This window comes from Lolium perenne, chromosome 7 (genome assembly GCF_019359855.2).
Source record: "Lolium perenne isolate Kyuss_39 chromosome 7, Kyuss_2.0, whole genome shotgun sequence".
NCBI classification, from domain to species: Eukaryota; Viridiplantae; Streptophyta; class Magnoliopsida; order Poales; family Poaceae; genus Lolium; species Lolium perenne.
The window spans coordinates 196,844,907-196,916,995 of record NC_067250.2 but is presented as its reverse complement, the minus strand read 5'-3'; positions in this window follow the sequence as shown (position 1 = coordinate 196,916,995).

Below are 72,089 nucleotides of genomic sequence, written 5' to 3'. Positions count from 1 at the left end.
CATACTAGATGCACAAATTTCTAGTTAAGCCCTACCCATAATCAGGTATTGTGGGGGTACTCAATATTGGAAAGGTATCGCATTCAAACCAATATCAGTTTTATCAAAAATCACCATCTTCTCTTGGTCATATTCACCTTCAAAAATCATTCAATGGAATGACTCATCATTCCAAGGTTTCAAATTCAGTTCAATTCACATGTTCCCATCTAGAGTAGTCAAGTTTTAATATTTAGCAATAGTACTAATCATGAGGGGTGCTAATATTACTTGGCTAGCTTGAGACTAACTTTGCTACTCTAGTAACCTTCTTTAACTTAGACCAAAGTTAACTATAAAAGTAACTCTTTGAATAAACAAGTAAGAACTTGTAAGGTAGAAACTTGGGATAGGCTTATGATAAGAAAGGTAAGACTATGGTGCCTTGCCCCAAAGGGCTTTGCACTTTGCAAGAATATTAGCTTGCCTTGGTAGTGGTCAAAGTTCTCCTCCTCCTCCTCTTGGTAGCAACCTTCTTCCTCCGGGTATTCTCCGGTGCTAGCGTCTAAATTTGAATACAAGTATAATCACTCAACAAATTCAATGGCTATTCTAAACATCACATATATTCACACAAACTATTCTAAGCACACACTTAATACAATTAGGGTGCATTGGTTGTCTTCTTCTTAGGAAAATAATTTCCTCTCATTACATATGTAAATGATAGTTTCCATATAGTTCTTGAGAAATAATTTCCTCTCATTGAATACATGAAATCATGTTGACCTAAGTCAACCATTCCTTATCATCATTTGAGAAAATGATTTAAATGAGGTAGACCACCTCATACTATTTAATAATTCTACAAATGATTTAAAATCTCCAAGTATTTCATGTGAGAGTATTCGACCAGTGGTCCAATGATAACCCACAAGTATAGGGAATCGCAACAGTCATCGCGGGAAGTAAAACCCAAATTTATTGATTCGACACAAGGGGAGGTAAAGAATACTTATAAGCCTTAACAACTGAGTTGTCAATTCAGCTGCACCTGGAAAAGCACTAGTAATAGGGGTGATGTGAAAGCAGCAGTAATATGAGAGCAATAGTAGCAGTAACACGGCAGCAGTAGCAGTAACACAGAGGCAATGGCACCAGAAAATAGTTGATACTACTTCCAATGACATATAGAACGAATATATGATGATGAGAGATGGACTGGGGTTCCCAGCAATCTACACTAGTGGTAACTCTCCAATAACAAGTGACAAGTGTTGGGTGAACAAATTACAGTTGGGCAATTGATAGGATTGAAATAGCATTAAGACAGAACATCAAGATTATTAATTATGTAGGCATGTTTTCCATATATAGTCATAAGTGCTCGCAATGAGAAACTTGTACAGCGGAGCAGCGACTCCGGCGATGGAAGGGGGTCAGCGACGGCAGGGCGAGGTAGGCGACCTCAAGGCGGTGCTGGCGCGCTTGCTAGCTAGGTGGGGGACGGCCTGGCGAGCTAGTGCAACGGCGATGTTCTGGCGGCAGGGTTGCGAGAAAAATGGCGATGTGGTCGTCGGCGACAGGCGACGCGAGAGCACGGGCGCATGTCTGGCGGTCTTGTGTCGCGGAGGCGAAGCTCGACGTGCAGCTAGGGGGTCCAGGGGAGGCGTCGTTCGTCGGCGCGGCGCGTGCTCTGCGGGAGCGTGCTCGACGTCCTCGGCATGCCCTGGACAGCACTGGGCGCGCGCGTTCCCGGCGGTGGCGTGTCGATCTCCGGCCAGGGCGGGGCTAGGCAGCAGTAGGGAGGCAAGGTGGCGCAGAATGGCAAGGTGGCCATGGTTGGGGAGGTGAGGATAGGGAGGGAGCATGTGTACATGCATGTGGCCGGCATGGCTTGGCTAGGGTAGGTTTGGCCTCCTCTCCTAGGGTTGCTGTGCAAAGGTTGGGTGTGGAGGGGACAGGGGAGCAAGGTGGAGGCAAGTGGTGATCAAGGTTGGGCCAAAAACACTATTTCAAATAGTGTTGAATTTATTCCATATTTGCCCAATTCAAAAACTTCCAAAATTTGGTTGAATTCAAATGTTTGCAAAAATTGAAAGTGGTTGGTTTGGTTGAGTTGTAAATGACCAGAGACAACCATGTGTGTTGGTGGAATTTTAAAAATCAAAGAAATGCAAATTTGCTCAAAGTGAGATTGTTGCATTTGATAAAAAGTTCCAACTTAGCATGAGCATAGAATTATATCCAAGATGAATTTAACCAGGTGGTCTTTACCAAAGTTGTTCTCCTTCATGTGCTCTTGGATGAGGTGCAAAGAATTGGGAAAGTTTAGTTAGAAAAACTTGAATTGCAAGGGCTCAAAGTAGGGACCAGATTATAAATGGCAGATTTGACCATTATCATAGGTGATCCCAAATTGAGTTTGAATTTGATTTGATTTGTGTTTATTTGATTCCAAAAGTTGTAATAAGTGTTTAGTAACATAATACAACTAATGGTGAAGACCAAAATGGTCTAGGTCAAAGATTTAGAAAAATGGCATAAACCATATGTGAGGGTTTTGTGATTTTCTACCTTTTTATTCTTTTCTTCTTCTTGGCTTTTCTTTGACATGGGCGAGGTTTATTTGGTGTTAGAATGAGTTGGGTAAAGGGTTCAAACCATTTTGGGGCAATGTGGGTGCCTAGGTCAAGATTTGATATTTTGGCTAAGTGCCACATATGCCTCTATGCATATGTTTGATTTTATTTTGTTTTTCTCACTTGAATTGGTTGGTAAGTACTTGGTTGAGTGTGTTGAGGTATTTCCAAACCATCTACCAAGGTAGACAAAGCAAAGTTTATTATTTGCAGAAAGTAGCCATAGGCTTGCATATGCCTTTTTCTTATTTAAGATCATTTCTTTTTGTTTTGTTTTTCAAAGGTTGGTGACAAGAGATATGAGGTTTAGGGTTTAGTGAGAGTCACCATGGTTCACCACCATTTAGAAAAATAAGAAAGGTAGGGTTCAAGATTTACATATTAGGGCTACATGACCACATATGTCTCTTTTCTTTATTTTAGGTTTCTCAAAATAGATCCACTTGGTTTTGAGAAGGTTAGGGTTTAGGGTTTTTCTTATTTGATTTCTTTCTCTTTTATTTTATTTGATTTGTGATCTTCACTTGATCACTTTAGGGTTTATCACCTAAGCATAATAACACTCATCATGGCAAAACACAAGTATTAGGTATGAGCACTATGCATAGTACTCTATGTAAGAAAAGTTTTTGTTGGTTCTCATTTTTGGAAAAAGGAAATTCATTTTCTCTTTGTTTTAAAATTTGGGGTGTGATACGTCTCCAACGTATCTATAATTTCCGATGTTCCATGCTTGTTTTATGACAATACCAACATGTTTTGTTTACACTTTATATCATTTTTATGCGTTTTCCGGAACTAACCTATTGACGAGATGCCGAGAGGCCGATTCTTTGTTTTCTGCTGTTTTTGGTTTCAGAAATCCTAGTAACGAAATATTCTCGGAATCGGACGAAATCAACGCCCAGGTTCCTATTTTTCCTGGAACCATCCAGAACACACGAGAAGGGCCAGAGAAGGGGGATAGGGCCGCCAGACCACACCCCGGCACGGCCAGGGGGGGGGGGCACGCCCCCCTATGGTCTGGGCAGCCCAGGCCCCCTCCGACTCCGACTCTTCGCCTATTTAAGCCGTCGTGACCTAAAACCTCGACACGAATTGACGAAACTCCAGAAAGACTCCAGGGGCGCCGCCGCCATCGCGAAACTCCAATTCGGGGGACAGAACTCTCTGTTCCGGCACCCTGCCGGACGGGGAATTGCCCCCGGAGCCATCTCCACCGCCGTCTTCACCGCCATCTTCACCGCCATCGCTGCCCCCATGATGAGGAGGGAGTAATTCACCCCTGAGGCTGAGGGCTTCGCTGTAGCTATGTGGTTCATCTCTCTCCCATGTACCTCAATACAATGATCTCATGAGCTGCTTTACATGATTGAGATTCATATGAGTTTTGTATCACTATTATCTATGTGCTACTCTAGCAAAGTTATTAAAGTAGTTCTATTCCTCCTGCATGTGTGTAAAGACGACAGTGTGTGCACCGTGTTAGTACTTGGTTTATGCTATGATCATGATCTCTTGTAGATTGCGAAGTTAACTATTGCTATGATAATATTGATGTGATCTATTCCTCCTACATATGCATGAAGGTGAAAGTGTGCATGCTATGTTAGTACTTGGTTTAGTCCTTTGATCTATCTTACACTATAAGGTTACTTAAACATGAGCATTATTGTGGAGCTTGTTAACTCCGGCATTGAGGGTTCGTGTAATCCTACGCAATGTGTTCATCATCCAACAAAAGTGTAGAGTATGCATTTATCTATTCTGTTATGTGATCAATGTTGAGAGTGTCCACTAGTGAAAGTGTAATCCCTAGGCCTTGTTCCTAAATACTGCTATCGCTGCTTGTTTACTGTTTTACTGTGTTACTACTGCTGCAATACAACCACCATCAACTACACGCCAGCAAGCTATTTTCTGGCACCGTTGCTACTACTCATATATATTCATACCACCTGTATTTCACTATCTCTTCGCCGAACTAGTGCACCTATTAGGTGTGTTGGGGACACAAGAGACTTCTTGCTTTGTGGTTGCAGGGTTGCATGAGAGGGATATCTTTGACCTCTTCCTCCCTGAGTTCGATAAACCTTGGGTATCCACTTAAGGGAAAACTTGCTGCTGTTCTACAAACCTCTGCTCTTGGAGGCCCAACACTGTCTACAGGAAAGGAGGGGGAACGTAGACATCAAGCACTTTTCTGGCGCCGTTGCCGGGGACCTGAAGGAACAAGCTTTCCTCCCTCGTCAACCACGCGCCAGTCCTGGACAGTATCAAGTATTTTCTGGCGCCGTTGCCGGGGAGGAAAGGTAAAAGGTACTCACACTCCGGACCTCGGCTACCAAGCTATTTTCTGCCGTTGTAAGTACTCGAAGCTATTTCCTTTAGATCCTGCAATTGCAACTTTTTGTTTCTTGTTTACACTAGTTAGGCATAATGGAAAACAACAAAAAAATTGGTGAGCTTTTTAATCTTTTTCCTGATTTAGAATTGTTTGATGCGAAAATTAAAAAACCTATGGAACCTTATTTGCATGCTAGTAGCGATGTTATTAGTATGAATGCAATTACTGCTAATGCTATGAAGAAGTCTAAGCTTGGGGAAGCTAGTTTTTGTGGTCTTTTTAGCTTCCCATCTTTAGGGGAGAAAATTTGTTCTGATAATGCTTTATCTCCCATATGCGATAACTCTAATAATGCTTCTGATATTTTAAATCCACCTGCTGAAAGTATTCCGTATAAAATACCCATGAAAATTATTGAACGTGTTATGGACAACCACTATAAAGGGGATGGAACTGTCCATCCTAGAGATCATTTACTGTTTTTGCACGAATTATGTGGGTTATTCAAGTGTGCAGGTATCTCTATGGATGAAGTGAGGAAGAAGCTATTCTCTGTTTATTTGTACGGTAAAGCAGCGCATTGGTATAAATTGTTGGAGAATAGGCATTCTCTTGGGTGGGAGGAAATTGCATCTCTCTTTTATTCTAAATTTTATCCTCCGCATGAAGTGCATATTGATAGGAATTATATTTATAACTTTTATCCTCGTGATGGAGAGAGTATTTCTCAAGCGTGGGGGAGATTGAAATCACTAATGCTCAAATGTCCCATTCATGAGCTCCCCCGTAATGTTATTGTTAACAATTTTTATGCGAGACTTTCAGGACAACACAAGGACTATCTGGATGCCTGTTCGGAGGGATCTTTCACAAGCAAGGAGATTGAAGCTAGGTGGGATCTTCTTGATCGGATTGAGGACAACGCTGAAGGATGGGAGAACGACAAAGGTAAAGAGTCAGGTATAAATTATGATTATGAATGCATTGAAGCCTTTATGGATACCGATAAATTTCGAAATATGAGTGCTACTTATGGTCTTGACTCTCAAGTTGCTGCAAATCTTTATAAAGCCTTTGCTTCTCATTTCGAATTGCCTAAAAATAATTTTGATAAGTATCATGAACCTTTTAAAGATGCTTGCATGAAGAATGAAATTGTTGTTAATTATTGCAATAAGCATGCTCAAACTCCTAAGAATGCTATTTCCTATAAGCATGTTAATTTTTGTGGAATACATAGACCTTGTGGAATTAATCAAATCAAAGATGAATATTGTATCCATCATGCTAATGAAAAAACTAGAAAGTGGTTTAGGGCTCTAGATGATCTTGGTAAAAAAGTTTGTGCCCTCTATCCTTTTATTTGTGAAGTTTGCCATGAAGTGGGTCATTTTAATTTTCAATGCTCCTCCAATGATAATTTGAACCCAATGAGTGCTGCAAATTTGTATTGTGATGATGAAATTACTCCTAATCAGCATGATGAACTTACTTTATTTTTGGGGTGTGAAGAACTGTCGAGAAAAATCTCTTTGTTACATATGAGTGATCTTGATATTGATGATGTCCTGCATGGGTGTTTTTCTTATTGCATTGATAATAGCCATACAAATACTTACATACAAAATATTTTAGAAGATGACACCTTGCCAAAATATGATAGGACCGCTGTGTGTTTTCAACTAATTAACGAAAAGGAGGGATCCTCCCAAGTTTCTTCTATTGTTTCTGAAAGTAAATCAGGTTATGCGGACAAGCCACCCTTCAAGCCTCTTCTTCCTGAAGAAGGGAACGAGGAGAAGGAAGAGAAAAAGAAGAAGAAGGGAATGAAGAAGAAGAAGAAGAAGAAGAAGGGGAATAAAAAGAAAGAGGTAACATCATATCCCCGCGTATATGAGATAACAATAGGTAACCGTAAGTATGTTGCTCCTAATGATTATTGTGATAATGAATCTGAATATGATGATCTTCCTATGCCCTTTACATACATTAGCAATCATGATTTGAATGAGCACACTACTTTTGATATTGCAAATCTCTGGGAAACTAATTCTGAAAATGATGATGATAATAATTGCCATAGTGTCAGTACTATCCATGCTTCCTCCCATGATGATATAGAAAGCTCTAAGCTTGGGGAAGAGGTGTTTGCAAATCCTTTAGCTACTGGTCATTATGTTCTTGATACATCTCCTTCTAATAACAATAATGGTGTGGACACAGATAAACCGATTGTGAAGGATAACTATTCTATTTCTTATGATGACACTATGCCTCCGATCTCTAATGATTATTATAAAGAATGCTATGATATAGGTTCTAACTATCCTTATGAAACTTGTCATAGTCATGATTGGATTACCAAAAACAATTCCCTTAATAGGCAACTTGTTTACCATGTTCAAATTCTTGATAATAATCTTGCTCCAATTACTATTAATGAGAATAACTCTTCTTATGCCAAATTTAATGATACTTCTATGCATATGAACCATGATAAGAATGTTTTAAGTGATGGGTATATTGTGGATTTCATCAATGATGCTACTGAAAGTTATTATGAGAGAGGGAAATATGGTCGTATGCATCTTAATAATATTAAGTTTCCCCCCTTTATGTTGAGAATCTTGAAGTTACTCGTGTTTTATCCTCTTATGCTTGTCACTTTGTTCTTCATGAATTCATTTGTGTACAAGATTCCTCTTCATAGGAAGCATGTTAGACTTAAATTTGTTTTGAATTTGCCTCTTGAAGCTCTCTCTTGCTTCAAATACTATTTCCCGCGAATGGATTATTAAAACTGCTAAGCCCATCTTAATGGCTATAAAGAAAGAACTTCTTGGGAGATAACCCATGTGTTATTTTGCTACAGTACTTTGTTTTATATTTGTGTCTTGGAAGTTGTTTACTACTGTAGCAACCTCTCCTTATCTTAATTTTGTGTTTTGTTGTGCCAAGTGAAGCCTCTAATTGAAGGTTGATACTAGATTTGGATTTCTGCGCAGAAACAGATTTCTATCTGTCACGAATCTGGGATTTTCTCTCTGTAGAAAAATCAGAAAAATATGCCAATTTACGTGCGTGTTCCTCAGATATGTACGCAACTTTCGTTAGTTTTGAGTTTTCTGATCTGAGCAACGGAAGTATTTATTAGAAATTCGTCTTTACGGACTGTTCTGTTTTGACAGATTCTGCCTTTTATTTCGCATTGCCTCTTTTGCTATGTGGGATGGATTTCTTTGTTCCATTAAACTCCAGTAGCTTTGGGCAATGTCCAGAAGTGTTAAGAATGATTGTGTCACCTCTGAATATGTGAGTTTTTGATTATGTACTAACCCCTCTAATGAAGTTTATGAGAAGTTTGGTGTGAAGGAAGTTTTCAAGGGTCAAGAGAGGAGGATGATATACTACGATCAAGAAGAGTGAAAAGTCTAAGCTTGGGGATGCCCCGGTGGTTCATCCCTGCATATTTCAAGAAGACTCAAGCGTCTAAGCTTGGGGATTCCCAAGGCATCCCCTTCTTCATCGACAAATTATCAGGTTCCTTCTCTTGAAACTATATTTTTATTCGGTCACATCTTATGTGCTTTACTTGGAGCGTCTGTATGTTTCTTGTTTTTGTTTTTGTTTGAATAAATGCTTGTGTGGGAGAGAGACACGCTCCGCTGGTTTGTATGAACACATGTGTTCTTAGCTCATAATATTCATGACGAAGGTTGAAACTGCTTCGTTAATTGTTATATGGTTGGAATTGGAAAATGCTACATGTAGTAATTGCTATAATGTCTTGGGTAATGTGATACTTGGCAATTGTTGTGCTCTTGTTTAAGCTCTTGCATCATATACTTTGCACCTATTAGTGAAGAAATACATAGAGCTTGTTAAAATTTGGTTTGCATGAGTGGTTTCTCTAGAGTCTAGATATTTTCTAGTGAGGTGTTTGAACAACAAGGAAGACGATGTATAGTCTTATAATGCTTGTAATATGTCTTTTATGTGAGTTTTGCTGTATCGGTTTATACTTGTGTTTGCTTCAAACAACCTTGCTAGCCTAAGCCTTGTATCGAGAGGGAATACTTCTCATGCATCCAAAATCCTTGAGCCAACCACTATGCCATTTGTGTCCACCATACCTACCTACTATGTGGTATTTCCTGCCATTCCAAAGTAAATTGCTTGAGTGCTACCTTTAAACAATTCAAAATTTATCACCTCTGATTTGTGTCAATGTTTTATAGCTCATGAGGAAGTATGTGGTGTTTAGCTTTCAACCTTGTCATTTACTTTTGACGGACTCTCATATGGACTAGTGGCACATCCGCTTATCCAATAATTTTGCAAAAAGAGCTGGCAATGGGATTCCCAGTCCCAAATTAATTAACAAAAATAGACACTCCTCCATGGTATGTGATTGTTGGACGGCACCCGAAGGATTCGGTTAGCCATGGCTTGTGTAAGCAAAGGTTGGGAGGAGTGTCATCATCATAATAAAACTAAAATAAAAAGGCACTCCTTCATGGTATGAGATTGTTGGCAGGCACCCGAGGATTCGGTTAGCCATGGTTTGTGAAAGAAAGGTTGGAAGGAGTGCCACCCAAAAATAAAATAATTCATGGGAGCCGCTCTTGGAAGTCCGGTTGGCGAGGTAGTTAGTGTACCCATTACCATTCGTTGACAACAACAAACACCTCTCAAAACTTTACTTTTTATGCTCTCTATATGTTTTCAAAACCAAAGCTCTAGCACAAATATAGCAATCGATGCTTTCCTCTTTGAAGGACCATTCTTTTACTTTTATTGTTGAGTCAGTTCACCTATTTCTCTCCACCTCAAGAAGCGAACACTTGTGTGAACTATGCATTGATTCTTACATACTTGCTTATTGCATTTGTTATATTGCTTTGCATTGACAACTATCCATGAGATATACATGTTACAAGTTGAAAGCAACCGCTGAAACTTCATCTTCCATTGTGTTGCTTCAATACCTTTACTTTGAATTATTGCTTTATGAGTTAACTCTTATGCAAGACTTATTGATGCTTATCTCGAAAGTACTATTCATGAAAAGTCTTTGCTATATGATTCAATTGTTTACTCATTGCATTTACATTGTTTTGAATCGCTGCATTCATCTCATATGCTTTACAATGGTATGATTAAGATTATGTTGGTAGCATGTCACCTCAGAAATTATCTTTTATCGTTTACCTACTCGAGGACGAGTAGGAACTAAGCTTGGGGATGCTGATACGTCTCCAACGTATCTATAATTTCCGATGTTCCATGCTTGTTTTATGACAATACCAACATGTTTTGTTTACACTTTATATCATTTTTATGCGTTTTCCGAAACTAACCTATTGACGAGATGCCGAGAGGCCAGTTGCTGTTTTCTGCTGTTTTTGGTTTCAGAAATCCTAGTAACGAAATATTCTCGGAATCGGACGAAATCAACGCCCAGGTTCCTATTTTTCCCGGAACCATCCAGAACACACGAGAAGGGCCAGAGAAGGGGGATAGGGCCGCCAGACCACACCCCGGCGCGGCCAGGGGGGGGGGCGCCCCCCTATGGTCTGGGCAGCCCAGGCCCCCTCCGACTCCGACTCTTCGCCTATTTAAGCCGTCGTGACCTAAAACCTCGACACGAATTGACGAAACTCCAGAAAGACTCCAGGGGCGCCGCCGCCATCGCGAAACTCCAATTCGGGGGACAGAACTCTCTGTTCCGGCACCCTGCCGGATGGGGAATTGCCCCCGGAGCCATCTCCACCGCCGTCTTCACCGCCATCTTCACCGCCATCGCTGCCCCCATGATGAGGAGGGAGTAATTCACCCCTGAGGCTGAGGGCTTCGCTGTAGCTATGTGGTTCATCTCTCTCCCATGTACCTCAATACAATGATCTCATGAGCTGCTTTACATGATTGAGATTCATATGAGTTTTGTATCACTATTATCTATGTGCTACTCTAGCAAAGTTATTAAAGTAGTTCTATTCCTCCTGCATGTGTGTAAAGACGACAGTGTGTGCACCGTGTTAGTACTTGGTTTATGCTATGATCATGATCTCTTGTAGATTGCGAAGTTAACTATTGCTATGATAATATTGATGTGATCTATTCCTCCTACATATGCATGAAGGTGAAAGTGTGCATGCTATGTTAGTACTTGGTTTAGTCCTTTGATCTATCTTACACTATAAGGTTACTTAAACATGAGCATTATTGTGGAGCTTGTTAACTCCGGCATTGAGGGTTCGTGTAATCCTACGCAATGTGTTCATCATCCAACAAAAGTGTAGAGTATGCATTTATCTATTCTGTTATGTGATCAATGTTGAGAGTGTCCACTAGTGAAAGTGTAATCCCTAGGCCTTGTTCCTAAATACTGCTATCGCTGCTTGTTTACTGTTTTACTGTGTTACTACTGCTGCAATACTACCACCATCAACTACACGCCAGCAAGCTATTTTCTGGCACCGTTGCTACTACTCATATATATTCATACCACCTGTATTTCACTATCTCTTCGCCGAACTAGTGCACCTATTAGGTGTGTTGGGGACACAAGAGACTTCTTGCTTTGTGGTTGCAGGGTTGCATGAGAGGGATATCTTTGACCTCTTCCTCCCTGAGTTCGATAAACCTTGGGTATCCACTTAAGGGAAAACTTGCTGCTGTTCTACAAACCTCTGCTCTTGGAGGCCCAACACTGTCTACAGGAAAGGAGGGGGAACGTAGACATCAGGGTGTTACACAAGGTATGCCCCGACGAGACCGACACCACCGAGAAGAGGCAGGAGAGATTCCTGAACGGTCTGCATGACGAGATGCAGACTGTGCTAGTCAACATCCCCTTTGCCGACCTTGAAGCCTTGGTGGATTCCGCCATCCAGATGGAGGGCAAGCTCAACCAAGCAAATGAGAACCGCAAACGCCGCATGATGCACCAGAGTGGGTCCAGCAATACTCCGAAGTATCGCCCCAGCTCAAGCGGAGGTTCGTCCCAAGAAACAAGAAGCCCCAGATGCAGACTTCACGTCCAGGTTTTCAGAACCGGAGTGGAGGAAACCCCAGGCCAGGAGGCCACCACAACAACAGAAACTACAACAACAACAACAACAACAACAACTTCAACCGCGCTCCGCCCAGAGCCCCCAATAACAACAACAACAACAACACCAACACCGCTCCAAGGACTGGGAGCAACGCCATCCCCGTCGCCACCAAGGACAAGGCCACCATCACTTGTTATGAGTGTGGAGTGGTGGGACACTACTCCAACGAGTGCCCCAAGAGGTTAGCCAAGAATGCCGCCAACACCGCTGCACCTACTCAGCAGCAATGCCGCGTCTCCACCGGCAGAAAGTTCGCCCCCAACAACCCCAATAACCGCAACGGCCGTCTCTTCCACATGAACGCTGAAGAAGCCCAGGAAGCACCAGATGTTGTACTGGGTATGTCTTCTGTTAACTCAGTACCTGCCAGAGTGTTGTTCGATTCCGGAGCATCGCATTCATTTGTCACTGAAGACTTTGTATGCACAAGTAAAATCCAACCCATCAGTTTGAAGCATGTTATGATAGTTCAAATACCTGGGTCAACCACCAAAGCTAGAAAATTTTGCAAAGATGTGCCTATCAGAATCCATGAAGTAGATTTTTATGCCAATCTGATTGTTCTGGGAACCAAAGGTTTGGAAGTCGTGCTAGGTATGGACTGGATGTCAAAACACCATGGATTGATTGACTGTGCTAAGAAAGCCATCACCATGACTAGTAGCACTGGTATCCTACTAGAGCATGTATCTAAAAGACTGTCCAGAAAGTTTACCTGCAACCAAAGTGTAGCCAAGCCAACTCTGGATCAGATCAGGGTCGTCTGTCGATACCCTGATGTGTTTCCGGATGATCTACCCGGTATGCCCCCTGATCGGGATATCGAGTTCATCATCGAGTTAATCCCCGGAACTGGACCTATAGCCCAGAGAGCTTATAGTATGAACCCAACAGAGCTAGTGGAGTTGAAGAAGCAACTTGATGATATGTTAGCCAAAGGTTTGATTCAACCTAGTGCATCACCCTTGAGATCACCTGTTTTTTTTGTGGACAAGAAGGATGGTGCCAGTCGTTTATGTAAGGATTACCGTAAGCTTAACGATGTCACCATCAAGAACAAATACCCCCTACCCAAGATAGAAGACCTGTTTGATCAGATGACCGGTGCCAAAGTGTTTTCTAAGATTGATCTTAGGACTGGTTATCATCAACTGAAGATTCGTGCCACTGATATCCCAAAAACTGCCTTTACCACTAGATATGGGTTGTATGAGTACAACGTCATGTCATTTGGATTAACCAATGCCCCTGCTTATTTCATGAACCTCATAAATAAGATCTTCATGAAATTTTTGGATAAGTTTGTCGTTGTCTTCATCGACGACATCCTTATCTACTCCAAATCCGAAGAAGAACATGAGCAACATTTGGAGACCATCCTAGAAACCCTTAGACAACACAAGTTGTATGCCAAGTTCAGCAAGTGTGATTTTTGGTTGAAGGAAGTAGGATTCCTGGGACATATCTTGTCTGCGGGAGGAATTGTCGTAGATCCCGCCAAGATCAAAACTATTACAGAATGGCAAGCCCCAACCACCCAGACCGAGGTCCGCGCTTTTCTTGGATTAGCTGGATATTACCGCAGATTTGTAGAAGGCTTTTCAAGCATAGCTAGACCAATGACCCAACTGTTGAAGAAGGACAAGAAGTTCGAATGGACTGATAAATGTGAAGAAAGTTTCCAGCAACTCAAGAATAGGTTGACCTCAGCAACAATTCTGATCATGCCGGACATCACCAAACCATTTGACGTCTATTGTGACGCTTCCAAGATTGGTCTTGGATGTGTACTGATGCAAGAAGGGAAGGTGATATCATATCTGTCAAGACAACTGAAGCAACATGAGCAGAATTACCCAAACCATGACTTAGAGCTTGCAGCCGTAGTCTTAGCCTTGAAAGTATGGCGTCATTACCTCATGGACAATCGATGCGAGATCTATTCGGATCACAAGAGCCTGAAGTATATCTTCACCCAGAAGGAGCTGAATATGAGGCAGCGCAGATGGATAGAATTGATCAAGGATTACGACATGGAAATTCACTACCACCCCGGCAAGGCCAATGTGGTAGTGGATGCCCTGACTAGACTGTCGTGTCAGTTGAACTCCATGATCGCAATCGAGCAACCCAGCCTCTTTCATGAGTTTGAACAGTTTAGGCTTGAACTAGTTAGTGAAGGATTCCTAGCCAGCATAGAGCTTCAACCCACCTTGATTAGCCAGATCAAAGAAGCCCAGAAGGGAAAACGCTAGCATCGACGGAATCAAGAGCCAAATATACGTAGGGAAAGCACCGGGATTCACCGAAGATGAAGCCAGAGTTCTTTGGTATAAAGGACGCCTATGTGTGCCAGCAGATTCTGAACTAAAGCAAGTCATCCTGAAAGAAGCCCATGACACCCTTTACTCAATTCATCCCGGAGGAACCAAGATGTATCAAGACTTGAAGGAACAATTTTGGTGGCATGGAATGAAGAGAGAAATTGGAAGCTACATCGCCAAGTGTGATATCTGTCAGCGAGTCAAGGCGGAACATCAGCGACCCGCAGGATTGCTGCAGCCACTACAGATTCCAGAATGGAAGTGGGACTTAGTAGGAATGGACTTTATCACTGGTTTGCCCAAATCCAGCAAAGGAAATGATTCTATATGGGTAGTTGTCGATAGATTGACCAAAGTAGCCCATTTCATCCCCTTCAAGACCACATACCAAGGCCCAAAGTTAGCTGAGTTATACATCTCCAGAATAGTCGCCCTACACGGAACCCCGAAGTCAATTGTGTCAGATAGAGGATCTCAATTTACCTCACGATTCTGGCAGAAAGTGCATGAAGGACTAGGAACCCGGCTGAATTTCAGCACCGCCTATCACCCGCAGACCGATGGACAGACGGAAAGAGTCAACCAGATACTGGAAGACATGTTGAGAGCATGTGTACTGGAATATGGATCCAAGTGGGAAGACTGCCTGCCTTACGCAGAATTCTGATACAACAACAGCTACCAAGCCAGCTTACAGATGGCCCCCTTTGAAGCCCTGTACGGAAGGAAGTGTCGTACCTGTAACATCCCATGTTTGCAAAATAAATAAATCTTGGTTTGTTCATAAGCATGCATGCATCTGCATTTAATTTGAGAAATTTTGCAATAAAAAGTGTTTAAATAATGTTACCAAAAGTTGTAGTTTTGCTTAATAAAATTTGTGTGCAAAAAATCCCCTCAAAATTTTGGGTCAAAATACCCTAAAAATATCAAAATCTCTCATGTTTTAAAATTCCAGAGAAATCCCCAAATTCCAGGGGGTTATGCGCAAAATCTTCTTTGTCTTCTTCGACAGGCACACGCAGAGCTGCCTGGCGCCCGCGCGGCCATCGATCCCACCGGCGGCCTGGATCCTTCCCGCCGCCCCCGGCGGCCTTTAAAGCATCGCCGCGCCGCCGCAACAAACCCTAGCTTCGCTACTCCTCTCCTCCCCTTCTCTCTGCTGCTCACGCCCGCCAAACCCTAGCCCCGGCCGAAGCTCGTCACCGCCGATTGAAGCCTTCCCGAGCTCCACCGACGAGCCAGGGAGCTCCGCCTCGACGTCTGCATCCTCCTCGCCAACGCACGCAAGCCGGGGAGCCCCGAATCGCTGGAATCGGGCACCGTCTGCGCCGCCGGCCACCGCCTCTCGCCGGCGACTCCGGCCTCCCCTCGCCTCGCCGTCGCCACCACGAGCATCACGGTGAGCGGGTGGTTCCTCTGGTGGCCTCGCCTCGCTCTCTAGCCCTCCCTAGCGCCGCCACCACGCACCACCTGCCCGGCCGCCGCCGCTCATCGTCGCCGGTCATGCTCCGGCCACCATTTGGCAGCGGCGCCGCCACCAAATGGTCGGCCGCGTCGAGCTCTCCAGTTTGCCCCCGCGCGCGCATGCTATGGCAGCCCGAATCGTCGGATTGAGTTCCGCCCGAGCTCGATTTCGAGCTCATGGCCGTGGCTGACGTCATCATGACGTCATGCCCACGTCATATTTCCTTTTCTATTTTCAGAAATTGTTTTAAAAATGATTAAATCTTGTAAAATTCTTAAGTATTCCATTTTAATTCAGAAAAATATGTATAATATATCAAAATGTTCAGAAAAACATTGTCTACAAGTTTAGGTGTAATTCATACATCATTGCAACAATTAAAATTGCATAAGTAGTGGAACCCTAGAAACACCTCTCATAGGTCGGGGTCCGATGCCGGAACCCCTTTAACCTGATGATGCACCTAGGGTTTACTTAATTCCTTTAATATGACATATCATTCATATTGTATGTGCATTGCATTATGCCATGTATTGAATGTTATTTCTCTATTTCTAGTGTTTGCTTCTTCGCGATCGATAGAACCCGTGCCCGAGACGATGAAGATCGACAACACCGAGGATCAATAATTATCCATCGACGAACAATTCAAGCATGGGATCTCGAAGATCCATATTGGTTTGTCAGGGACAAAGGCAAGCCCTAGCCTGGTTCATATATGATTGTGAAATGCTTTTACTCTGGTTCCTTCATATTGCATGCGATTCAACTGTCTTTTATCGATAGGTAGAGTTATCCTATCTATTGCATGTTTCACCCTTGTAGCCTCAAATCCATGATCCACTGCTCCTAGCCTAACTAGGTTTGGCATGTGTGCATCGCTAGAGCCTTTATATCTTTATGCTTAGCCATGCTTAGTTTGTTACGCTACTACTCCGGTCTTCGGACTGGAGCCTTACAATGAAATGAAACTAGCATGACAGGTTGACGTGTTATGTGTAGAGATGTTGTTAAACATGATTAAAGGCTCAGACGAGAGGCCACATTGGGATGTGGTGGGTTGTTTCGTTTCTGCCGACCCTAGGAACCAAGTTCTCGCCTCTTGAACCAAGACTGAGCGTACAACCACACGAGGCCCTATTATGGTACCCTCTCGACTCACTAACTTGCCTAGTAGATTCCATGAGTCACATAGTTTGCGTGTTATCTGGACATATGCATCGAAAACGTTTGTGAAAAGGTGCATGGCATACAGGTAGGTAAGCGTGGCCGAGGTGGCTTGGGTTAGAGTCCCTGGTGAAACCCACCTCGCCTCACATCGTTAAGGACCGACTTCGGGACTTGACCCGTTACGGCGGAACAATCCTTAGCGCGTGACTCATGGTCTCGGCGACAGCAAGGTAAAGGTCGTGGTCGACCACCCTTTGCCAGCTTTCCAAGGAAGAGAGCTAATAATTTGGCATTAAGAGTCGGTTGGCACGTGTGGGTAAAGTTGTGCACCCCTGCAGGGTTAAATCTTTTCGAAAAGCCGTGTCCACAGTTACGGACGACTTGGGAATGGATTCTGTGATCATAGACAACTTTAACCTGATCGTAAAACTTGGCAACCAATGTGTGTTTACGGACACCTTCTTCGGGTGTTGAGGGGGTGATCCGAGGATAGTGGTTCGAGATGATGAAGGTTGGTGGATACAACAGGATGATCAATAGAGATCGAGATATCGCTCTCTTATCCCCTTTTAAAGATTCTAGTTAGTCGAACTTCTTATCCCTCTTGTTTATTAAAGGAAAACTAGCTTTACGCAAAAGAAGCTCCACAGAAAGCCCGCATACCCGCTTTGCTAAAAGGTTGTACTAAGTCTTGCTGAGTCCCTGTACTCAGCTTTGCATGCTTTTGTTTCAGAAGAAGTCGCTCCAACAGATGGTGGTTTCTAGTCGACATCGACGAGTAGCTTGGGGTTCCCAGGTGGCAGCCTGGAATCTATGGGCTGGGACGTCGCCGTTATGCTCCTGGCCTCTTAGGCCTTTTGCTATCTTGCTATGTCTAATAGCATAACTTTGCTTCCGTTGATTGATGTATGCCAGGTCAGTGACCTCTGCTTGTAATGCTTTGGTTCTTCGCTCATTTATGAGCTTGTATTACCTCTTTGAGTCGTAGAGTCACTGTTGTGTTACCGATTCTCTCACTGTAGTCTCTCGAGCTCTAGGTTAGGCTTATGTCAGACGAAGATCTGGTATTTGTCTAACCCTGATCCCGGGGGTGCTACAGGTTTTGGTATCAGAGCAGGACTGCCTGTAGGAAGCCCTTTCTACTGGTCGATGTTGAGTCTAGTGTTTGTGAAAACTATTTGAAAGCTAAAAGTATTTGCGAAAATCTGATTAGGATTCTTTTTACTCCTTATCTGGTATCGCTCTAATTCTAAGGTGCCTTACCTTGTGTTGATTTGAAAGTTTTTCTATCTCTTCTAGTATTTCAAACTTAGGTGCCTCAAGGGCATGTCGTTTCTAAACCAGTTGACCTAGTGCAGAGTTCTCTAGAGTTGTGTGTGTTCTGTGCTTCCTCTCTGTTTTGTTTTGTTTCAACAGAGAGATTCCTCTCCATCATGATCTCTCTATTTTGTGGGTTCCACATCATTCTGTTCTTTGTTTCGAGGTTTCCTTTCGCCTTGTATGCCTCCTTTTTATTTTCTTGGGTACTTCAGAAGCTATGCATTGCTTCTAGATGCTACAAAATGATCACTACCTTAGCAGTGTCCTCTGTGTCACTCATCTAGTGGTTACTTCTTTCTCGGGTTTTAACCCTTGGACTTAAACCGAAGGTCCCCGATTGTGCTGGATTCTAATGAATCTTAGTACATGAAGCTGGCCTTTAACCCAAGATCCATGCCATTGAACACTGGTGTTACTGTTCGAACATTGCATCGGGATGGCTAAATTCAAATCAAGCTATCCATCAAGCTTGTGGTTATTGTCGTGTTGAACTACGACAATAAAGATCTTTCCCTTCCACTAGCTATCGAAGAGGTTCTTTCATTGAACCAAATGGATCACGATAAGAGTGCTCTTTGTGAGTCTCTTATCCATGTTTGTGACTCTGTCACACCTCCTTTTTCAGCATGAGTTTCCCAAGAGGGTTAACTTGTGCATCTACCTCTCAGGAATTCCGATCCTGATCGTGTTCTTCTTCAGTTGTTTTCCGACCTTTGTCTGCTAGTTAGCAGCCAAGTGGTAAATGTGCATTGCTGTCTCCAGTGCATGTTACTCTTGTGGTTCGTCAGGACATTCCACTTCGGTATGTCAGGAGAAACAAACTCCAGTACCTCGTCCATTTCTAAGACTTGGTCAAAGTATTGTAATCCCCAGATTAAGAGGCCTCGTTAGCTTCTATTCTGTTCTACCTTAGAGTGTCACACCCTTTTATATCATAAGGTCGTGCTTTGTATCATGATCTTGTTGATGAAGTGATGCTCTTGCACGTCTTTACTTACCCTTCCTCTGAGCTATCCGTGCTTGGGAAAGTTGGGGTGTACCTATTGATGTGGTTATCTAAGATTCTTAGCAATTCTTATTGCTTTGAAATCCAGGACATTTGTGTCATTCTTAGCATGGTTGGTTCACCAACTATTAAGCGAAGTTTGATCGTGTTGCCAAGTCCATTTATTCAGGCACATCTTCGGTCAAAGAGTTCTGTTAATGCCAAAGCTCTCGAGACCATATCGTATTGCTTTGTAAAGCAAGATCCCCTCTCGAACTCAGTGATATACCGGTGGTTTGTGATGTTCTAGTTGTCTTTCTAGGAGTATCACCATGTTGTTACATGACCGTGTTGTTGAGTTCATGAGTAAGTTGGTTCTTTGAACTACTTCTTTCTCCAAGAAACTACTGGATACCCTGGACTAGTTAATTAAGCTTAATCAACAACTTGGAGAGTTGAAAGACAAAAGGTCTATCCAACTTTGTTCCTTCATAAAGGGATGTCTAGTGTTGTTTGTGTTGAAGTCAGAAAGTATCTCCTTTATGGATGTGCTATATTCCCCATATTTGATATGAGTTTGGGTTATCGTCAAATCAAACTCAGATTCAAGGGCTATCTTGATGATGTTTATACTCATGGTGTCTCGTCTGAGTATACCTTCATGTCCTTTGGTCTGACCAATATTTCTGTCGAGTCCACATAGAATATGAGTCCCTCATTGGAGTATCATGATAGGTTTGCTGTTGAGCCCATCGATGGCATTCTTATTTTCTCCATATTTGAAAGAGATCCATATTGGACGTTTGGCACTAATGTTGGAAACTTTTGAGAACCATATTCGTGTTATCATGAAGTATGTGTTCTGGATGTTGGAAGTTACCTTCTCTGGTTCACGTGCATTTGCTGAAAGATGTCGCCGTGGATCTGAGTCGAGTTCCCTTTTGTTTTCCTCGGGAATCATCGCAAGTCAATCATGCATGTGCGAAGTATTCTTAAGATGGAAGGTTGTTACCTCCATTCTTTGAAACGTTCCTCTATGCACATTAAGCCGTTGACTGATTTGTTCAAGAAAGAGAAGAAGCTTAAGAACTTCAAAATCTTCTTTGATGTCCCCATCAGGACTCACTTGTGTTACATTGCAAATTCATGTGCACGCAATTGCCTTTGCAGTCGCAACCACATGTATTACGCAATCTAGCTCAGTCCTTTGGAGCTTGACATTGTGGCCCATATCTTGAGAATCTATTGACTTTACCTTGGTGGCAACTGTTGAAAATTCACTAATTGGACATGCAGAGTCTGAAATATCTTTACGCCTAACTTAAGCTGAATCTCAAGCGGCAATGATGGTTAGTGTTCCTCAAGGATTTTTGACATAGGTCTCTTTGTAAATCCGGCAAGATTGATGTCGTGGTTAACACAATCAGTCGGAAGGCCTAATGCCATAATCTCTTGAAACATCAAGAATAACCACTCCCCGTGAGGACATTATGCGGCTTATTCTAAGAGTTGCCCTCATAGCGTCTTTTCAATTTCGAAGTCCGACCTTGACTCAATGACCTATTGAAGGCCCGTCAATAGCCTAAACATTGGTGTATATAACATCAAGGAGAACATTATAAGCAGAGTTGCTAAATGTCTCTTGGTCAATTCCTCAAAATCATTTCTCCGGTGACAGCAACTTCATTCGGAGAAATTTCACTCACCGCTGATCCTTGGCACTTCTCTAGCCAGTACCCATCCCTTTCCGTTGGCCGGTACCTGAAACTCTAATCAATTCACACGTTGTGTGAATTCGTCAGTCATTTAGGCCCAGCCTTTTGAGTAAACAAACACCATTTCATGTACCCATGCCAGAAAAGTGACTAGGATTTTTGAAATCCAAAGTTGCTCTGGTTTCATGATAATTTGTGCTTCCATGAGTCACCCTCTGTAAGAGTGCCTCGTCATGGTATCAAAGGCAGTTTAACTCCTCGCTACCTTGTCCTTCATGTTCTTGTCAAGTGTGGAGCAATTGTCTACCAAAAATTTGAAACTTCTTTTGTCTCTTCCGTTACCTTGACGTGTTTCATGTTTGTTAGCTCAAGAGTTGTTTTTAGACACTCCTTCCATGAGTTGACCATGAGATACTCGATCTTTGTGAAGATCCACTGTCTAGTGTCATTCCCTCTTTCCTTTAGAGTGAAGGAAGCAAGATGAAGAGCTCTTCATGGTGTTGGGGGTCAACTTCTTCATGGTGTCGTGGATCAACTTCCTCAACAAAGAAGATCGGCGTGGTATCAACAAGCTCGTTGAAGACCGGTGTAGTCTTTGTTACCTTCTCCTTTCCTACCTTAGGAATCTCGGGGACGAGATTCTTGTAAGGGGGGTAGAGTTGTAACATCCCAAGTTTGCAAAATAAATAAATCTTGGTTTGTTCATAAGCATGCATGCATCTGCATTTAATTTGAGAAATTTTGCAATAAAAAGTGTTTAAACAATGTTACCAAAAGTTGTAGTTTTGCTTAATAAAATTTGTGTGCAAAAAATCCCCTCAAAATTTTGGGTCAAAATACCCTAAAAATATCAAAATCTCTCATGTTTTAAAATTCCAGAGAAATCCCCAAATTCCAGGGGGTTATGCGCAAAATCTTCTTTGTCTTCTTCGACAGGCACACGCAGAGCTGCCTGGCGCCCGCGCGGCCATCGATCCCGCCGGCGGCCTGGATCCTTCCCGCCGCCCCCGGCGGCCTTTAAAGCATCGCCGCGCCGCCGAAACAAACCCTAGCTTCGCTACTCCTCTCCTCCCCTTCTCTCTGCTGCTCACGCCCGCCAAACCCTAGCCCCGGCCGAAGCTCGTCACCGCCGATTGAAGCCTTCCCGAGCTCCACCGACGAGCCAGGGAGCTCCGCCTCGACGTCTGCATCCTCCTCGCCAACGCACGCAAGCCGGGGAGCCCCGAATCGCCGGAATCGGGCACCGTCTGCGCCGCCGGCCACCGCCTCTCGCCGGCGACTCCGGCCTCCCCTCGCCTCGCCGTCGCCACCACGAGCATCACGGTGAGCGGGTGGTTCCTCTGGTGGCCTTGCCTCGCTCTCTAGCCCTCCCTAGCGCCGCCACCACGCACCACCTGCCCGGCCACCGCCGCTCATCGTCGCCGGTCATGCTCCGGCCACCATTTGGCAGCGGCGCCGCCACCAAATGGTCGGCCGCGTCGAGCTCTCCAGTTTGCCCCCGCGCGCGCATGCTATGGCAGCCCGAATCGTCAGATTGAGTTCCGCCCGAGCTCGATTTCGAGCTCATGGCCGTGGCTGACGTCATCATGACGTCATGCCCACGTCATATTTCCTTTTCTATTTTCAGAAATTGTTTTAAAAATGATTAAATCTTGTAAAATTCTTAAGTATTCCATTTTAATTCAGAAAAATATGTATAATATATCAAAATGTTCAGAAAAACATTGTCTACAAGTTTAGGTGTAATTCATACATCATTGCAACAATTAAAATTGCATAAGTAGTGGAACCCTAGAAACACCTCTCATAGGTCGGGGTCCGATGCCGGAACCCCTTTAACCTGATGATGCACCTAGGGTTTAATTAATTCCTTTAATATGACATATCATTCATATTGTATGTGCATTGCATTATGCCATGTATTGAATGTTATTTCTCTATTTCTAGTGTTTGCTTCTTCGCGATCGATAGAACCCGTGCCCGAGACGATGAAGATCGACAACACCGAGGATCAATAATTATCCATCGACGAACAATTCAAGCATGGGTCTCGAAGATCCATATTGGTTTGTCAGGGACAAAGGCAAGCCCTAGCCTGGTTCATATATGATTGTGAAATGCTTTTACTCTGGTTCCTTCATATTGCATGCGATTCAACTGTCTTTTATCGATAGGTAGAGTTATCCTATCTATTGCATGTTTCACCCTTGTAGCCTCAAATCCATGATCCACTGCTCCTAGCCTAACTAGGTTTGGCATGTGTGCATCGCTAGAGCCTTTATATCTTTATGCTTAGCCATGCTTAGTTTGTTACGCTACTACTCCGGTCTTCGGACTGGAGCCTTACAATGAAATGAAACTAGCATGACAGGTTGACGTGTTATGTGTAGAGATGTTGTTAAACATGATTAAAGGCTCAGACGAGAGGCCACATTGGGATGTGGTGGGTTGTTTCGTTTCTGCCGACCCTAGGAACCGAGTTCTCGCCTCTTGAACCAAGACTGAGCGTACAACCACACGAGGCCCTATTATGGTACCCTCTTGACTCACTAACTTGCCTAGTAGATTCCATGAGTCACATAGTTTGCGTGTTATCTGGACATATGCATCGAAAACGTTTGTGAAAAGGTGCATGGCATACAGGTAGGTAAGCGTGGCCGAGGTGGCTTGGGTTAGAGTCCCTGGTGAAACCCACCTCGCCTCACATCGTTAAGGACCGACTTCGGGACTTGACCCGTTACGGCGGAAAAATCCTTAGCGCGTGACTCATGGTCTCGGCGACAGCAAGGTAAAGGTCGTGGTCGACCACCCTCTGCCGGCTTTCCAAGGAAGAGAGCTAATAATTTGGCATTAAGAGTCGGTTGGCACGTGTGGGTAAAGTTGTGCACCCCTGCAGGGTTAAATCTTTTCGAAAAGCCGTGTCCACGGTTACGGACGACTTGGGAATGGATTCTGTGATCATAGACAACTTTAACCTGATCGTAAAACTTGGCAACCAATGTGTGTTTATGGACACCTTCTTCGGGTGTTGAGGGGGTGATCCGAGGATAGTGGTTCGAGATGATGAAGGTTGGTGGATACAACATGATGATCAATAGAGATCGAGATATCGCTCTCTTATCCCCTTTTAAAGATTCTAATTAGTCGAACTTCTTATCCCTCTTGTTTATTAAAGGAAAACTGGCTTTACGCAAAAGAAGCTCCACAGAAAGCCCGCATACCCGCTTTGCTAAAAGGTTGTACTAAGTCTTGCTGAGTCCCTGTACTCAGCTTTGCATGCTTTTGTTTCAGAAGAAGTCGCTCCAACAGATGGTGGTTTCTAGTCGACATCGACGAGTAGCTTGGGGTTCCCAGGTGGCAGCCTGGAATCTATGGGCTGGGACGTCGCCGTTATGCTCCTGGCCTCTTAAGCCTTTTGCTATCTTGCTATGTCTAATAGCATAAATTTGCTTCCGTTGATTGATGTATGCCAGGTCAGTGACCTCTGCTTGTAATGCTTTGGTTCTTCGCTCATTTATGAGCTTGTATTACCTCTTTGAGTCGTAGAGTCACTGTTGTGTTACCGATTCTCTCACTGTAGTCTCTCGAGCTCTAGGTTAGGCTTATGTCAGACGAAGATCTGGTATTTGTCTAATCCTGATCCCGGGGGTGCCACAGTACCCCTCTGAATTTGCGGTGACCCAGCATACCACTGCATGTTGTAGTATACAAGTCGTTGATATGATCTTTGCGAAGGGACTTCTTCACAATTTGCCATATCCCTCAGAGTGGTACAACAGAAACATTGCAGGTCATAACACTCCATACTTTATTACAATCATTGTCTTAACAAGTTGGTATTCTCACAGGTCCTATGAGAACACCCTAAGATACTACTTAAGTACGATTACAACTCATAACAAATATAAAGAGCTCAACAACTTATTTAGGTAAGTTCTACGTTGCTCGGCTCTATGATGCTAGGATATGTCACTACTCCTCCACCTCCGTGTCATCTGGTCCGTAGACTATCCCATAGTCTACGCCTTCCACTCCGCCGGTAAGATCAGGTTCTTCGTAGACCAGCTCGTAACTTCTTTCTGGTGCTCCATCGTTGATGGCCTCCACTTCCGGATCACAGTCTAGCAAGGGTGTCGAAAGAAAGTGAGTACAGGGGTACTCAGCAAGTTCTAAAAGAATAAAAAGGTGTTTGATGCACTAGCTACGACCATTGATCAGGAAATCGCAGGTCAATGCATGTTTTTGAAATCATTTCTTCAAAAGGTTGCTTTTATTATGAAAACTATGCCCGTCAGTCTTCACAGGTTGACTAGAAGTTCGTGGAGTTCCTTTCCTGCCGCGTTCGCGATTCCTTCCGGAACAAGGAGTGACAGCCACAATTTGATACACTCTGCAGAGGTGCGTTACTTTTCCCACAAGAGATCTCACCCTTTTTGCCATCCGCAGGGACTTGCCCCCGTTCACACTTCCTTTGGTGTGAGGCCAGGTATAAAGATCCAAGCCCACACCGCCTTCTCCGCGACTGCAGACCCACCCTTTTGTCCAACCGTACACCTCCAGTAGACTTCCCCCGATAATACGGCTTTACTCATGGTGTACTCCGGACAATCCTTCATAGATCGTAGAGCCATCATCACTAATGGATGGGGATTTAAAAGGCTATCCCAACCTACGGCAGTGCCTCCAACACCCCGCCGGCTCTACCAATCCGTTGGCGTGCAGAAGGGAAAAGATACGACTGGCTTCCCCAGAGCCATTATAGATCTCATGGTCAACGCGATTTGTACGGCGCTAGAATCACTGGACGACATTGGTAATTTTAATCCTAGGGTGATATAACCCATTGCAATGGAACCTCCACCATATCAACACATACCATGGTTCCATTGCCAGCCACATAGTCATATTCATAGTTGGAAAGTAACATTTCATTTGCGATGCAGGAATGATAAGTATATAGCTTTGCATTAAAGTAGTAGAAAATAATCAAGTTGACATGAGCAAGGGTGAACTTGCATGTGGACTGCGAGATAGTGCAGTTCAATGCAGTTGATGGAACCTGGACCTCGGGTTCTGTAAGAAGCATCATTGTCCGGTAAGGACAATGTTATAAAATCCAAATAATGCAATCATGGATGTATTATTTTATGTTGAATCCCTATACCCCGCTGAGTTATAGCAATTTAGGGTTAAGTTTAATATTTTATGTCTTTGACGGTAACTTGCAATTGATTTAAAAGTATAAACCATTTTTAATTCACACAAAGTACAACAATTCAAAGTAAAACTATTTACTTGTTGATTCCCTTAATCATTCCAAAAATAATTGAAAATTATAGAGTTACCTCTATAGTTTTTGGAATAAAAAGGAGTATAGTATTTTTCTGGGAAAAATACCCTTTTCCAAAAGAAATGACTTGGAATAATAGAATCTCATTTTGAAATGTTTGAAAATAAGTATTTGAACTTATTTGAGATTTTTCCTTGAATTTTAAATACAAGTAAATAATAATTTTAAATTCCAAGTTATTATTTGAATTCTTAAAATTCATAATTTTGAATTTGTTTCATAAATTCTATTTCATATTTTATTCTTGTTAAGATTTATTTTTTATTCATTAATCCAATTTTTAATGGATTTTTAGAGTTGTATTTGATTTATTAAAATTTGGTAAAGTTCTGGCCTTTTATTAAATGTTAAAAGACCAAAATACCCCATGGACCCCTATTGGGCCCAGCCCATTTACCTAAACCCAGGGACGACCCAATAAGGCTAATCCCTTTTGGGTTCGGTGGCGCCGAACGGCCCACCACGCTCTCACTCACTCGGCCCTCTCTCGCTTTTCGTCTCTAACCCTAGCCTCTCTCGCGACGCCCTGGTGATGGCGTCGCCGCCATGGCCGCCGCCTCGCTCCGGCCATCGCCGAGCTTCCCCGCCGTAGCCACCTACCGATTCGGAACCGCCGCGTGCAGATCTATCGATCTGTCCGCGTGGTTTTCCCTTTTGCTTCCGTTCTGGATCTCGTGGAGATTCGCCTCGACGAACTCCGGCGAGCTCTCGTCCTCGCCGACGATGGATACGCGCCTGGGGTTGACCTGGCGTGGGTGCTGCTCACAGTACTCGTGCCATCGCCTCAGGTGCTCGCTACGGTGGTGTTGGTTCGTGTCTGGGTTCGCCGGCGTAACGTCGGCGCCTACCCTGGACTTGCAGCTGTTAGGGCCGCGCGAGCACTGCCTCGCCATGCCCTAGCTTCTGCTTCCAGGCGCAAGTAAGTGTTGCATCTCCTCCTTCTCTTCTGTGCGCCTCCCCTTGTTACTGTTCTTCTTCCTCCTCATGCTCTGTTGCTCTCTGGTGATCCTGTGATCACGCAGAGACATGCTATTGCTGCGCAATCTTCCTGTGCTTATGTTTACTGCAAGCTCATGGCCCAATTACCATTTACTGGTACTGGCACATGCTGCTTTGCTTGCTATTCATGTTGTGCTTGCTCCTCTGCTGCTCCTAGCATGTTCTATACTTGCCATGCTCTGTTGTGCTTGCTCAAAAGCTAGCTATGCCATGCTATGCTTGATCGTGGCTTGTTTATTCTTACTGGGATATCATACTTGCTTGTCTAGGTGTATTTGTGATGCATCAGTGACACTTGTGTGTGTGCCAGTGGTGTTTGTGATCTGCTTCAGTGCTATCTATGGAAGCCAATGATCCATTGGATCATTCCTTGCTTGTTGGCTAACCTATCTGTGTAGCTTGGCTTGCTATAATTGATCCATTTGATCAATTCAATTATCAGTGTTAGCTTACTGGCTAATACTGTGACTAAGTGATTCAATTATCTTGTGATGCTGATGCTCAAGCATCACTATGCTGTTGCTTACTTAAGCTACTGGACTTGCTCCAGTGGTTATGGTGCAGTGAGTAAATTGTGTTGCTTAATAGTGTGCTATCGCAGTTGCTAAGCATGGATCTGTGATAAATTCATGCTTGTATTAATTAAGTTATGATGAACTGCTTATGCAGTAATGATTTAAATGACTTGCTTGCAAATGATTTGGCTGTTCATGATTATCTGGCAAGCAATTGAATCTGAATCCATTCCTGGATAATGATGTGATATACTTGGCTTTATTTTAATTGATGCTAAGTGTGATGTGACCTCAGTGGCCTTGTTGCTGATTGGTTGCTCACTTAGTTAGTTGGATCTTGTGGCTACTCAACCTTTGCTTGCATATTTGGGAATCATACTTAATATGAATGCCAATATGTTTGCCTGATGAAAATCTAGGGTTACTGATGGTTTATAGCTTAGGATTTACTGTGTAGTCTTAGCTGCTAATCCTTGCAATTCATCTACTGGTGCTATCTGTGCATGTGATCTGGCTATGGTGTGCATCTGTGCATGTGTGCTAGTTTCAGTGTACAAGATCTGTACCTAGATGCTTTCTATTTTTAGTAGCTTTTGACTGGCAGTAATCCTTGGTGAAAACCAAGTGATGATCTACCCATATGAGCATCTGCGCATCCCATGCTTATTTCATGCATATGTGATGGATCAGATCCATTGGATCTGTCCAGGTATTTGGTATACCTTGTTCCAGCTCCTAGTGTGAAATATTTGGTTGATGCAGACTTGGGGTTTATGTGCTCAGCCCTTCACCTCCAATCTCTGGTTGATCTTCTCAGGTCACCATGATTACTGGTGGCTAAGTTGGTTGTGTTGGTTTCTGTTCTTGAGTATGAACTGGATGAACTGTTGCTTGTTATTGCTTCACCCTTACCTGGTGATTTGCAAATGTGGTCGACTGTCATGGTTCTAGGGTTTGTGTGCTATTTATATGGCCTCTACTTCTTCCCTGGCCATGACACACAAGCTCATTTGCTTTATGACTCACCCCTTGCATTGCCTTGCTGTTGCTTGCCTAGCAACAGCCTTCATATGGTGAAACTTGAGCCCCTGTGGCTTGCTCAGTGCTGGTCAGCCTATGTCTATCTTGTGCTGTCCAGGATTTTGGACAAGCACAAGTGTGCTTTGTGATGCTTTCACCGTCTGCATCGAACTTTGTGTTATTTTGCTAACTGTCCAAACTGAACTTTGTGTTAACACTTGTATTCTGGCTAGTTCTTGTTCTCTGTTTTTGTTTTGCAGGGTTGAATGATGCTATGGCCAGAAGATCATCCTCAAGCCACTTAGTTTAGGTTTAGTTTAGAATTAAACTTGTAATTTTCCTTTTTCCTTTATATTGATAATTATGTCTCAATTCTTGTATCAAGAATATTGTAAAGACCTTGTATATGTGTTGTATATCAATAAAGCTCAAGTTTTGGGTTATGAGCTTTGTATTATGTAATGTTTAAATTCTTGGTTAAATATTGTATTTGATATTCACTTTGAATTTCAAAGTGATTTGAATTTATATCTTGTGTTTGAGTTTTAAATTCATTGTTATATTGTGTGATGTTTATCTTTAATTGTTTAACACTTATCAAATGCAATCATTCCCCAAAGTAACAAGTTACAAAAGAGATCATGTCGAAATTTCCCTAACTCACATTGCCTAACCCTAAGTGCAAAATGAGAGAGAACCTCGATCCCTCTTAGGTTTAGTTGCAATAAGGCGCGAAAATTAATTTCCCCCGTTTTGCGATGAAATGCACATCCCATTTCTAAATCTACCCTTCGTTGTTCCTATGTTCTGGGTTATTACAGCCGCTCCCCCTTAACAGAAACTTCGTCCCGAAGTTAAGATTGGTATCTGAACATCTCGGGGTACGACTTCCTCAATTCTTCTTCCGTCTCCCAAGTTGCTTCTCGCTCAGGATGATGTTGCCATTGAACTTTGCAGTATTTGATTGCTCTGTTTCTTAATTTCTTCCATTGTACTTCTAAGATCCTTTCCGGTCTTTCCACATAAGTTAGGTCAGATTGCAATTCTATTTCTTCATATGTGATGGGATCATCCGGTGCCTTCAAACACTTCCTGAGTTGTGAAACATGAAACACATTATGAACTTGACTTAATTGTGCTGGTAACTCCAACTCAAAAGCTGTTCCTCGATTCTGACTGAGTATCTTAAATGGTCCAATATATCAAGGACTTAACTTTCCTTTCACTCCGAACCTCTTAAGTCCTTTCATTGGGCTAACCTTTAAATAAACCATGTCTCCCACTTTCGGTTCCCAATCTCTTCTCTTTAAGTCGGCGTAACTCTTCTGACGACTCTGAGCTATTTTGAGTCTATCCCGGATCACCTCGATGACGTCTTGTCTCTCCTTCATGTAGTCCGGTGTAAACTCCTTGTTTTCTCCGGTTTCAAACCAACAAATTGGTGATCGACACTTTCTTCCATACAATGCTTCGTACGGTGCCATCTGGATGCTACTCTGATAACTGTTGTTATATGAGAACTCCGCTAGAGGTAAATGGTCCTCCCATGAGCCTCCAAAGTTCAGAGCACAAGCTCTAAGCATGTCCTCAAGTATCTGATTGTTTCTTTTTGTTTGTCCTCCGGTTTGGGGATGATATGCTGTACTGAAATCCAATTTGGATCCCAAAGCTTCTTGTAGTCGTTTCCAGAATGCTGATGTGAAAATTGAACCTCTATCTGAGACTATCTTCTTTGGTACTCCATGCTTACTCACAATCTCCTTCACATATATATCCACAAGCTTTTCTGCAGTATCTTTTGTGTTTACGGCTATGAAATGAGCACTCTTGGTAAGCCTGTCCACTATTACCCATATCATATCCTTCTTCTTACTAGTCATTGGTAGACCAGTAACAAAATCCAATCCGATTTCATCCCATTTCCATTCCGGTATCTCTAGTGGTTTGAGTAATCCCGCAGGACTCTGATGCTCTGCCTTCACTCGTTGACATGTATGACATTCCGAGACATATTGTGCTATTTCTCTTTTCATGTTGTTCCACCAGAACATCTCCTTAAAATCGATATACATCTTAGTACTTCCCGGATGTATTGAATAAGGGGTTTCATGTGCCTCCTTTAATATGATTGTCTTCACTTCTGGATCATCCGGTACACAGATCCTTTTCTGGAAGTATAATGAATCAAAATCCCCTAGATGGAATTCTGATGGTTTTCCTTCTCCAATCCTCTTGATTTCCTCTTGGATGAACAAATCATCCGCTTGCTTTCGGATAATCTCATATTTCAAGTCTGAGTACATCTCATTGATACGTCTCCGACGTATCGATAATTTCTTATGTTCCATGCCACATTATTGATGTTATCTACATGTTTTATGCACACTTTATGTCATATTCGTGCATTTTCTGGAACTAACCTATTAACAAGATGTCGAAGTGCCAGTTGCTGTTTTCTGCTGTTTTTGGTTTCAGAAATCCTAGTAAGGAAATATTCTCGAAATTGGACGAAATCAAAGCCCAGGGGCCTATTTTCTCACGAAGCTTCCAGAAGTCCGAAGGAGAGACGAAGAGGGGCCACGGAGGGGCCACACCCTAGGGCGGCGCGGCCCCCCCCTTGGCCGCGCGGCCCTGTGGTGTGGGGCCCCCGTGCCGCCTCTTGACCTGCCCTTTCGCCTATAAAAAGTCTCCGTGACGAAAACCCCAGTACCGAGAACCACGATACGGAAAACCTTCCAGAGACGCCGCCGCCGCCGATCCCATCTCGGGGGATCCAGGAGCTCGCCTCCGGCACCCTGCCGGAGAGGGGAATCATCTCCCGGAGGACTCTACGCCGCCATGGTCGCCTCCGGTGTGATGTGTGAGTAGTCTACCCCTGGACTATGGGTCCATAGCAGTAGCTAGATGGTTGTCTTCTCCCCATTGTGCTATCATTGTCGGATCTTGTGAGCTGCCTAACATGATCAAGATCATCTATCTGTAATTCTATATGTTGCGTTTGTTGGGATCCGATGAATAGAGAATACTTGTTATGTTGATTATCAAAGTTATGCTATGTGTTGTTTATGATCTTGCATGCTCTCCGTTACTAGTAGATGCTCTGGCCAAGTAGATGCTTGTAACTCCAAGAGGGAGTATTTATGCTCGATAGTGGGTTCATGCCGCATTGACACCGGGACAAGGATGAGAAAGTTCTAAGGTTGTGTTGTGCTGTTGCCACTAGGGATAAAACATTAGTGCTATGTTCAAGGATGTAGTCACTAGTTACATTACGCACCATACTTAATGCAATTGTCTGTTGTTAGCAACTTAATACTGGAGGGGGTTCGGATGATAACCTGAAGGTGGACTTTTTAGGCATAGATGCAGTTGGATGGCGGTCTATGTACTTTGTCGTAATGCCCAATTAAATCTCACTATACTCATCATGATATGTATGTGCATGGTCATGCTCTCTTTATTTGTCAATTGCCCAACTGTAATTTGTTCACCCAACATGCTGTTCGTCTTATGGGAGAGACACCTCTAGTGAACTGTGGACCCCGGTCCAATTCTCTTTACTGAAATACAATCTACTGCAATACTGTTCTACTGTTTTTCTGCAAACAATCATCTTCCACACAATACGGTTAATCCTTTGTTACAGCAAGCCGGTGAGATTGACAACCTCACTGTTTCGTTGGGGCAAAGTACTTTGGTTGTGTTGTGCAGGTTCCACGTTGGCGCCGGAATCCCTGGTGTTGCGCCGCACTACATCCCGCCGCCATCAACCTTCAACGTGCTTCTTGGCTCCTCCTGGTTCGATAAACCTTGGTTTCTTTCTGAGGGAAAACTTGCTGCTGTGCGCATCATACCTTCCTCTTGGGGTTGCCCAACGAACGTGTGAAATACACGCCATCAAGCATATTTTCTGGCGCCGTTGCCGGGGAGATCAAGACACGCTGCAAGGGGAGTCTCCACTTCTCAATCTCTTTACTTTGTTTTTGTCTTGCTTAGTTTTATTTACTACTTTGTTTGCTGCACTAAATCAAAATACAAAAAAAATTAGTTGCTAGTTTTACTTTATTTGCTATCTTGTTTGCTATATCAAAAACACAAAAAAAAATTAGTTACTTGTTTTACTTTACTTAATATCATGCATGTTTTTATTTCACTAGTTAAGCATAATGGAAAACAACAAAAATATGAGAGATCTTTATAAACTTTATCTTGAATTAGGACATGATGTGTTTGAAGAGAGAATTAAAAAACCCATGGAACTTTATATGCATGCTAATGGGAATGTTATTACTATGGATGCTTTGAACACCATTGTTGCTAATGCTATGGAAAATTCTAAGCTTGGGGAAGCTGGCTCTGATGAGCATGATCTTTTTAGTCCCCCAAGCATTGAGGAGAAAATTTTCTTTTATGATTACAATATGCCTCCTATATATGATGATAGCCACTTTGTTGAATTTGCTCCCACTACAACTAATAAAATTGATTATGCTTACGTGGAGAGTAATAATTTTATGCATGAGACTCATGATAAGAATGCTTTATGTGATAGTTACATTGTTGAGTTTGCTCATGATGCTACTGAAAATTATTATGAGAGAGGAAAATATGGTTGTAGAAATTTTCATGTTATTAAAACACCTCTCTATGTGCTGAAATGTTTGAAGCTACACTTGTTTTATCTTCCTATGCTTGTTACTTTGTTCTTCATGAACTTGTTTATTTACAAGATTCCTATGCATAGGAAGCATTTTCGACTTAAATGTGTTTTGAATTTGCCTCTTGATGCTCTCTTTTGCTTCAAATACTATTTCTTGCGAGTGCATCATTAAAATTGCTGAGCCCATCTTAATGGCTATAAAGAAAGAACTTCTTGGGAGATAACCCATGTGTTATTTTACTACAGTACTTTGTTTTTATTTTGTGTCTTGGAAGTTGTTTACTACTGTAGCAACCTCTCCTTATCTTAGTTTTGTGTTTTGTTGTGCCAAGTTAAGCCGTTGATAGAAAAGTAAGTACTAGATTTGGATTACTGCACAGTTCCAGATTTCTTTGCTGTCACGAATCTGGGTCCACCTCCCTGTAGGTAACTCAGAAAATTAAGCCAATTTACGTGCATGATCCTCAGATATGTACGCAACTTTCATTCAATTTGAGCATTTTCATTTGAGCAAGTCTGGTGCCATTTTAAAATTCGTCAATACGAACTGTTCTGTTTTGACAGATTCTGCCTTTTATTTCGCATTGCCTCTTTCGCTATGTTGGATGAATTTCTTTGATCCACTAATGTCTAGTAGCATTATGCAATGTCCAGAAGTGTTAAGAATGATTGTGTCACCTCTGAATATGTCAATTTATAATGTGCACTAACCCTCTAATGAGTTGTTTCGAGTTTGGTGTGGAGGAAGTTTTCAAGGATCAAGAGAGGAGTATGATGCAACATGATCAAGGAGAGTGAAAGCCCTAAGCTTGGGGATGCACCCGGTGGTTCACCCCTGCATATATCAAGAAGACTCAAGCGTCTAAGCTTGGGGATGCCCAAGGCATCCCCTTCTTCATCGACAACATTATCAGGTTCCTCCCCTGAAACTATATTTTTATTCCATCACATCTTATGTGCTTTTTCTTGGAGCGTCGATTTGTTTTTGTTTTTTGTTTTGTTTGAATAAAATGGATCCTAGCATTCATTGTGTGGGAGAGAGACACGCTCTGCTGTAGCATATGGACAAGTATGTCCTTAGGCTTTACTCATAATATTCATGGCAAAGTTTCTTCTTCGTTAAATTGTTGTATGGTTGGAAACGGGAAATGTTGCATGTGGTAGTGTATAATAAAATACTTGTAGAACATTGAGCTTTGATAACTTGATTCTTTGCAAATGTTTTGAGATATTTAGATGGTAAGGCTTGCTGGATAAATGAGTTAAAATTAGTAGTGGATTGTTGTCTTTAAGCTTGTGCCGTACTACAAACTCTATTTAAATAGTTGAAGGCGTAGTTGGACTTGATAGCTTTCCATGTCTGAGAGTTCATCGTAATAACTAAGTTGTGCTGAAGGTCGAGGGAGCTAGCGGGGTACTTGTGCCACCGTGAACGGCCCTCCTTGGAGTAAATTTTAATCATGCTCTTAATGATGAACCTGCTAGTTGTTTGCAATAAGCTTGTGAGTTTTTTTTGACTAATGTTAAGCTACGGTTTTTGGCACTTCCACCATCCAAATTTGCTAGCCTCTTCGGTACTGTGCATTGCCTTTTGCTCACATTGAGAATTGTGCATACTTCGCCGGTACATCCAAACCCGTGGGAGAACTTTCTCTTGTTCTCCTACACATAAGCCCATACATCTCCTCAAAACAACCACCATACCTACCTACCACAGCATTTCCATAGCTGTTCCGAGATATATTGCCATGCAACATCCATTTTTACATTACATGCCATGTTGTCATTTATTATTTATATATTGCTTTGCATGATCCTATACAGCTGATGTGTGGTTTACCCATGTTACGCTAGATCATTGCACATCCTGCTACACTGGCAGAGGCATACAGTTTCATACATCATGTTTCATTCATTATGAGTTATTTGTACCAAAAAGTGTGTTGTCATATTAGGATGTTGCCCCTAAAAATGAAAAGAGCCGTGGAGGCCACCAAAAAGAAAAGAAAAAAAAGGAGAAGAAAGAAAAAAAATGAAAAGAAAGAAAAAAAAGAAAAAAAAAAGAGAAAAAAGAGAATAAAGAAAAAAGGGGGCATCATTACTATCTTTTATCCACACTTGTGCTCATGTTTTAGCACCCGCATTATTCATAGTCATCATTTGTGCTCATGTTCAGCACCTACATTCATATGAGAGAGTTTTCATGTTTTACTAGTATAACTATGTGGGGAATTTACACTATAGAACTTGGGTTGTATATTCCAATGATGAGCCTCCTCAAAAGTGCTCTAGGTCTTCGTGAGCAACCAAGTTGGATGCACCCCCACTAGTTCCATTGGAGAGCTTTCATACACATATAGCTCTATGTGCATCCGTTGCATGGCAATCACTACTCCTTGCATAGCTTCGATCATAAGGCTTCCTCTTGTCTAATGGTCATTTACAGCTTTGCAAGCCTTTCTTCCATTTGGCCTTCCAAACCCCCATTAACATTCTTTATGCCATAACATCCTGGTGCTAATACCAAATGCTTGCGCTCACCGGTTGAGTAGACTTCGAAACAGTTGATTCATGATGTTCATGTTTATGTTTACTTGACTGAATCCTTCTTATGTTGTGAAAATTTACTTGATGCTTGGAATGAAGGATAGAACTTCTATGCTGAATACTTAATACATCTTTAATGAACTTTGTACGGTTGCATGTCTTTAAAGCAATAGTTCATAAAAACTTTTAGCTTGTCTAACTCTTGCATTATCATCTCTTATGTCAATATAGATACTTGCTTTGAATGATTTGATCTCAGCTCATATGCTTTACAAATAGTATGATCAAGATTATGATGGCATGTCACTCCAGAAATTATCTGTGTTATCGTTTTACCTGCTCGGGACGAGCAGAACTAAGCTTGGGGATGCTGATACGTCTCCGACGTATCGATAATTTCTTATGTTCCATGCCACATTATTGATGTTATCTACATGTTTTATGCACACTTTATGTCATATTCGTGCATTTTCTGGAACTAACCTATTAACAAGATGCCGAAGTGCCAGTTGTTGTTTTCTGCTGTTTTTGGTTTCAGAAATCCTAGTAAGGAAATATTCTCGGAATTGGACGAAATCAAAGCCCAGGGGCCTATTTTCTCACGAAGCTTCCAGAAGTCCGAAGGAGAGACGAAGAGGGGCCACGGAGGGGCCACACCCTAGGGCGGCGCGGCCCCCCCCTTGGCCGCGCGGCCCTGTGGTGTGGGGCCCCCGTGCCGCCTCTTGACCTGCCCTTTCGCCTATAAAAAGTCTCCGTGACGAAAACCCCAGTACCGAGAACCACGATACGGAAAACCTTCCAGAGACGCCGCCGCCGCCGATCCCATCTCGGGGGATCCAGGAGATCGCCTCCGGCACCCTGCCGGAGAGGGGAATCATCTCCCGGAGGACTCTACGCCGCCATGGTCGCCTCCGGTGTGATGTGTGAGTAGTCTACCCCTGGACTATGGGTCCATAGCAGTAGCTAGATGGTTGTCTTCTCCCCATTGTGCTATCATTGTCGGATCTTGTGAGCTGCCTAACATGATCAAGATCATCTATCTGTAATTCTATATGTTGCGTTTGTTGGGATCCGATGAATAGAGAATACTTGTTATGTTGATTATCAAAGTTATGCTATGTGTTGTTTATGATCTTGCATGCTCTCCGTTACTAGTAGATGCTCTGGCCAAGTAGATGCTTGTAACTCCAAGAGGGAGTATTTATGCTCGATAGTGGGTTCATGCCTGCATTGACACAGGGACAGTGATGAAAGTTCTAAGGTTGTGTTGTGCTGTTGCCACTAGGGATAAAACATTAGTGCTATGTTCAAGGATGTAGTCACTAGTTACATTACGCACCATACTTAATGCAATTGTCTGTTGTTAGCAACTTAATACTGGAGGGGGTTCGGATGATAACCTGAAGGTGGACTTTTTAGGCATAGATGCAGTTGGATGGCGGTCTATGTACTTTGTCGTAATGCCCAATTAAATCTCACTATACTCATCATGATATGTATGTGCATGGTCATGCTCTCTTTATTTGTCAATTGCCCAACTGTAATTTGTTCACCCAACATGCTGTTCGTCTTATGGGAGAGACACCTCTAGTGAACTGTGGACCCCGGTCCAATTCTCTTTACTGAAATACAATCTACTGCAATACTGTTCTACTGTTTTTCTGCAAACAATCATCTTCCACACAATACGGTTAATCCTTTGTTACAGCAAGCCGGTGAGATTGACAACCTCACTGTTTCGTTGGGGCAAAGTACTTTGGTTGTGTTGTGCAGGTTCCACGTTGGCGCCGGAATCCCTGGTGTTGCGCCGCACTACATCCCGCCGCCATCAACCTTCAACGTGCTTCTTGGCTCCTCCTGGTTCGATAAACCTTGGTTTCTTTCTGAGGGAAAACTTGCTGCTGTGCGCATCATACCTTCCTCTTGGGGTTGCCCAACGAACGTGTGAAATACACGCCATCACTCATCCATAATCCTCATGGTTGCTATACTTCCCTTATCATCACCTTGAATAAATAAAATCTGAGCATCCTCTAACTCTTTCCGAAGTTCCTTTGGAATCTCCCATTCCGTAGGTTGATTCTCCGTACTCTTCCTACTTAGGGCATCTGCTACTACATTAGCCTTGCCTGGTGTATAGTTGATCTTAAGGTCGTAATCCTTAATCAACTCTAACCATCTCTTCTGTCCCATGTTTAATTCCTTCTGAGTGAAGAAATATTTCAAACTTTTGTGATCGGTGTATAACTCACACTTGGATCCATATAGAAATTGTCTCCAACTCTTCAGAGCATACACAACTGCCGCTAACTCTAGATCATGTACCGGGTAGTTGTGTTCATGGGGTTTCAACTGTCTTGATCCATAAGCTATTACCTTCCGATCTTGCATAAGAACACATCCAAGTCCATTCTTGGAAGCATCACAATACACCGTGTAATCCTTTCCAGGTTTAGGAACTGCTAACACCGGTGTTGTGGTTAACTTATCTTTGAGTGTTTGGAAGCTGGCTTCACACTCATCTGTCCACACAAATGGAGTATTTTTCTTGAGTAACTTGGTCATTGGTCCTGCAATCTTCGAAAATCCCTCAATGAATCTCCGATAATAGCCTGCCATACCAAGAAATCCTCGTATCTCCTTAGCATTTTTAGGTGATTTCCATTCCAATACGGACTGAACCTTGCTTGGATTCACCGCTATGCCTTCTTTGGTTATGACATGTCCAAGAAATTCAACACTATCTAACCAAAATTTGCACTTGCTAAACTTCGCATATAGCTGATGTTCCCTCAAAGTTTGCAGAACTATCTTCAAATGCTTGGCATGTTCTTCTTTATCTTTAGAATAGATTAGAATATCATCTATGAACACTATCACAAACTTGTCCAAGTACTTCATGAATATCTTGTTCATCAAATTCATGAAAATTGCTGGTGCATTTGTTAGTCCAAATGGTACAACCAAGTATTCATGGTGTCCATACCTTGATACGAATGCTGTTTTTGGTACATCCTCCTTCTTGATCTTGATTTGATGGTATCCTGACCTTAAATCTATCTTCGAGAAGACTCCCGCTCCTTGAACTTGATCAAAAAGGTCTTGGATTCTAGGTAAAGGATACTTGTTCTTGATAGTTACATTGTTCAAATTTCTGTAATCTCAACACATTCTCTTTCCTCCATCTCTTTTATCCACAAAAATAACTGGTGTACCCCATGGTGACACACTTTCTTGAATGAATCCCTTTTGTTCTAACTCATCAATCTGAGCTTTCAGTTCCACTAATTCCTTCGGCCCCATCTTATATGGTGGTTGTGCTATTGGTGCTGTGCCTGGAATCAGATCGATTGTGAATTCTATCTCTCTATCGGGTGGCATTCCCGGTAGTTCTTTAGGAAATACATCCTTAAACTCATTCACTACAGAAATATCTTCAATTCTCACCTCCTTCAGGCTATTTAGTTCCAATCCAATCTCCAACTCACTGTACTTATCTCCTTGGAACACTATTCGACCTCCGATGGAGTTGCGAAGTGATACTGTTTTGTCTCCACAGTTAATCACCGCTCCATTTTCTGTCAACCAATCCATCCCTAGGATGACTGATATGTCCTTCATGGGTATGATGAATAGGTCCGCGAAATACACACAGTCACATATGGTTAGGACTTGTGCTTCTTTCACGTGGGTTACTGAGATCGTTCCCCCCGCGGATAGAACAGTTATAGGGGTTTCTAACTTAGAACATCTAAGCCCGAATCTTTCCACAAACTCCAATGCAAGAAATGATGTGGTTGCTCCAGTATCAAATAATACTTTGCTAGGATGAGTAAGAATGCTTAGCGTACCTAAGACTGTTTGATCCGACTCTTCCGCTTGTTCCAAAGATGTGCAATTCAGCTTTCCATAAGGCTTTCCCCTCTTGTTGTTGTAGTTGTAGTTGCGGTTGTTGTTGTTGTTGTTGCGGTTGTTGTTGTTGTTGTTGTTTCCACCTCGTCCTCCAGAGCTCTGTCCGCTCCAAGACGCCTTGTTTGGACACTCCGGCTTGATGTGTCCCTCCTTCCCACAACCATAACAAATGATTCTGGGTTTCTGACAATCCTTCTGCAAATGGCCCTTTAGGCCACAATTGTTGCAGATGATTTGGCTGATTGGATTCTGATTCTGACCTCCCCGGTTGTATTGATTACCAGTAGTAGGTCGGTATCGGGGTTTGAAACTCTAATCAGGTGTTGGTTTACTGATTGGGTACTTCCTTGGCTCGATACGAGCCCTCTTCCTTCTGTCCTCCTGGACTTGCCTATAATCATCCTCGAAAGTGATTGCCGAGTCAATCAGTTCCTGGAATTCGGCAGTCCGGGCCAACCTCAGTTGCATCTTCATGTATGGATTCATGCCTTTCATGAACCGCTTCTTCCGCTTCTCCTCTGTATCTACATCCTCAGGTGCATACCTGGATAACCTGTTGAAATCCCGAACATACTGCATGATGGGTGCAGTATTCTGTCTTAGTTCTTCAAACTCCCTCTTCTTCAGCTCCACCATGATGACCCACAAGTATAGGGGATCGCAATAGTCTTCGAGGGAAGTAAAACCCAATTTATTGATTCGACACAAGGGGAGACAAAGAACACTTGGAAGCCTTAACAGCGGAGTTGTCAATTCAGCTGCACCTGGAAACAGACTTGCTCGCAAGAGTTTATCAGTAGTAACAGTTTTATAGCAGTAGCAGTAGTGAAATAACAGCAGCAGAGTAACAGAGACAGCAGTAGTGATTTTAGTAAACAGCAGGATTAAAATACTGTAGGCACGGGGACGGATGACGGGCGTTGCATGGATGAGAGAAACTCATGTAACAATCATAGCAGGGCATTTGCAGATAATAATAAAACGGTGTCCAAGTACAAAGCAATCAATAGGCATGTGTTCCATATATAGTCGTGCGTGCTCGCAATGAGAAACTTGCACAACATCTTTTGTCCTACCAGCCGGTGGCAGCCGGGCCTCAAGGGAAACTACTGGATATTAAGGTACTCCTTTTAATAAAGTACCGGAGCAAAGCATTAACACTCCGTGAACACATGTGATCCTCACATCACTACCATTCCCTCCGGTTGTCCCGATTTCTGTCACTTCGGGGCCATCGGTTCCGGACAGCGACATGTGTATACAACTTATAGATAAGACCATAAACAATGATTATCTTCATGAAACAATAACATGTTCAGATCTGAGATCATGGCACTCGGGCCCTAGTGACAAGCATTAAGCATAACAAGTTGCAACAATATCATCAAAGTACCAATTACGGACACTAGGCACTATGCCCTAACAATCTTATGCTATTACATGACCAATCTCATCCAATCCCTACCATCCCCTCGGCCTACAGCGGGGGAATTACTCACACATGGATGGGGGAAACATGGCTGGTTGATGTAGAGGCGTTGGCGGTGATGGCGGCGATGATCTCCTCCAATTCCCCGTCCCGGCGGAGTGCCAGAACGGAGACTTCTGGCTCCCGCGACGGAGTTTCGCGATGTGGCGGCGTTCTGGAGGGTTTCTGGCGACTTCGACTTCTCCCTGTGCGTTTTTAGGTCGAGGCCGATAAGTAGTCCGAAGGAGGGCGTCGGAGGCCGGCCGAGGGGGCCACACCACAGGGCCGCGCGGGCCCCCCTGGGCCGCGCCGCCCTATGGTGTGGGGCCCTCGGGCCTCCACCTTAATTGTCCTTCTGGCTCCGTCAGTATTCTGGGAAAATAGGGCCTTCTGCATAAATTCCGAGGATTTTCCCGAAAGTTGGATTTCTGCACAAAAACGAGACACCAGAGCAGTTCTGCTGAAAACAGCGTTAGTCCGTGTTAGTTGCATCCAAAATACACAAATTAGAGGCAAAACAATAGCAAAAGTGTTCGGGAAAGTAGATACGTTTTGGACGTATCAACTCCCCCCAAGCTTAGCTTATTGCTTGTCCTCAAGCAATTCAGTTAACAACTGAGCGATAAAAGAACTTTCACGAACACATTTGCTCATATGATGTATATATTCTCATGCTATGGCTAATACTTAAGTAGTTCATAATGAGATACATGCAAATAAGATCATCTAATAGCTATGTCAATCATGGAAAGGTACCAACAATTAATAATAAGCATCATGAATCATGTATATAAGCAGGATTGCAATGTTCATAAGAGAGTATGATAAAGTGGTATCTCGCTTGCCTGTATTTGATTGGCAAAACATAAATGCCCGGGCACCTCTGGAGTTCATAGAAAGACTAGAAGTAGTGATTGTCAAAAGATAAATGCATCAAAGTTATACCACAATCAATCATATTTTGAGACAAGCATATTATACTAAGAATGACAGTTGTGCTCTCAAGATAGTGCTCAAAGAAATAATGGAGACACAACATAAAAGTAAAAGATTGACCCTTCGCAGAGGGAAGCAGGGATTAACATGCGCTAGAGCTTTTCATTTTTATAAAGACAGGAGCAAAATTATTTTGAGAGGTGTTTGTTGTTGTCAACGAATGGTAATGGGTACACTAACTACCTCGCCAACCGGACTTTCAAGAGCGGCTCCCATGAATTATTGCATATTTATTTGGCACTCCTTCCAACCTTTCTTACACAAACCATGGCTAACCGAATCCTCGGGTGCCTGCCAACAATCTCATACCATGAAGGAGTGCCCTTTTTTATTTTAGTTTTATTATGATGATGACACTCCCCCCAACCTTTGCTTACACAAGCCATGGCTAACCGAATCCTTCGGGTGCCGTCCAACAATCACAAACCATGGAGGAGTGTCTATTTTAGTTAATTAATTCGGGACTGGGAATCCCATTGCCAGCTCTTTTTGCAAAATTATTGGATAAGCGGATGTGCCACTAGTCCATATGAGAGTCCGTCAAAAGTAAATGACAAGGTTGAAAGCTAAACACCACATACTTCCTCATGAGCTATGAAACATAAACACAAATTGAGAAGCATTTTGAAGGTTTTAAAGGTAGCGCATGAGAATTTACTTGGAATGGTTTGAAATGCCATGCATAGGTATTTATGGTGGACACTTTGGAACAACTTGGTTTTCAGGTGTTTGGAAGCACGAGCAGCGTTCCCGCTCAGTACAAGTGAAGGCTAGCAATAGACTAGGGAGCGACAAATCAAGAGAGCAGTAACTGTCATAATCATGCTTGCGGCAAAATAAATTAACGGAGGCATAAAAGTGATACAAGAACTCTGAAGCAATATAAATCATCGAGGCTTAATTGACTTTGGTTCAGTCATATGCATGCGTGAGCATGTGCCAAGTCGATATAAATGAATTATTCAGAGGAGGATACCACAATGGCATACTTACTTACGAATAAAACAATGCAAGCAAACATCCATGACATGCTACTCATATTAATAGATTGGAGCTAAACATGAGAGATCATAAACTACTAGACTTTATCAAATAACATATACCTCACATGAACCAACTAAGCATGCTCACATGGATGAGTATATGTACAAAAATGAAAACAAATAGAGTTCATACCAGCCTCTCACCACAATCCAATTGTTGTAGATCGTCATTATTGCCTTTTCACTTGTGTAGCTTGGATAATATGAAATGAAAACCACGCTCCAGCCACCGAAGACCATTGAACTCATAAAGAACTTTACAAAACAAAGAAGAACAGCAAATATTTTTGGTGTTTTCAAATTGCAAACAAGAACAAAAGGAAACAAGCAAACAAAACAAAATCTTTTTGGGTTTTCTTATAGCAAACTAGCAATAGCAAATAAAGTGAAACAAATGCAAGAAACCAAAGCAAACAAATGGTGAAGAGAAACAACAGAAATATTTTTGGTCTTTTTGTGTTTTGGGAAGGAAACAAAACAAAAACAAGAAATAGCAAACTAAAAGAAACACAGAAAAGCGAGATGGCAGAAATCTGCCAAAACCTGACAGCAGTACAGAAATCGATTTTTCCAAAAATCTTACGTTGCTCAGATCGAAAAGTGTTCAACTAATGAAAGTTAGATAACAACCTGGGGAACCTGCACAAAAATTGTCAGCTCAAAATGACGCTCTGGCTATTTTTGAGAATTTTTACGGTAACGTTCCAGAATCTGTTTTCAGGCAGCACTTCCCCAAATATTATCTTCCTCTCATTAGAAAACCACTCAAACGAACAAAACAAGTATGTACAAGTATCCAGCAACCATAATATGCAAAGAATGAGTGATGCCGGTATACCTCCCCCCAAGCTTAGGCTTTTGGCCTAAGTGGAGTTCAACCCCAACGAGGGTCGTTGTTCCTCGCCGGTGGGTAGTCCATGGAGTAGTCATAGTAAAGTTCCTGTGCAGAAGAAAAGCGTGGAGGCTCCGCATATCCGCCATGTTGATGCGAGGAACTTGCTGCATCGGATGATGAGTCGAGGTGCTCCTCGACCTCTATGTCGTCTCTTGCATGATGGCCTCCTCTCTCTATGTGTGCATCCAATGCACCTTCTGTGACCGACCAATCTCCCCTGGAATCAAGGTTAGACAGAACAGGCGCAGGCAATCTTACTAATTTCTCAGTTTTCTTAGTTATTCTCCAGACTTTCTTATAAAATATCATCTTGTAATACAGGTTACCCAAGTTGGAGGAATCAGAAACAAATTCATGTTTAATCATAGAGGCTAGGTCAAGTTTTTCTATGGGGAATGGAATATCAAAATGATGAGGTTCTACATTATGAAAAGATAGTAAACGAGAGGCGATGAGACCTCCACAAATTCCACCTTTCTCACGGTTAGTAGCAAGTCTATAGGCTATCAATGCCCCCAAATTATAAGCCCTACTATTTTGCAGTGCCGCAGCTAGAAAAGCCAAATCCGGGATAGAAAGTTTACCACCAATCCTTTTAGCAAGAACGCATTTGGTAATAAAATAGGCAAAGTAGCGGATAGCCGGGAGCTGAATACTAGCGATTTTACCACTATCACCTGAGAAACTCCTTCCATCGCAAATCATCTTGTAGAGATCCGAGAGTTCTTGCGGCGATCCCCTTATCTTCTCGCACGACCCCCATTGCGGTATTCTAATTGCTGCACAAAAAGCACTGAATGGCAAGTTGACAGCTTTATTGTAAATTTTATACTGGACCGTGGGGTTAGACCGCGACCAATTGAACTTGAAGTCCTGCACAAAAGACATAGTTAATTTTACATATTGTCTTGGCTCTCCTTCAACAAAGTCACTCAGCCCTGCACGAGAAATTAGAGTTTGAACATCTTCAAATATCCCCGCGCTTCTCATGAAATCCGCGCACGGGTAGTAAGAGGGGTATACTCCCTCTTCACGATTGACTATCATAACTTGTTGGACTTCCAATTCTTGCTGGTTCAAGTGATATCTATTCCACTCCATTTTCTGAAATTTCAACAACCAATATAAAAATTTGATTTGGTGACTGATGTCTACGTTCCCCCTCCTTTCCTGTAGACAGTGTTGGGCCTCCAAGAGCAGAGGTTTGTAGAACATCAGCAAGTTTTCCCTTAAGTGGATCACCCAAGGTTTATCGAACTCAGGGAGGAAGAGGTCAAAGATATCCCTCTCATGCAACCCTGCAACCACAAAGCAAGAAGTCTCTTGTGTCCCCAACACACCTAATAGGTGCACTAGTTCGGCGAAGAGATAGTGAAATACAGGTGGTATGAATATATATGAGCAGTAGCAACGGTGCCAGAAAATAGCTTGCTGGCGTGTAGTTGATGGTGGTAGTATTGCAGCAGTAGTAACACAGTAAAACAGTAAACAAGCAGCGATAACGCAGTATTTAGGAACAAGGCCTAGGGATTACACTTTCACTAGTGGACACTCTCAACATTGATCACATAACAGAATAGATAAATGCATACTCTACACTTTTGTTGGATGATGAACACATTGCGTAGGATTACACGAACCCTCAATGCCGGAGTTAACAAGCTCCACAATTAATGCTCATGTTTTAGTAACCTTATAGTGTAAGATAGATCAACAGACTAAACCAAGTACTAACATAGCATGCACACTGTCACCTTCATGCATATGTAGGAGGAATAGATCACATCAATATTATCATAGCAATAGTTAACTTCGCAATCTACAAGAGATCATGATCATAGCATAAACCAAGTACTAACACGGTGCACACACTGTCACCTTTACACACGTGCAGGAGGAATAGAACTACTTTAATAACTTTGCTAGAGTAGCACATAGATAAATTGTGATACAAACTCATATGAATCTCAATCATGTAAAGCAGCTCATGAGATCATTGTATTGAGGTACATAGGAGAGAGATGAACCACATAGCTACCGGTACAGCCCCGAGCCTCGATGGAGAACTACTCCCTCCTCATGGGAGCAGCAGCGGTGATGAAGATGGCGGTGGAGATGGCAGCGGTGTCGATGGAGAAGCCTTCCGGGGGCACTTCCCCGCTCTGGTAGCGTGCCGGAACAGAGACTCCTGTCCCCCAGATCTTGGCGTCGCGATGGCGGCGGCTCTGGAAGGTTTCTGTGGTTTTCATCAATCGTATCAGGGTTTTCGATCCAGGGGCTTTATATAGGCGAAGAGGCGGCGCAGGAGGGTCGAAGGGGCGACGACACCATAGGGCGGCGCGGCCAGGGCCTGGGCCGCGCCGGCCTATGGTCTGGGGGCCCAGTGCCCCCCCTCTGGTCCTTCCCGGGTGTTCTGGATGCTTCCGGTGAAAATAGGAACTTGGGCGTTGATTTCGTCCGATTTCGAGAATATTTCGTTACTAGGATTTCTGAAACCAAAAACAGCAGAAAACAGGAACTGGCACTTCGGCATCTTGTTAATAGGTTAGTTCCAGAAAATGCACGAATATGACATAAAGTGTGCACAAAACATGTAGATAACATCAATAATGTGGCATGGAACATAAGAAATTATCGATACGTCGGAGACGTATCAGTGACATATAATTGAGGGAAACTACCATAGGAACTTGCTAGAGTACTAATCATGCATCAAAACTAGTTTCTACCACTTAGAACAAGCATGCAAGCTCACTAAACATGTTACCTACAGCAGCAAAATATTCAAGATATACTCAACCAAACAAAATTCTACTTGGATGGGTGGAGGAGTCACATACCGAAGAGCAAATGTGCCAAATTTCGTACAACTGGGCTGAGCAAAGAGATCGAGAAATCTGGAGCTCTGGAGCAAAAACGCGAGTGAGAGGAACTTGGTACGAGTTTTTTCGGGAGAGAGACTGTTCTGGGAGAAAGAGATGGCAAAGTGGGGCAAAGGGGGGCCCACACCACATGGTGGCGCGGCCACCTCCTTGGCCGCGCCGGCCTGTGATTTGGCGCCCTCTGGTGCCCCACAGGTCATCCTCTGGTGCTCCCAGGTGCCTCGTCGAAAAATATGACCAACGGTATAATTTTTGTGAATTTTTGAAAACTTTGAAAAACGCACATTTCTGGGTATTTAGTTTATTATTACTGGCCAGGAAAAATTTTGAAATCTCCAAATAACTAAGGAACTTTGCAAATTAAAAGTGCTACAGCAACTAGAGCAAGTGGAGGAAGAAAGAGATGTTGTTTACCCTCTCTATGCATGTAAAAGGTATTCGTTAACAAGGTTGATCAAGTCTTGTCACCAAATAAATTTTACATAGCATAAGAAGAAATAAACCTCAAATCAATCATGTTACCTTGAATTGTATTGATATGGATCCAATCACGAGAGTTTGATATTCTTCTTTAGGCTCATATATAAGACAATCAATAGTTCCCACTTTGATAGTTCTCACATTAGAAATAGTATTAACTCCACACGCTTTCTCAATCTTCTTGGGAAAATAAACGGTATGCTCCCTATCATCAACATTGAAAGTAACCTTTCCTTTATTGCAATCAATAACAGCCCCTGCGGTGTTAAGAAAAGGTCTCCCAAGAATAATAGACATATTATCATCTTCCGGCATTTCCAACACAACAAAATCAGTTAATATCAAGCAGTTAGTAGTAACTTGAACAGGAACATTCTCACATATACCAACAGGAATAGCAGTAGATTTATCAGCCATTTGCAAAGATATATCAGTAGGTATCAACTTATCTAAGTAAAGTCTCTTATAAAGAGAAAAAGGCATAACACTAACACCGGCTCCCAAGTCACATAGAGCAGTTTTAACATAATTATTCTTGATAGAACAAGGAATAGTAGGTATACCTGGGTTGCCCAACTTCTTTGGAATTTTGCCATTGAAAGAGTAATTAGCAAGCATAGTGGAAATTTCCTCATTGGGGATTTTCCTTTTGTTAGTAACAATATCTTTCATATACTTCGAATAAGGAGGCAATTTAATAGCATCAGTCAAAGGGATTTGCAAAAATAAAGGTTTCATCCAATCGCAAAATTTATTATAGTGTTCTTCTTCCTTTGATTTTAGTTTCTTAGCAGGAAAAGGCATTTGCTTTTGCACCCAAGGTTCTCTTTCATTACCATGTTTCTCAGCAATAAAGTCTTCTTTCGTGTACTTTTTATTTTTATCATGCTTTTCAGGTTCTTCTTCAACCTCTTCTTTATCGGGAGTATCATTCTTATCATTATCTTTATCATTGTCATGTTCATTACCACTTTCAGTTTCAGCATCAGAAATAGAAATACTATTAGGATCATTAGCAGATTCAGAGGATTCTACAACATTTTTATGTTTCTTCTTCTTTTTCTTCCTAGAATGAGCACTAGGTTCAATGTGTTGAGAATCTTGTTCAATTCTTTTGGGATGCCCTTCAGGATATAGAGGATCCTGGATAGAGACACCACCTCTAGTTGTTACTTCATAAGCATGTTTCTCTTTAGAATTATTCCCTAACAAGTCATTTTGCACTTTAGTGAGTTGATCAATTTGAGTTTGAATCATATGAAAATGTTTAACAAGCATCTTAACATCATTGGAGGTTCTCTCCACAATATCATGCAATTCACTAATAGCTCGAGAATTTTCCATTAAATGATTCTCTACTCTCATATTAAAATTTTCTTGCTTAACAATATAATTATCAAACTCATCTAAGCATTGTGCAGGAGGTTTCGAATACGGAATATCTTCCCTAGTAAAGCGTTGAAGGGAGTTTACCTCAATCATGGATGAAGGGGGAATTATCTCACATATATCTTCTATGGGAGGTAGATTCTTCACATCTTCAGATTTAATACCTTTCTCCTTGAGAGACTTCTTGGCTTCCCTCATATCTTCATCATTCAATTCAATTAAACCCCTCTTCTTCAATATTGGAGTTGGAGTTGGTTCAGGCGTAGTCCAATCATCATGATTCCGGCTTATTTTAGCCAATAATTCTTCAACGTCGTCTGGAGTTCTTTTCCTGAAAACACAACCAGCACAACTATCCAGGTATGCCCTAGACTCAATGGTTAGTCCACTATAAAATATATCAAGTAAATCATGCTTTTCCAGATCATGCTCAGGCCGAGCTCTAATAAGAGAGCAAAATCTCGCCCAAGCCTCAGGCAATTTCTCTTCATCTCCCTGGTCAAAATTATAAATCCTCTGCAAAGCAATATGTTGAGCACTAGCAGGAAAATATTTGCGGAAGAAAACATCAAGCAATTCTTTTGGACTTCTAATAGAATTAGGTGGCAAACTATTATACCAAGTTTTAGCGTCATCCTTTAATGAGAATGGAAAGATTTTAGCAACAAAGTAAGTACGCATCTTGACATCATCAGAAAACAAGCTACTTAGAGTAGATAACTCAGTCATGTGTTCAACAGCACTTTCTTTTTCAGTACCACAAAAGGGTGTTTTCTCAACAATAGCTATATGAGATAGATCAAGAGAAAAATCATAATCTTTATCCCTAATGTTTATAGGAGATGTGGCAAACTTAGGATCAGGAGACAGTTTATATCTAACAGCATGTTCTGCAAGCAACTTTTTAATTTTTCTTGCATCAGTAGTAGCATTGCATTTTTCAATAAAATCATCATTAAGCTCCACATAATCTTCATCAGGATCATCACTAAAATAATCAAGTTCAGGTGAATTAACAGGTGTAGTAGCATTAGGAGTTTCAGTATTTTCAATTTGTCTAGACCTAGCAATTGTAGCATCTAGAAAGGATCCCAATGAACCACTATCATCAAGCACAGCAGAAACATTATCAATATTATGAGAGTTTTTAGATTCAGCAGACGTACCCGCATGCGAAGCATGTGGCGGTGAAACAAGTTTATCAATCACAGATGGTGAATCAAGAGCAGCAGAGGTATTCAGAATTGTACCTTTTCTTGTAGTGGATGGTAATATGGCGATCTTAGTATCGCGAGGTTTACCCATGATGGAGAATTTGCTGCGAACAATATTAATCCAAGTGAACTTCCAAATAAAGCTATGCTCCCCGGCAACGGCGCCAGAAAATAGTCTTGATGACCCACAAGTATAGGGGATCGCAACAGTCTTCGAGGGAAGTAAAACCCAATTTATTGATTCGACACAAGGGGAGACAAAGAACACTTGGAAGCCTTAACAGCGGAGTTGTCAATTCAGCTGCACCTGGAAACAGACTTGCTCGCAAGAGTTTATCGAGTAACAGTTTTATAGCAGTAGCAGTAGTGAAATAACAGTAGCAGAGTAACAGAGACAACAGTAGTGATTTTAGTAAACAGCAGGATTAAAATACTGTAGGCACGGGGACGGATGACGGGCGTTGCATGGATGAGAGAAACTCATGTAACAATCATAGCAGGGCATTTGCAGATAATAATAAAACGGTGTCCAAGTACAAAGCAATCAATAGGCATGTGTTCCATATATAGTCGTGCGTGCTCGCAATGAGAAACTTGCACAACATCTTTTGTCCTACCAGCCGGTGGCAGCCGGGCCTCAAGGGAAACTACTGGATATTAAGGTACTCCTTTTAATAAAGTACCGGAGCAAAGCATTAACACTCTGTGAACACATGTGATCCTCACATCACTACCATTCCCTCCGGTTGTCCCGATTTCTGTCACTTCGGGGCCATCGGTTCCGGACAGCGACATGTGTATACAACTTATAGATAAGACCATAAACAATGATTATCTTCATGAAACAATAACATGTTCAGATCTGAGATCATGGCACTCGGGCCCTAGTGACAAGCATTAAGCATAACAAGTTGCAACAATATCATCAAAGTACCAATTACGGACACTAGGCACTATGCCCTAACAATCTTATGCTATTACATGACCAATCTCATCCAATCCCTACCATCCCCTCGGCCTACAGCGGGGGAATTACTCACACATGGATGGGGGAAACATGGCTGGTTGATGTAGAGGCGTTGGCGGTGATGGCGGCGATGATCTCCTCCAATTCCCCGTCCCGGCGGAGTGCCAGAACGGAGACTTCTGGCTCCCGCGACGGAGTTTCGCGATGTGGCGGCGTTACGGAGGGTTTCGCGACTTCGACTTCTCCCCGTGCGTTTTTAGGTCGAGGCCGATAAGTAGTCCGAAGGAGGGCGTCGGAGGCCGGCCGAGGGGGCCACACCACAGGGCCGCGCGGGCCCCCCCCCGGGCCGCGCCGCCCTATGGTGTGGGGCCCTCGGGCCTCCACCTTAATTGTCCTTCTGGCTCCGTCATTATTCTGGGAAAATAGGGCCTTCTGCATAAATTCCGAGGATTTTCCCGAAAGTTGGATTTCTGCACAAAAACGAGACACCAGAGCAGTTCTGCTGAAAACAGCGTTAGTCCGTGTTAGTTGCATCCAAAATACACAAATTAGAGGCAAAACAATAGCAAAAGTGTTCGGGAAAGTAGATACGTTTTGGACGTATCACACCACGCTGTCCGGAACATGAGCATCCCGAAACTTCTTCTTGAACTCCTCCCAGGTGAATACCTTATCTGGAGGGTGTACTGCTACAAGATTCTCCCACCATGACGCTGCTGGTCCTGACAACAGATAAGTGGTATATCTGATCTTCTCCTCATCGTTGCAACCAACGGTTTTCAGCTTCCTTTCCGTATCCATAAGCCAATCTTCAGCATCCATTGGTTCTGGAGCTGATGTAAATGGTAGTGGTCTTGCATTTTGGAAGTCCGATAGTGTTACTCCCTTGCCTTCATTACCCCTATCATTGATGACATGGGTAAAGAAATCTTGCATGTTCTTGCTCTGGCTTTCCTGGTAACGCCTCCTATCTTCCTCCATTGACCTCATATACTGTTGGAAGTCTGGGTGCATCATTGGGTGTGGTGGTGGTGGTGCGTTCTCTGCTCTAGCTGCTGCATCTGCCTCCTCTTTTTCTCTTGCCTCCCGCTCTCTGCGAGCCTCTTCGGTTTCTACTAACGCCATTTCCCCCTAGTCCTGTAACAAAGAGCGATTACTCATAATTACACCATGCAAATGCTTTCTGAGCTCAACTCAATGCCCAGAACTAGTCACACAATGAAATCAAGAAGCAAATACAAAACAAACATTTATTATGCATATACTTTGTATAATACATAACACACTCACAAACTTATATTACATGTGGTACATATAAACCACTTATTTGGCTCAAAGCCCAAGCCAACGGGAATTTAAAATACGCTCTATTACAATACCACCTAGATTACTTTATTCTTCCTCGGAGCTCTACTCCTCATCATCATAACTCGCCTCCGCGTACATCCCTGGGGTCCATCCGGTACAGCGGTTTGTCCTCCGAACATCGTCCGGAATGAAGGTTCTTCCCGTAGGTATGCAGTCTGAATCGAACGAAGTGCCGAGACAGAGATCTGTCATGCCAAAGTAACTAGATAAAGACTCATATATATCCCCAGTGAGATACAGCTCATCTTCTCCTGTCATCCATGGAGGATTCCTATTCACTTGACCCCTCATCATCTTCTTCTTCTTTTTCTTGGTTCCAGAACTCTCACCTACGACGTACTGGGATGTTTTGGGTAACCCCATCTCCAAATCTAAAGAAATGGAGTTGGTGTCTTTCTTTTCCTGCCCAAAGCTTTGGTTAACATTCTGGTTAACCGCGCCTCCTTCATCCTCTGACTCACAAGTGATGGGTTCTCCTTCATCTCCAAATGGTTCCCCGAAACGCCAACCAGTCGAATTCTCGATTGGTGACTCCAAGCAGTTTAGGTTCCTGGAATCATCTCTCCCATATCCAGACTCATATGATGCTGACACATGTGGATAATGTGGAACAAAGTTGGGTGTGAGTGGATCTTTATGGGATAACTAGTCACTCAAGTCTACATAGCTGTCTAGGCTAAAGAAAGGTGTAGTATGTTGTGGTTGTGCCCTCAAATCACGCATCCGAGTTTGGACTTTATCAGGGTCCGTGAACTCAGCTAGCATGTGGTCAATCTCACCTCTCATCTTCATGTGTAAAAGGTACATCGTGGTCAATAAAGACTTACAGCTATCCATGTGTTGTGCTGCAGCTTCAGGACTTATGTGTGCTAACACCAAATGATTCAGAGTGGGATCCTCATCTTCCTCGGCATGAGGTATATGAGAAAACTCTGAACATAGCAGTTCTACTGACTTATGCTGCCTTATCTCAAGGATTGCCTTGAATAGGCCCATGTGGTAGGCTGTGGTGATAGTTTTGGCTTCTCCGTATGGCATTATACGACTCATCAGCAGTTTTTCCGGTAGTTGGACCGATACTCTGCACTTGGCTAGGATTTCCCCATCATAGTAGGTATACTTGATAACAGGTATCCGTGGATCACAATGAAGTTCCTTCAGCATCCCACACAGGAGAGCTGTTATTGGTCCATCAAAATCATCGAGCCATCCCTCAACCTTCCTCAAAGTCCTCTTAGGAAAAGTGTTCGCCATTATGGCTGTATACAAAAGCAGAATATTAGTAGTGATAATGCATCATAATAGCTATAATAAAGAATTATCGCACTAAAATATATGGTTTTGCTATTCTCAAGTGAATAATCACCATATTTCTAGAGAATCCTTTACTATTTCTACTAGACTCCTACAGGTTTCTTCCCTATACTAGGTTTTTCCAACCTAAGGTCGCAACATTTGCTCCGATACCAGCTGCGGTGACCCAGCATTCCACTGCATGTTGTAGTATACAAGTCGTTGATATGATCTTTGCGAAGGGACTTCTTCACAATTTGCCATATCCCTCAGAGTGGTACAACAGAAACATTGCAGGTCATAACACTCCATACTTTATTACAATCATTGTCTTAACAAGTTGGTATTCTCACAGGTCCTATGAGAACACCCTAAGATACTACTTAAGTACGATTACAACTCATAACAAATATAAAGAGCTCAACAACTTATTTAGGTAAGTTCTACGTTGCTCGGCTCTATGATGCTAGGATATGTCACTACTCCTCCACCTCCGTGTCATCTGGTCCGTAGACTATCCCATAGTCTACGCCTTCCACTCCGCCGGTAAGATCAGGTTCTTCGTAGACCAGCTCGTAACTTCTTTCTGGTGCTCCATCGTTGATGGCCTCCACTTCCGGATCACAGTCTAGCAAGGGTGTCGAAAGAAAGTGAGTACAGGGGTACTCAGCAAGTTCTAAAAGAATAAAAAGGTGTTTGATGCACTAGCTACGACCATTGATCAGGAAATCGCAGGTCAATGCATGTTTTTGAAATCATTTCTTCAAAAGGTTGCTTTTATTATGAAAACTATGCCCGTCAGTCTTCACAGGTTGACTAGAACTTCGTGGAGTTCCTTTCCTCCCGCGTTCGCAGTTCCCTTCCTGGAACAAGGAGTGACAGCCACAATTTGATACACTCTGCAGAGGTGCGTTACTTTTCCCACAAGAGATCTCACCCTTTTTGCCATCCGCAGGGACTTGCCCCCGTTCACACTTCCTTTGGTGTGAGGCCAGGTATAAAGATCCAAGCCCACACCGCCTTCTCCGCGACTGCAAACCCACCCTTTTGTCCAACCGTACACCTCAAAGAGACTTCCCCGATAATACGGCTTTACTCATGGTGTACTCCGGACAATCCTTCATAGATCGTAGAGCCATCATCACTAATGGATGGGGATTTAAAAGGCTATCCCAACCTACGGCAGTGCCTCCAACACCCCGCCGGCTCTACCAATCCGTTGGCGTGCAGAAGGGAAAAGATACGACTGGCTTCCCCAGAGCCATTATAGATCTCATGGTCAACGCGATTTGTACGGCGCTAGAATCACTGGGCGACATTGGTAATTTTAATCCTAGGGTGATATAACCCATTGCAATGGAACCTCCACCATATCAACACATACCATGGTTCCATTGCCAGCCACATAGTCATATTCATAGTTGGAAAGTAACATTTCATTTGCGATGCAGGAATGATAAGTATATAGCTTTGCATTAAAGTAGTAGAAAATAATCAAGTTGACATGAGCAAGGGTGAACTTGCCTGTGGACTGCGAGATAGTGCAGTTCAATGCAGTTGATGGAACCTGGACCTTGGGTTCTGTAAGAAGCATCATTGTCCGGTAAGGACAATGTTATAAAATCCAAATAATGCAATCATGGATGTATTATTTTATGTTGAATCCCTATACCCCGCTGAGTTATAGCAATTTAGGGTTAAGTTTAATATTTTATGTCTTTGACGGTAACTTGCAATTGATTTAAAAGTATAAACCATTTTTAATTCACACAAAGTACAACAATTCAAAGTAAAACTATTTACTTGTTGATTCCCTTAATCATTCCAAAAATAATTGAAAATTATAGAGTTACCTCTATAGTTTTTGGAATAAAAAGGAGTATAGTATTTTTCTGGGAAAAATACCCTTTTCCAAAAGAAATGACTTGGAATAATAGAATCTCATTTTGAAATGTTTGAAAATAAGTATTTGAACTTATTTGAGATTTTTCCTTGAATTTTAAATACAAGTAAATAATAATTTTAAATTCCAAGTTATTATTTGAATTCTTAAAATTCATAATTTTGAATTTGTTTCATAAATTCTATTTCATATTTTATTCTTGTTAAGATTTATTTTTCATTCATTAATCCAATTTTTAATGGATTTTTAGAGTTGTATTTGATTTATTAAAATTTGGTAAAGTTCTGGCCTTTTATTAAATGTTAAAAGACCAAAATACCCCCTGGACCCCTATTGGGCCCAGCCCATTTACCTAAACCCAGGGACGGCCCAATAAGGCTAATCCCTTTTGGGTTCGGTGGCGCCGAACGGCCCACCACGCTCTCACTCACTCGGCCCTCTCTCGCTTTTCTTCTCTAACCCTAGCCTCTCTCGCGACGCCCTGGCGATGGCGTCGCCGCCATGGCCGCCGCCTCGCTCCGGCCATCGCCGAGCTTCCCCGCCGTAGCCACCTACCGATTCGGAACCGCCGCGTGCAGATCTATCGATCTGTCCGCGTGGTTTTCCCTTTTGCGTCCTCTACTGGCGAATCGCCTCCGTTCTGGATCTCGTGGAGATTCGCCTCGATGAACACCGGCGAGCTCTCGTCCTCGCCGATGATGGATACGCGCCTGGGGTTGACCTGGCGCGGGTGCTGCTCGCAGTACTCGTGCCGTCGCCTCAGGTGCTCGCTACGGTGGTGTTGGTTCGTGTCTGGGTTCGCCGGCGTAACGTCGGCGCCTACCCTGGACTTGCAGCTGTTAGGGCCGCGCGAGCACTGCCTCGCCATGCCCTAGCTTCTGCTTCCAGTCGCAAGTAAGTGTTGCATCTCCTCCTTCTCTTCTGTGCGCCTCCCCTTGTTACTGTTCTTCTTCCTCCTCATGATCTGTTGCTCTCTGGTGATCATGTGATCACGCAGAGACATGCTATTGCTGCGCAATCTTCCTGTGCATATGTTTACTGCAAGCTCATGGCCCAATTACCATTTACTGGTACTGGCACATGCTGCTTTGCTTGCTATTCATGCTGTGCTTGCTCCTCTGCTGCTCCTAGCATGTTCTATACTTGCCATGCTCTGTTGTGCTTGCTCAAAAGCTAGCTATGCCATGCTATGCTTGATCGTGGCTTGTTTATTCTTACTGGGATATCATACTTGCTTGTCTAGGTGTATTTGTGATGCATCAGTGACACTTGTGCGTGTGCCAGTGGTGTCTGTGATCTGCTTCAGTGCTATCTATGCAAGCCAATGATCCATTGGATCATTCCTTGCTTGTTGGCTAACCTATCTGTGTAGCTTGGCTTGCTATAATTGATCCATTTGATCAATTCAATTATCAGTGATAGCTTACTGGCTAATACTGTGACTAAGTGATTCAATTATCTTGTGATGCTGATGCTCAAGCATCACTATGCTGTTGCTTACTTAAGCTACTGGACTTGCTCCAGTGGTTATGGTGCAGTGAGTAAATTGTGTTGCTTAATAGTGTGCTACTGTCAGTGCTAAGCATGGATCTATGATCAATTCATGCTTGTATTAATTAAGTTATGATGAACTGCTTATGCAGTAATGATTTAAATGACTTGCTTGCAAATGATTTGGCTGTTCATGATTATCTGGCAAGCAATTGAATCTGAATCCATTCCTGGATAATGATGTGATATACTTGGCTTTATTTTAATTGATGCTAAGTGTGATGTGACCTCAGTGGCCTTGTTGCTGATTGGTTGCTCACTTAGTTAGTTGGATCTTGTGGCTACTCAACCTTTGCTTGCATATTTGGGAATCATACTTAATATGAATGCCAATATGTTTGCCTGATGAAAATCTAGGGTTACTGATGGTTCATAGCTTAGGATTTACTGTGTAGTCTTAGTTGCTAATCCTTGCAATTCATCTACTGGTGCAATCTGTGCATGTGATCTGGCTATGGTGTGCATCTGTGCATGTGTGCTAGTTTCAGTGTACAAGATCTGTACCTAGATGCTTTCTATTTTTAGTAGCTTTTGACTTTCAGTAATCCTTGGTGAAAACCAAGTGATGATCTACCCATATGAGCATCTGTTCATCCCATGCTTATTTCATGCATATGTGATGGATCAGATCCATTGGATCTGTCCAGGTATTTGGTATACCTTGTTCCAGCTCCTAGTGTGAAATATTTGGTTGATGCAGACTTGGGGTTTATGTGCTCAGCCCTTCACCTCCAATCTCTGGTTGATCTTCTCAGGTCACCATGATTACTGGTGGCTAGGTTGGTTGTGTTGGTTTCTGTTCTTGAGTATGAACTGGATGAACTGTTGCTTGTTCTTGCTTCACCCTTACCTGGTGATTTGCAAATGTGGTCGACTGTCATGGTTCTAGGGTATGTGTGCTATTTATATGGCCTCTACTTCTTCCCTGGCCATGACACACAAGCTCATTTGCTTTATGACTCACCCCTTGCATTGCCTTGCTGTTGCTTGCCTAGCAACAACCTTCATCTGGTGAAACTTGAGCCCCTGTGGCTTGCTCAGTGCTGGTCTGCCTATGTCTATCTTGTGCTGTCCAGGATTTTGGACAAGCACAAGTGTGCTGTGACAGTTTCACTGTCCAGACTGAACTTTGTGTTATTTTGCTAACTGTCCAAACTGAACTTTGTGTTAACACTTGTATTCTGGCTAGTTCTTGTTCTCTGTTTTTGTTTTGCAGGGTTGAATGATGCTATGGCCAGAAGATCATCCTCAAGCCACTTAGTTTAGGTTTAGTTTAGAATTAAACTTGTAATTTTCCTTTTTCCTTTATATTGATAATTATGTCTCAATTCTTGTATCAAGAATATTGTAAAGACCTTGTATATGTGTTGTATATCAATAAAGCTCAAGTTTTGGGTTATGAGCTTTGTATTATGTAATGTTTAAATTCTTGGTTAAATATTGTATTTGATATTCACTTTGAATTTCAAAGTGATTTGAATTTATATCTTGTGTTTGAATTTTAAATTCATTGTTATATTGTGTGATGTTTATCTTTAATTGTTTAACACTTATCAAATGCAATCATTCCCCAAAGTAACAAGTTACAAAAGAGATCATGTCGAAATTTCCCTAACTCACATTGCCTAACCCTAAGTGCAAAATGAGAGAGAACCTCGATCCCTCTTAGGTTTAGTTGCAATAAGGCGCGAAAATTTCCCCCGTTTTGCGATGAAATGCACATCCCATTTCTAAATCTACCCTTCATTGTTCCTATGTTCTGGGTTATTACAGAATTGGTCGGAAGTCGGAGAGAGCCAAGTCTTTGGACCAGATGTTCTTCCCGAAGCCGAAGAGAAGGTGCGCAAGATCTGCGAATACCTCAAGACGGCGCAATCAAGACAGAAGAGCTACGCCGACAAGAGACGCTGAGAGATGACCTTCGAGATCGGAGATTTCGTCTATCTCAAAGTATCCCCCCTTAAAGGGATGCAGAGATTCCAGCTAAAAGGAAAGCTTGCACCCCGATATGTCGGACCCTTCAAAGTTCTGAGTCGCCGAGGAGAAGTATCCTATCAACTGGAACTACCGGAAGAAATGTCGGCTGTGCACGACGTGTTTCACATTTCACTACTCCGGAAGTGTCTAGAAGTGCCCGAGAAGACCGAAGTTTTCAAGAACATCGATCACCGATCGGTTGATATCAACAAGGACTTGACGTATCGCAAAGTGCCGATTCGAATACTGGAAGAAGCTTTCAGAACCATCCGCACCATGAGTATCAAGTTCCTGAAGATGCAATGGAGCAACCATACCGAAGATGAAGCCACTTGGGAGCGAGAAGACTACATGAAGAAGGAGTACCCAGATCTCTTTAGTACCTAATTTTCTTTAAGATCTCGGGACGAGATCTTTTGTAAGGGGGAAGGGTTTGTAACATCCCAAATTTCAAATCAATGAAGAAGAATTTCAAATATCCAAAATTTGGAACCAACAAAAACTTTAAATTGCATATAGTGCTATGCATCGGACTTGTGCATTATTGTGTGATAGTCCATGTTGATTGTTTATGTGCTGATGTACTACACCCTAAAACCCTAATTTGATCATGAGAAGATCACAAATCAAATCAAAGAAAAAGAAAAGAAATAAAATGGAGAAACCCTAAAACCCTCACATATGGTTTATGCCATTTTTTGAAAATCTATAACCTAGACCAATTTGGCTTTCACCATTAGTTGTATTATGTTATTAAACACTTATTAACACTTTTAGAATCAAATAAACTCAAATCAAATCAAATTTGAACTCAAGTTGTGATCACATGCACTAATGGTCAAATCTGCCATTTTCAGTCTGATTGCTACTTTGAGCCTCTGTATTTTGAGATTTTCAAACCAAACAATTCGAACTCTTTGCACCACATCCAAGTACACGTCAAGGTGAACAGCTTTGGTAAAGACCACCAGTACAAATTCATCTTGGATCAAAAACTATGCTCAAGCAAAGTTGAGACTTTTTAACAACTTCAACATCATCCACTTATGAAATTTTGCAACCAATCCAACCCACCCAATTTCAAATTTTGGAGTTACATTGCATAGAACAAATTTGACAAAATCTTGGAATTCAAATTCTACACAAATCCCAAAATCACTATTTCAAATAGTGTTGGCCAACCTTACTCAACACTTGTGCTCCTACATGTCCCCTGGTGCCCTCTCCACCTCACCATTGCATAGAAACCCTAAGTGGAGGGCTAGACATGGCCAAGTCATGGCCATGCCGGCCATGCTCACCATGCACCACCCTCCCCTCTCTCCTCTCAACCCTAGCCCTAGCAACCTTGCCAAACTGCCTCCCCTTGGTCCCCTGATCATGCTCATAGGCGCCAATCGTCAAACGGTGGACCACAACGCCCAGGCCAGCACGCGCCCGCGACGCACTGGTGCGACAGGAGCGGCATGGCCACGCCATCGCATGTCTGCCGGCGCGCGCCACGGCCACACGTCGCCTTGCCACCTCGCTCCACCCCTGGCCCCCTTTTCTTCGAGTTGAACATCGACGTGCCACCGCGACGCCACCATACAAGCTCACACCACCGACCCGCGCCCGCCGTCGCCGGAGAAGACGACCAAACCCCGCCTCGGGCGCGCAATGCCTCGCGACCACCCGACCAGGTTTGGCACCGCCTAGCCTAGCCGTCGCCACCAGGAGAACCGCCTGGACGTGCTGAACAGGATGCCTCCCTCGCCTAGCTCGATAGATCGCCGGAGAGCTCGCGCCATTGTCGACTTGTCGCCGCACCACGGTACCCTCCCTTGCCTATAAAAGGAGACCTCTCCGCTTCAATTTCTCCACAGCATGGCCTTCCCCTCTCCTTCCTCGACCTCCTCAGCCACTCGCCGCTCGACATTAGCCACCGCCGCCGCTCAATTGCAACACCACTACCGTGCGCCGCCGCGGAAGCTCGCCGTCGATTGGAGCCGCCCCAGGACGCGCCGCTTGTACCAGGAGCTTCGTCGTCGTCGACATCATCACCGAGCACACTGCCAACCACCGCTGGAGCCACGGTGAGCCCTCCGACCCCCTAGCTCCGCTGCGCCAGTGAGCTTCTCTCGCCAGCGACGACGACGAACGAGCGCCGTTGGATCTCAATCTAATCCAACGCCTCACTCTCACCCGTACCGCTTCGCGTTTGAAGAGAGGCTGATGGGTGGAGCCCACCCGTCAGGCAGCCCACGCGTGTTGGATGCGTGGTGGGCTGGCTTTCCCTGTTTAAAATCGTTTCGGCCCAGTTAGTTTTCCCGCCAGGCCCACGAATTCAAATTAGTATTTCCAGTTTGATTTAAATTTCAATACTGGCCCTGGTTTGAAAATTGAATAGATTCAAATTGGCTCAACCAAATTTGATGAATTTCATACCGTTGGAAAGCTAGAGAAAAGGTCTACACAACCCCACTGATCTCATCTTGAGATTTGTTGTAGAATTAATGTGAAAAAAATAACAAGTCAGAGACTTTTTCACATTCAAACAATTATTAAAAATCAACCAAAAATGCTATTAAGTTGATTTCAACTCTCATGGATCACATTTCACATACTCTAATTGATTATGTAAAAATATGGAAGGGTTACTTTGAGTGATCATGGCCTAAAGTAAATAAAGGACTATATGGCTATTCTAGTCAAATGATATTGTCCAAAACTATTATGCAAATTTTATGAGAGGCTTGCTCTCATTTAAATATTGTCCCAAGTACTTTCATATGGAGTTGTGACCCTGGTCTAATTACTCTCACATGGAATTACTTGGTCATATTAAATCATAAGTGGTATTGTTAAATGGTATGAGGTATTCTACCTCATTTAAATTATTTTCCCAAATAAGGATGATAAATGGTTGACCTTGGTCAACATGGATTCAAGCATGATTTTTGGAGGAGATTAAATCTTAACAATATTCAATGAGAGGAAATTATTTCCTCAGAGAACTAAATGGAAACTATAATCTACATATGTAATGAGAGGAAATTATTTTTCTTAAAGAAAGAAAACCAAATTCAACTAATATGTTATGAGTGTCATGATATTAGAATAGTTTTGTGAAGCCATGGTGTGCATAGTGTAGCTCTTGAACCTTGTTTGGTGATTGTTATCTCGTATCCATTTTTAGACGCTAGTAGCGGAGACTATCAAGAGGAGGAGGGCTTCTACCAAGAAGAGGAAGAAGAGAATTGTGATCACTACCCCAACCAAGGCAAGCTAATATTCTTGCAAGTGCAAAGCTCTATTTGAGCAAGGCAACATTACCTTTACCTTATGTGCAACAATCCCATCCCAAGTTTTTACCTTACAAGATTTTACTTAGATTACTTTTATAGTTAACTTTGGTCTAAGTTAGATTGTTACTAGAGTAGCAGACTTAGCCTCAAAGATGGCCAAGCAAGCTAGCACCCTCATGATTAGTGCTAGTGCTAATAACTAAAATTGACGACTCTAGATGGGAACTTGTGATTTGAAATGAATTTGAAAACTTTGGAATGATGAGTCATTCTATTGAAAGATCTTTGAAGGTGAATATGACTTGAATGATATGGTGAATTTTGATTAAAACTGATATTGGTTTGGATGCGATACCTTTCCAATTTTTGAGTACCCCCACAATACCTGATTATGGGTAGGGCTTAACTGGAAATTTATACATCTTAGTATGGGTTCCCTCTGAACAAGCATCATAGGTGTTACGCCGAGGCTGCCTCCATAGAATGTGAAATGATGTGAAATGAGGTGAATGTACGGCCCAAGCCCTGTGCAGTTCCCAGGCTGACGGTTTGTCTTCACTGGGTGGCCAAGCTCATGGGGAGAGGTACCTATACTAGGGTATGTAAGTGAAAGGTTATGGTTGATGATCCGCGTACTGAATTACGATGATTCGGGGTTATCCCTGACGGATGTAATCAAATGTTGTGGCACAAGTGTGCAACCTCTGCAGAGTGTAAACCTATTCGAATAGCCGTGTCCATGGTTACGGACGGTTGGAAAGGCCATACAGTTTCCGATGTCAGATATTTCATGAAAATATTGATGAAATGAATGGTGACTTGACTTGAATCACAACTGAGTTGTGGGAATGACACTAATGTTCCCACTTGAGTTAGTTAGCACATAAAGAGTCTTTTATCAAATACTTGTGAACTAAAATTGGCTTTATGCAAAATAAACTAGAGCTTAGCATCCCCTTACTAGAATGATAGTACTTACACTAGTATTAGTTTGCAAGTACTTAAAGTACTCACGGTTGTGTCCCTGGCTATTCAAATGGCCAGACTATGAAGAGGAGCAGAACTACCAAGGTGACGACCAGCAGGACGCCTACGACAACTAGGAATCTTCTGACGTCAAGCGTTGGCCTGTGGACTAGATAGTCCCTTCTATTACGCTTCCGCTATGAATTGTGTTCGTTGATCATTAGACAACTATTTGTGTAATATGGATCATGTGATCTGAATTTGTAAGACAAGTATGGTTTGTAATGAATGATGACTTATGATAATCGACTGTTATGTCTCGCAACAACAATATTCCTGGGATTGCGATGAATGGCATAATAGGCATCTGGACTTAAAAATCCGGGTGTTGACATGTCTTTATTTTTTCAGGAAGGAAACTATATTGTTGGTTGTCTCACCGTTCTTGCCTTGTTTTCTTCCACTAGATGCTCTCGCAAAAGCTAATAAGTGCGCCGATGATCTCGCCCTCAAGCTAGCGCAAAGTGAAAAAGCTCGCGAGAAGGCTGAACAAGACGTTGCCTCTGTTGGAGAACTTCGAAAAAGACTCCACCAAGCTGAGACCGCCTTAAGAGAGAATATAACTCAACAAACTGCTCATGAGGAAGATGTCATTGGCCGCCTGGAGTCGCAGAATCGGCGCTTTGTCAGTAAGTCAATTAATGCCCTTACTCCGATCCCTTCCAAGATTAACTCTCCCTGTATTTGTTGATAACCCAAAATTTGTTTCAGCAGGAAAGATGGTTCAAGATTTTGAACTTGAAAGGCCTGAAGGGGGCCGTCTTCTTGACGCCCTTTCTCTCCTTGAAATTCATGGGGATATGGCGCGCCGTAGTATTGCTGATGTGCGAACTGCATTTACGCGCCTTTTTCCCTACTTCTTCCTGAAGAAAAGCGCATCAGAACCCTTCTCTGAGCTTGCGAAGTGCTATATTCCTGAAGAAGACCTTGGGTTTCCTTTCCGGCAGGAAAACCTGAAGATTGGTGTCGAAGGCACCATAGCTTTGGTTGCCGAGAGCCAGCAAAGCGTCGACTGGGCGAAAGCTGGTGTGATGAAGAAGATCAACAAGGAGAGGTGGCAAACTTTGATCAAGGCTGCCAAGCCACATTCAAAGAAGATCCTCTCCTTCCTCGGATACAAGCCAGCTACTCCCTCCAGTTCTGCCAAGCCGGAGGTCAAGTAGACCATCTTGTCTCTATTTTTCCTTTTTCCTCTTCTTTTGATGTTGTCGCCTTAGTAGTGTCTTGCGGCAGCCTGCCATTGGTTCAATAGGAACCAATTCTTGTAATGATCGTGTAAATATCAAAATGATTAATGGAATGCTATTTTGCAAAGTGATTGACGTCGGGATTTTCTTTCCAGTTGGTTTTTGACAACTATACCGCGATACCTCGTTCTTCGGATGCTTTGCCCGTTTCCTCCTACTCGAGGAAAACTTCCACTGATGATTTCGTTGAAGATTCTTCGAATGCTAATCCTTTACGGGACTTGGATGAACTTCGACAACAACTTAAGTCGATGAAAAATAGACACTTGCAGTGATGGAGCAACTTCGAAAATCATTGGAACGGAAAAAAACTGCTCTTCAACAAGCTCAAGAAGCTTTAACTCTAAAAGAGGTTGTGGTCGCTGAGGCTGCACAGGCTGCTTCTCGAGAGGATTATATGCTTGATTTGATGACTGACACTAGTCTGGATATGGCGGGTATGTTTCGCAAACTTGATGGTCTTCTCCTTTATCTGCTTCTTTTTGTCTTACTATGATACCTCTGTTAAATAGGCTCCTTTGTGGATACTGCTACCGAGGATCAGCGGGTTGACGCGAGATCAAACTTGCTTGTCAAATTTGCTTTAGACCATGGCTCCAAATTTTGGGCTACACCGGATCGTACCTGTTGGATGGTCTGGTTTCAAGACCACGCAGGCCAATTTCGTGAATATCTTGATTTCTGCACAAGGACGCTGGCGCTGGTTTATAACACCATGTTTCCTCGAAACTCCCAGCCGAAGACCCTTCCTGATTTGATGAATAAATTCAAATATGCTCCACGGATCCATGGTTTTGTAAAGGCCCAGTTGACTGTTGGAGCTAGATTTGCTATGATCATGCTGCAGGTCTGCTACCCGAAGTTGGATAGACCAATATCGTGGAAATTTGCCATGAAAAACTGAAGAGGCGAAGGAGGAATGTCGACAAAATTGACGATGTTGTGACACCCGTGGCCGAGAAAATAATGGATGACTTACTTCGGATGGATGCTGAATTCTTCGTGAAAGGTAATTATGCTGACTTCATGGGTGCCACTGCTGGCGAAGAAAGAGTGAACATATATGACTTGATATAACATGACTGAAGGTTTGCCTCTTCTGTCGAAATTTTTCTTCACAAAGGATCCATATATATTGTAAGCATTATGTATGTTGTGAAACAAATTGTACGTTTTTCTTTCCTTTAGCCCCCGAGCGTTTCGATGGCTAGTGTATTTCTTTTTATTGGTTTGCGAGGTGTTTTAGACCAAGGAAAATAACTTGTAGATTGTATATTGTAGAAATTCTTATATATATATTAAATTTGCGGGTTGCAAGCCCCCAAGTCTTTCGAAGAAAACGATGTATATCACCAATATCTTTACTATATTGCAGCACCGCGAGCCCGCCTCATTAAAAACCTTCCAGTCCCGTTCCAGGGATTTGGCTCGGCAATCCCTGTCTTCTTGTCCTTTATTCTGTATGCTCCTCCTTCGATTACCTCGGTAATGATGTATGGGCCTAGCCATGGCGACTCGAATTTTTCATGACTATCTTGCGTAAGCCGAAGAACCAGGTCGCCTACTTGGAAGGATCTTGGTCGCAAACATCGACTATGATAGTTTTTCAGATCTTGCTGGTACTTGGTGACTCGTGACAGCACCTCGTCTCGAGCTTCCTCAAGTGCATCAACATCGTCCTCCAATGCCTTTCTTCAAGTTTCTTCCATACTCCGCCACTCTCGGAGAATTGTGTCCTATTTCTATCGGGAGCACTGCCTCAGCTCCACGAACCAGAAAAAATGGAGTTTCCTGTGTCGCTGTATTGGGTGTTGTCCGTATACTCCACAACACGCTAGGAAATTCCTCTGGCTAGGTATGTCGAGCTTTTTCCAATGGTGTTAGCAGATATTTCTTGATGCCATTACAGATGATGCCGTTTGCTTTCTCTGATGGGATTCGTAGCATAGAAAACAAAAAAATTCCTACTGCGAGAACGCAATCCAAGCCAAGATGCAATCTAGAAGATGGTAGCAATGAGGGGATGAACGAGACTAACCCTTGAAGATTTCCAAAGCCTGTGAGATTAGATCTCGTTGTTGCAGAAGATGATCACTTGCCGCTTTCAAAAGCACGTAGAAGATCTTGACGGTGCCACAATCGGGCAGCACCTCCGTACTCGGTCACACGTTCGATGTTGATGACGACGTCCTTCTCCCCGTTCCAGCGGGCAGCGGAAGTAGCAGATCCTCCTCGGAATCCCGGCAGCACGACGGCGTGGTGGCGGTGGTGGTGGAGAACTCCGGCAGGGCTTCGCCTATGCGCTGCGGGAGTATTATGTGGAGGAGGAGAGGCTAGGGTTTGGGGAGAGGGGGTGGCTAGGGCGCCGGCCATGGGCAGCCCTAGGTGGTGCGGCCAAGAGTGGCTGCCCCTCCCTCTCCTCCTCATTATATAGGTGGAAATCCCCAAGAGTTGTAGTCCAAGTCTTCGAATAAGACCCCAACAACAAAACCTCCCATAGGTGGGAAACCTACTCAAGGGGGGAGTCCTACCCAAGGTGGGACTCCCACCTTTCCCTTAGGTGGGGTGGTCGGCCACCTATGGTGGAGTCCACCTGGGACTCCACCCCCTTAGGGTTGGCCGGCCAAGCTTGGTGGAGTCCCTCCGGGACTCCGCCTTCCATAGTGATTTCTTCCGGACTTTTCTAGAACCTTCTAGAACCTGCCATAAATGCACCGGATCATTTCCAAACTTGGAATATGACTTCCTATCTATGAATCTTATTCTCAGGACCATTCTGGAACTCCTCGTGATGTCCTGGATCCCATCCGAGACTCCGAACAAAACTTCGAACTCCATTCCATATCTACTTAAACGACATCAAACTTTAAGTGTGTCACCCTACGGTTCGCGAACTATGTAGACATGGTTGAGACCTCTCTCTGACCAATAACCAATAGTGGGATCTGGAGATCCATAATGGCTCCCACATATTCAACGATGACTTTAGTGATCGACTGAACCATTTACATACGATACCGATTCCCTCTGTCACACGATATTTTACTTGTCCGAGGTTTGATCATCGGTATCTCTATACCTTTGTTCAACCTCGTCTCCTGACAAGTACTCTTTACTCGTACCATGGTATGTGGTCCCTTATGAACCATTCATACGCTTGCAAGCTATTTAGACGACATTCCACCGAGAGGGCCCAGAGTATATCTATCCGTCATCGGGATGGACAAATCCCACTGTTGATCTATATGCCTCAACTCATACTTTCCGGATACTTAATCCCACCTTTATAACCACTCATTTACGCAGTGGCGTTTGATGTAATCAAAGTACCTTTCCGGTATAAGTGATTTACATGATCTCATGGTCGAAAGGACTAGGTAACTATGTATCGAAAGCTTATAGCAAATAACTTAATGATGTGATCTTATGGTACGCTTAATTGGGTGTGTCCATTACATCATTCACATAATGACATAATCTTGTTATTAATAACATCCAATGTTCATGATCATGAAACTATGATCATCTATTAATCAACAAGCTAGTTGTACAAGAGGCTTACTAGGGACTCCTTGTTGTTCACATAACACACATGTATCAATGTTTCGGTTAATACAATTATAGCATGGTATTTAAAAATTATCATAAACACAAAGATATATTATAATAACCATTTTATTATTGCCTCTTGGGCATATCTCCAACAGTCTCCCACTTGCACCAGAGTCAATAATCTAGTTTACATTTGTAAAGATATAACACCTTGGCCTTCCGGTGCTTTATCATGTATTGCTCACGGGAGAGGTTTTTAGTCAACGTATCTGACATGCTCTGAAACGTATGTATTTTGTAATTCATTTGCGTCTCAACGCATCACTCATTTTCCAAATGAGTTGGCATAAAATATGTTTGGTCTTCTGGTGGAACCTTAATTCCGCGGTCTGAAATATGTCACTAATATTGTCACACACAATATAGCTTCAAAGTTTTGACACTATCGGAACTACACAAAATTCTCAAAGAACTTCTTGACTTAACATCCTCAGTCATTGTCAAATCAATGACATACTCTGCCTTCGTTTGTAGAATCCGTCATAATATTTAGAACTCTTCTAAATCTAGCATTGTGCTACCTTTTAAACAACACTTAGCCTAATTGAGATTTCAATTTCATTTTTATATGTGACCAAACAAATATCGGTGCAACACCTTACAGCGATTTTTTGTCATTACCCCATATAAAACTATATATGTATCATTGGTTCTTCTAAAGCACACAGGAATATTCTTACTGTTTGTCCAATGATCATCACATGAATCATTCTGGTATATGCTCCTAACCTTTTAGAGCATACGACATCTGATTTTGTACATATTATTCGTGATCTAAAATCACTCATGTGTTTTTACTCATCGAGTGTCAATTACACTCAAGTCTTGTTAAACCTTCGCATGAAAAGAACACATTCTTAATATTTCTATATTGAACTACTTCAATATCCATTCTATGTACTTTGACTTAAACTTTATATGTGTTTCAATCTATCTTCATAGATCTTGACACTAAATATGTTTCAGTCCATATCCTTTCATTTAAAGTTAATTCTCAATGAAATTAATCAAGTATATAATTACATCATTTATAACCAACTATATGTCATCTACATAAAGTATTATAAATATGTCTCAGCGCTCTCACTTAATTTCTTGCAAATGCAAGCATCTTAATCGTTTCTAATGAAATCAAAAACTTTTGACTATTTCATCCGGTGAAGATTCCAACTCCGCGATACTCACTTCATCCAATTGAAGTTTGTGTACCTATCTAGTATTTCACGGACTAGCAAAACTCTTGGTTTGTATCTTGTATACTGATACGTCTCCGACGTATTGATAATTTCTTATGTTCCATGCCACATTATTGATGTTATCTACATGTTTTATGCACACTTTATGTCATATTCGTGCATTTTCTGGAACTAACCTATTAACAAGATGCCGAAGTGCCAGTTGCTGTTTTCTGCTGTTTTTGGTTTCAGAAATCCTAGTAAGGAAATATTCTCGGAATTGGACGAAATCAACGCCCAGGGGCCTATTTTGCCACGAAGCTTCCAGAAGTCCGAAGACGAAATGAAGTGGGGCCACAGGGTGCCCAAACCGTAGGGCGGCGCGCCCCCCCCTTGGCCGCGCCGGCCTGTGGTGTGGGGCCCTCGTGCCCCCTCCTGACTTGCCCTTCCGCCTACTTAAAGCCTCCGTGACGAAACCCCCAGTACCGAGAGCCACGATACGGAAAACCTTCCAGAGACGCCGCCAACGCCGATCCCATCTCGGGGGATCCAGGAGATCGCCTCCGGCACCCTGCTGGAGAGGGGAATCATCTCCCGGAGGACTCTACGCCGCCATGGTCGCCTCCGGAGTGATGTGTGAGTAGTCTACCCCTGGACTATGGGTCCATAGCAGTAGCTAGATGGTTGTCTTCTCCCCATTGTGCTATCATTGTCGGATCTTGTGAGCTGCCTAACATGATCAAGATCATCTATCTGTAATTCTATATGTTGCGTTTGTTGGGATCCGATGAATAGAGAATACTTGTTATGTTGATTATCAAAGCTATGTCTATGTGTTGTTTATGATCTTGCATGCTCTCCGTTATTAGTAGATGCTCTGGCCAAGTTGATGCTAGTAACTCCAAGAGGGAGTATTTATGCTCGATAGTGGGTTCATGTCTCCGTGAATCTGGAGGGGTGACAAGAACCTCTAAGGTTATGGATGTGCTGTTGCCACTAGGGATAAAACATTGGTGCTATGTTCAAGGATGTAGTCACTAGTTACATTACGCGCAATACTTAATGCAATTGTCTATTGTTAGCAACTTAATACTGGAGGGGGTTCGGATGATAACCTGAAGGTGGACTTTTTAGGCATAGATGCATGCTGGATGGCGGTCTATGTACTTTGTCGTAATGCCCAATTAAATCTCACTATACTCATCATAATATGTATGTGCATGGTCATGCCCTCTTTATTTGTCAATTGCCCAACTGTAATTTGTTCACCCAACATGATGTTTGTCTTATGGGAGAGACACCTCTAGTGAACTGTGGACCCCGGTCCAATTCTCTTTACTGAAATACAATCAACTGCAATACTGTTCTACTGTTTTCTGCAAACAATCATCTTCCACACAATACGGTTAATCCTTTGTTACAGCAAGCCGGTGAGATTGACAACCTCACTGTTTCGTTGGGACAAAGTACTTTGGTTGTGTTGTGCAGGTTCCACGTTGGTGCCGGAATCCCTGGTGTTGCGCCGCACTACATCCCGCCACCATCAACCTTCAACGTGCTTCTTGGCTCCTCCTGGTTCGATAAACCTTGGTTTCTTTCTGAGGGAAAACTTGCTGCTGTGCGCATCATACCTTCCTCTTGGGGTTCCCAACGAACGTGTGAGTTACACGCCATCAAGCTAAATTTCTGGCGCCGTTGCCGGGGAGATCAAGACACGCTGCAAGGGGAGTCTCCACTTCTCAATCTCTTTACTTTGTTTTTGTCTTGCTTAGTTTTATTTACTACTTTGTTTGCTGCACTAAATCAAAATACAAAAAAAATTAGTTGCTAGTTTTACTTTATTTGCTATCTTGTTTGCTATATCAAAAACACAAAAAATTAGTTACTTGCATTTACTTTATCTAGTTTGCTTTATTTACTGTTACTAAAATGGCCAACCCTGAAAATACTAAGTTGTGTGACTTCACAACCACAAATAATAATGATTTCTTATGCACACCTATTGCTCCACCTGCTACTACAGCAGAATTCTTTGAAATTAAACCTGCTTTACTGAATCTTGTTATGCGAGAGCAATTTTCTGGTGTTAGTTCTGATGATGCTGCTGCCCATCTTAATAATTTTGTTGAATTGTGTGAAATGCAAAAATATAAAGATGTAGATGGTGACATTATAAAACTAAAATTGTTCCCTTTCTCATTAAGAGGAAGAGCTAAAGATTGGTTGCTATCTCTGCCTAAGAATA